Here is a 72,089-nt window from a genome sequence, read left to right as displayed (position 1 = left end):
TCCCTATAAACACACACACATACACACACACCAATACTACAACAAAGAGGACGTTCCAGCAGCAGCTGGACTTTACACTGACAACATGCTATTACCCTCTCTTCCTTTGTGTGTCCATGCCTTTGCATTTGTGTTTATGTCTGTGTGCACGAATGTATGCGTCCAATTCCCTTACAAAGATCATTGTACCCTAATTTTCTCCCACACACACATTGACCCCACATCTTGTGAAACATCTCTGATTCTGATCTCCAAATCTCAGATTTTTATTCCAAGTGAAGTGAAGCAGAGTTTGCTATCTGTTTGGTAATCAGTTGAGCGCTCACAGAGATGCTGTTTACACTCCACCCACAGCCTCCTACACAACACACACACACACACACACACACACACAGAGAGAGAGAGAGAGAGAGAGAGAGAGAGACACGCACACACATAAACACAGAGCTTCAGTTCCTTGGTGTTCTGAGAAGATTGGCTGCAGAAGGCTTGACAACGACACCTCCTACACCGAAACATGCAAGTGAACAGCGAGCACACAAGCACAAACACCCACCCAACACACACACACACACACACACACACACACACACACACACACACACACACACATACTACTTAAGGTATTACATATTAATTTCAATGTGCCCTTTGACATTTTATAGACTGTGCTGTTTGATTGAACAGTTTCTGTTTTGTGTTCTCTCTTTCCTAAAGTCTTAAACTCAAGATTTTACAACTTCAACTTTAATATGTGAAAATGTAACTGGAATTCTGATACATGCATATTTGTGCATCAATGAGTAAATATGGTATTCCATGTCTGAAGGCAAATAGACAGAAATGAATCATCCAGTCATCAAGAAATAAAAGTCACAATCTCACCATTTTTCCCAGTCTGTTGGTAGTGAACGAATCCTGAAAATGACTCACTGTGATTTGTAAATCGCTGACTAAAGATGCAGGATGAGGAACTATGACAGGATTGAGGTTTTGTTTGCTCGTGTCAAAGAAAAAAAAATTCAAGCGACTGAGAGTGAAACAGGGAGGAGAAAAAAAGTGAAATAAGATGGTACAAGGAGAAATGGCCGGAAGGCTGCGCACACTAATACACGCTCTTTCAAACCACAAAAGCTTTTCAGAGCCACTAATTCATTTTACAAAGCTGGCTGTGCGCTGATTCCAGTAATTAGCAAGACCAAGGGGAGGAGAGTGGCGAGGAAGAGCACTTGTCTCTGAAAATGAACATTTGTTGTAAATATTGTTATTGCCAGATGTTTTCTTAATATACTCACACACTCCTCCACTCCTTATGTCCTTCAAGAGTTTGCAGAATGACACCCAAATGCAAGAAAACTAATACACATACAGAGAAACACACACACAAATGCACACACACAGACACATACCTTTTCTGGAGGAGATGAGTCTTGCCAGCAGCTCACTGAGGTTGGCCCGGGAGTCTCCATCCTCCTCAGCCACAGGAAGAGCTTTCAGCTGGGGGGCAGAGCGGCTGTGTCGGAGATGGGGCTCTCCTAAGATGTGGGTGTCTACCTCAAGGAGAGCTACTTAGCACACACAAAAGTAGACACACACACACCACACACACACACACACACATACAAAAGATCAGGCATCAGATATAAAAACTCCCCTGTGATGTTGATGAATGTGTTCGCCCACAGTCGTACCTTCAGAAGGAGCAGAGATGGAGCGCTGGCTCTCGTCTAGGGGCTGAGAGGAGAGGGGGAGCCCCAGACAGCTCATACACAGGACTGCCAGCACGACACACACACACAGCCCTGCAGTCATCTGAAACATGGTGAGAAAAGGGAGAGAGAGAAACACACAGGCAAAGTTTAATAAGAGGGGATTTGAGATGTACAGTCCAGTCTGGGTTTTACAGCAGGTGCTTATGTCTTCTGACTCAACAGTCATATTCCATACTGAGAAACTACAACCAAGACCCTCTGCCATCTGCCAGACAACAGCTCTTTCACAGTTAATGATAACTCTGATGACTGCACCGAAAAAGGCGCGTGAATCAGAACAGCATATTCACACTGTGGTCCACGGGCACAACACGCAACACAACAGCTTTGTCACTGCAGATCGCTGGATGTTCATATCCTGAGCACAATATCAGCAGGTCAGCTCAACCTTGTTGTCAACAAAGAAAGAATTTCCAATTTCTCTTTTGCTTTAAGGACACATCTCTGGAAATAAATTCTTGAGATAGAATGTAAGAAAGTGAAGCAAGACACTAATTTATCAATATATTCACAATAAAACATATCAAATGTGATACAGTCACATAAATATTGATTGATTATGTCAAAAAAATTGTGGTAAAATTGACATAAAATGTATAAATTCTGTTGAATTTATATAAAAATAGCCTCCATGGTTGAATTCCAGTCTGAGCATAAAGAAGAAAAAACATTTTTATACTGTAAAAGACATCTCATAAAATGCAAAAATCTCTCGTCTGTCAAATCATAAGAAAAGAAAACGTGGTTGTCTTACCTTGAGAAAAGAGATTCAGCGTATTAGAGGAGTGTGTGAGAGTGAGGAGAGCACTTCTCTGTTGAGTGGGAAGGATGCCCCTTTTATACTCCCCGCTCAGCGCCCTGAGTGTGTGTGTGTGTGTGTTTGTGTGTTGCCTCAGTGTACATCCTGTGTATTCCTTGGTGTGTTTGCAAGCCTAATGTGAGTGTATTTGTTACAACCTCAACAATTCAACAGCGTGCTTCAGTTTTATTGTCTGTTTGCTCGTCATAAAATTCTGCATCTGGAGTTGCCTGGTTGACGTGCATTAACAGTGTGTTTTGTGTGTGTGTGTGTGTGTGTGTGTGTGTGTGTGTGTGTGTGTGTTTGTGTTTCTGTGTGCCGTACACTGAACAGTGATTCATCTGGAGCAAAAGCATGCTAGGAAATACTGAAAACTCTTTTATTTTTGCTGGAAATAATAATTTTTATTCAGTATCCTTGTAAAATAATCCACACGAGGTACTGTTATGAGGAGGATATACGTGTGTGTGTGGGTGATGGGGGGGGGGTAGTGCAGTCAGGCACGCGTGGGTGTGTGTATTTGTACACACCCACACACGCATTAGATGTCAACGGATGTTCACACTTAAAAAGCGGGCAGAGGCAGAAACAAGGATCTCAAAGTGAGACATCTCCACCATCCTCCAACTTTCTCTCACCTCCCTCCCTCCCTCCCCCTTCTCTTTCTCTTAACCACGCAGGATTAACCCAGCCCATCGATCACACAGGTGTAGCAAATCAGTCAGCCAGGGTCAATAGCTACTGATAAGCCTCTGTGAGTTAATCTTTTTTATTAATGAGGCCAGCAGCCCTTTGTTGCATGACAGGTTCAGAATCTCTGACACGGCGCCGGAGCTGTTTTTACCTGCTGAGATAATGTGGACAAGGAAATGTGGTGAGGAAATCAGCAAAGCTATTAACTAAGGTCAACATCCACCGGGGAGTCATAGAGACATCCTTTTACTGTTGTAGTCTAATTAGTAGAGATAAATGAGTAACGGATCCAAGTGTGCGTTCGTCTCTGTGAAGTGTTGGTAAACTTTTCCCTTGATACTTAAGTTACTGCACTATCCAGATGAATGACAAGGCACTATCCATTATTCTACTGTAAAGAAAAGAAGGATTGCCCTTCCACTAACATTGTAAACATTATGCAACGGGCCCATATTTTTAATAATGATGATTTGAGAAGCTCACAAAATTCTGTGCAGCCACAACCATTTCAAACCCACCACTGAACGTTAAATTCTAGTGGAAGATGCCATTTATGTGAGGCTGAATTAATGTGCATAAAATAATGCATATGACTGAATATTTCCATTGGATGCACTGATGAAGCCATCTCAGGTTTGACACTGAATCACTGACTAAATAGTTTGACGGCTATTTAGCCATTCACTAAAGTATTGATGGCACTAGATTAAAAGTTAAGAGATCACCAAGGTGATTACAATTTATCTTAATAGGAGCATGAATGTCTGCACCAAATTCAACTGTAATTCATCTGACAGTTATGGAGACATTTCACTAAAAACCTGAAGAATTATCCTCAGGGGGTCCATAAAGGTCTGTGTTAAATTTCATTGTAAGTCTGGGCCTGGTAACTGACGTCCAACCAGCAGACATTGCCATTCCTACAGCCAGTAGGTGCAGCTGAAAACACAGCTGTACAATATTTCTATTGGTCTAAATATTCTGTACATACAAATCATGTTGGCATGTAACTCATTTGAATCAATGCTAAACATGCATTGTTGCTTAATGTTCACTGTGAGTTAATCATTCCTACAATATGGCAACTCAGGTATGGTCACATGGTGTTACCCATCAACAAAATACCCCACACCTAAATACCACTACTTGCTTTGCCATTAGGAACTGTAAACTGTAAATCACATTCAAACTTAAATCTTCTTCCTTAACAGCTGTCAGAGGGCTCTCTGTCCAGACATGGTTGGAGTCCTTGTCTCATCTCTTGTAATGGTATCAGAAATCATAACCTAGCCCCAGTGTGTGTCTGTTTTATGCTGTTTACTGACATACATATTACGGGGTTTCCAGATATTAAAATCCTCCAAATTTAATTCCACCACTTTTGGCTGCCAGTCGCAGAGCTGCCTGCCAAACTTTAAGCCACAAGTCCCAGCTGTCACTCAGGAGCAATGTGCCTCTCTCGATCACATCAGCTCACGCTGACATTTTTTTTTTTTTTTTTACTTTCACATTCACGGTTTTGCTTCAGTCTTTCTTGCTCACTGAAGATGCTGTAATGTCTTCTCCAGGCTCCATCAGAAGGCATGAGTGTAGGAGGTGAGGCCACGGCCATTCAAATTAGAATTAATTAACCATGTGGTGTGGGAGACGTGCATGTGTGTGAAATGTGTGTGTTTGTGAGTTTCTACATTAGATGTATACTTTTAGTGGTTTCTTCTCAGTGTGTGTGTGTGTGTGTGTGTGTGTGTGCGTGTTTGAGACATAGAATCAGTGCAGCCTGGAGCCAACCTGTTGAGCATGATAATTCTCTCACCTCCCAGTGTAGACGAGCAAGAAGTCGTCTCCTGTGAGCCCAGTGTCTATCAGAGTGCGTCCAACACGCATCTGGAATGGTGGGTTAAGTTGAAATGCTCTAATTGGTAACAGTGGAGAAGGTTCTGTGAGACAAACTGGAATCTGTAATTATAAAGAGAGACAGTGAGAGACCCCTTACTGAGGGCATTTGCTAAAGCTTTGGTATACAGTCAGTAAACACGCTAAATAATGCATAGATCTATTAATGCATCTGTTTCAGTGGCATTGTCTCGCAGTCACACATACTATATGCACTTAGACCAGTCTCAGAGGACCATTTTGCCCACAAGGTAGACTCCAGAGCTCCTTCGCATGTTTTAGTTACCTGATGGTTTTACTTATTAAATCTGTCTATCTGCTCCTGATATCTCCCTCATGAGCCATGGTTCTCCATATGATGCGGTGCTTCAGTTTCAAGCACAGCAGGAGCCTCATGTCATCAGGAGCATTACATACTGTACACCCATCTGTTAGTTTCTATAAGAATATCAGTACATGTGTGTGCTCAGATAATAAAGATTGAGGAAATTTTGGGATTCATTTTGCTTTCATTTCCTTCATGCAACGGGCATGGTAAATCCTTGTTTCTAATTTGTTCACTTGTTTGCATAATGTGCATGTCATATTAATGCATGTTGCAATGTAAACACCTCAGTCATAAGTATCATAAGGTTTCAGGCCAACATGACAAACCAACCCAGAAAAGCAGTCAATGAAAAAACAAAGCAATAAAAACACTGCATGTAACCCAGTAATCCTGTAATGTGAGCCAGGGAAATTAAAAACATATGTATGGGTTTGTAGGACCTATAAAGAAAGAGTTCAACATTTTGAGGATTGTGCTTGTTCGATTTCTTTATGAGAGTCAGATGAGAAGATTGATACCACTCTCAAGTCTGAGAGTTAAATTCAGAACTGGCACCAGGAGATAGTTAGCCTAGCTTAGCTTAAATACCGTGAAGCAGGAGAAAAAGCTAGCCTCACTCTCGCCATTTTTTAAAAAAAATTGCATCTATCAGCACCTCTAAAGGCTACTGATTAATGGGAGTTGGATATCGTAACACTTTCTTAACGAGCAACAGTTTCCACATCGCTCAGCATTTCTGTGCAGCCCCTGTCGCTATAGCGTTGGTTACCAAATAGTCAGTGAGCACAGGTTTTAGTTACTGTGTTGTCTGCCAGGAAATTCTCCCCTAAAACCACAGACTTATTTCTGTTTGTGTACAGATTGAATAAATGTGATACACTGAGTTGATTAAGGCGCTTTACAGGTTTAGCTAGATGTAATTGCCTTCTGGTTCCAGCTCTGAATTTATCACATGGATATAAGAGTGGCATTTAACTGTTAGCAGTTACAAAGTGACAAAGTGTATTTCCCAAAATGTTGATCTTTTTAACAATCTGTCAGTCTTTGTGCTAAGCTAAGCTAACTGCCTGTTAGCTGATTAACTAGCTAACTAGCTAACATTGCCTCAAATGAAATTGAAATTAATATCTAAATAAAAATGTTTTAAAAAAAAAAAAACCCACACAACTATGGCAAATTACTACATCGACAGTTGAGTTGTTGTATACAGAGCAGTTGTCATAATTGACAAAGCGCACATGGTGTTACATATATCTTCCCATTAGGACCAGCTGCTGTCAGTGACCCTTCTCCATGTGAAGTCTTAAAGCTGCATCCTCATCTCAAGTGGCTATAATTCAACCACACACACTCAGGTCACTGATGAATGCCAACATGTGGACGGTGCTGGTGGTGCATGTAAGTGGTGCAGCAGCAGCACTTGAGTCCCAATGAATTCAGTTTTGAGTGTGATGTGAAAAAGACACCTGGACTCTCAGCTGCATTCAGAGGAGGATGGAGCCCCAGATCCACTTTACACACACACACACACACCTGGAAGGGAATAATGGATCAAGAAATATCCGTTACAAACTTGCTGCGTGGCTAGGAATAATACAAACTAATTACATGCTATGTTTCCATAGAATTCACCTCTGGAGCTCCTATTCTCTCTCTCTCTCTTCTTTTCACCTTTCCTCGCATCCTTAAGTAGCCATGACTGTAAACTACCTTGTTTTTCAGTTCCATATGTCAAAATCTATTTAATTTTGTGCAAATCCTCTTAAAACTTTGATTGAAGGAAGAAAAGCTATTAAAACTAGAATTTTATTCATCTCTCTGCTGGATGTGCAGGATTAATCTCCACACACGAAGCTTTTTCATTTTCTTTGCTGGGCTTCAGGCAACCTCTCCGTGTCGTGTGAATGAATCTCCCAGGAGATGCAAGCACCACTATGGACAGGACAGGGAGACCTATTACACTGTGTGCTTCCCATCAATTGTTCTGACACGAGGCTTGATGAGACTGAACCTGCCTCGTCACAGCAATGGGCACATTATGACGGAGATGGTCACACGTATTATTATGTGCAAATTGCTCAAATCTTCTTGTTCTCGAGGTTTTCACCGCGCTACTCCTCCCATCACTTCTGACAGACACACAAATGCTCAAAAGTCGAAGATGCCTCCCTCAGATGTTGATTTACTGAAAGAAATTAAATTGACCTCTGAAACTACACAGATGTCCTTTTACATGTTCTGTGAGGATGCAAGATATGATGCACAAGACACTGGAGTGTAAAGCAGATGGAATGATGTGAATGAAGAAAAGACAGAGAATTAGGAATGGCCTTAGATAAGAGGGGAGGATGAATGGAGGGGAAAGGAGGGAGTGACTCTGTGTGGGTGGTCTTCATCATCACATAGTAATTTGCAAGCACGCCAGAGTGCTGTTGAACTAAAGGCTCTCTGGATGGTCAATAGTATTGATTAGTGTTAATGAAAACATTGTTTTACCTGCTTTTGGGGATTTATTCTGCAACCTGAGCTCCAGGAGGTTCTTGGCATCCAGAAACTTTCTTTGCACGCATTTTAATTTTCATTTATATTAAAAACAACTAAACTTAAAAATATATATATTTTACATATAAATTACCAACTTTAAGTTGATTGATCTCATATTTTGTTTCTTTTACGTGTGTGCACAGATTATCAATTTACCGATGTGTAGACTGGGTTACATCTGTGTGTTCACAGTCACTGATCCACAAATACACATTAAAGTAGCTGATGGAAAAGTCAGACTTCTTGATTTTCAACACATTCATGTGCCATTTTAAATAAGTGGGAAAATGATTTTTCCCAAAAGTAAAAAACACTATATAAATACAACTCCTATGCTTTCTTGTATTCCATTACAAAGACATGCACCATCTAATGAAAACTGGAGACACATGATCCTGCAAAACTGGAATTTCATAAGGAAATATAGCACCAAGCCAAGTATCTTAGTCAGAGATGAGCGAGATGGCAGCTCATCATCAGCCCAGGTAAGCAGATAGTCCTTTGTCAGCAAGCTGCTCGGAATGCAACTGAAACATGAAACTGGACTAAGATTTGTTCAAAAGTTTGCATTTTTTAAGATATAATATTCATTCTAAAGGTATTTTGATTACCATGTCTTTAACATATGACTCAACATGATGTCCTGGGCAGTTTGCTTGGCAAAAGTGCTTAAAGTGAAATCCTACTGCAGTAATAGCAGCTTGTGTACTTCCATTTACATCTCAAATCCATCTACATGCACATAGAAACAGCACTATGAATTCCTTCCAGGAGAGAGTGTGTCTGAGAATGTGAAAAGCACAGAGAGCAGCGTTTGTGACTAAAGCTGTAATCATCTGCATTTCACTCATGAACCCTCCTTTCAGTGTCACTGACAACTTTCTCTCCTGATCCAAAAATCAGCACTTTTCCGCATTTAAGAGTGTGTGTGATACACTATAAATTCACTCTAGTATGGAAGCATCTCCATTCATTATGATTTTCCATTTATTCACTTTTGCCATTTAATTTGTCATCTGTCTGTGTGTTAGATCATATTAGCCGAATCTGGCACTTGAACCTGTAACCTGTTAGCTCAGATCTTCAGCAGAGTGTTAAGGTTAATGTGCCAGCTCAGCTTCCCATACTGTCAAATGGTTGGTGAGAAAAAATGGAAAGTGGTTCTGGGAAAAAGAAGAAAATTACAGCTTATAGCAGCTTTTAAACAGCCATTAACATCAATCACATGGTAAATACGTTATATAGTACAACTTATAGCATGATCTAAGTGGTAAAATGTATTCTATTTTGTATTAAAGAGCATCAACACTGATAAACAAGAGATAGATACATAAAAACACAGTTTTACCACTGGGGATTAATCATATGTGTGTTAGACTAATATATAAAGCCACATATAACCAGCCAAGATTAAAAAGCAGGGAGGATCTATTAAAATGTTAAATAATCACCCAGACTCAGACCTTGACATGCTTTAAGCTGCTTATCAACAATATGAGGATCAGTTTAGTGTCGTTACTCTCAGAAGTCCACACAGTTCTTTGTCAACATACATCTCAAACTGTCATGTTGCTGCCTCACTCGCTTGCAAATGCCATTAAACATGTCTTTGTGACCACTGCAGCGGTCAAATCACATGATGTCAAACAGGGATACAAGGAAAAAAACAGATTTTATTTCCCATTATTAAGATCAGGCGTTTCTCTATTTGGGAGACTTTGACATAAACATGTTTCATAACCTGTGCTAGAAAGTGAAACTCAGCCGGAACAGTTTGTGTTAAGATCTATTTTTCTTCAGTGTAATTTTGTTCCGGAGAGAATTTAGGTGCAGCAAGACAGACTTTATACTTGTGTTTGCACTGAGCAGCCAGGTTTTTGCCCTCGGCTACATTCTTGCAAACAGCTCCTGCATTCACATTTGGCGTATTCTCCTCTTTGCTTGTTGTATAATAGCAGCACTTTCTTATTTAGAAAAGTGTTTGTATCTGGGGACACAACCCTGATAAAGGCAGCGCAGTCTGTTGCTTCTGTCCAGATAAATCTCAGTATCAGAATGTGTGTGTTTGTGTGTGTGCACTTGCTTTTTATAAATACATATGCTGCTGAAGACGTTTTGGCCTGTAATTCACCGATACAAGAGTGCACTCCTCTCCGCATTTTAATTTCAGTAACCATGCTACCACCATTTCAGATGAAGAATAGCTCTCAGTGAACGTAGCTGATCGATACTTCTTCCGTCAGGCTGTTAGACATGATATCCAGCCAAGGAGAGCTGCAGTTATGGCTGCTGTTTTATGCTGTATCTGTGTCCCAGTTATGGACTCAGAGAGAGGAGCAACTTCAGGGAAGAAGCTATTCCCTGCTCATCCCACAATGTCATCATAATAAATGATCTTCTTAGCTGCTCCGTTAAAGCCTGATTTAGTGTGTGAGTATGTCATTTTGCACATTTGTGTTTGCCTGTTATATACCCCTGTGTGTTTATCTGTGTGTACGTGTGCACTCAGCTGGCTATATTAAATGTGTGTGAATACTTTGCAACCAATTAAGTTGATGAGGGTTCATTAAATCATGGCACATTTCTAAACTCGGAGCAATTAAAAAGCTTTTTGATGAAGAGGCGGCTTGAGACACAAAGAAGTGAAAGGCTCGGACGAGATGGGGAAAAAAAGAACTCAAGTTCATCATTCAAGAGGGTTTTGTGAGTGCAATGGTGATGCAAGCTGAAAGCTTATTATCAGTGAAGACACACATGGATGAGGGCAAAAATGTCCATAACGCAAAATGAACAATAAGTATTTGTGCGTTTATGTGACACACATGTCAGCAGCTGCAAGACAGAAAGGGCTAATCTTGTTAACCCTTTCTCCTCTGCACTGACACTTACATGAACGCTGGTAAATGTCATCACCTGTGTGCACCTGCATGTCTCCTGCACGGGCATACATGGATGGAGACGCATGAGAGGCTGGTAATTGTTGCTCCACTCCAATGCTGTCTGCAGGAAAGCCGCTTGTGTGCCTCCTCTGGCTCTGCTTGGTGTCTGTGCTGAATTATAAATGATCCTGTGGTGTGTCATTCCTGACAGAGGAGAGTGGATATAGGTTATTCCCACTGAGCAAACACAGGCATCACACGGGGAAAAGATATTCATGATGACTTTACTGCCTTGCTTTTACTTGCTTTTTCATTCAACAAAGAAATAAATCTGAACAATCTGATTCTTTTCATCAAACTCATGACTCACCATAGCTGCTGTCAGATCACCACAGTTGGATGAAACTTAGCTGGGGTAGGTGTAGGAACAAAGAGTGAGCTAAAAAGCAAGACATCATCATACCTCTGTCTCATAGCTGTTGACTAGTATATATTATAAACACAAACCACAAATCAAACACAAACTGGAGCTCATATATTTTTACATTTTACAATATTTTACAATATTGTTCTAAAAAATGTTGAAATGTTGCAGTTGACATTTACTGAGAGCAAACAGGGGCAGTGGCTGCGTCCTGACAGCTTTGTCCACTTGTTAAAATGGATAAGCTACTGTAAAAAACAAAAAACAAAGTCCAGGTATAGTTTTTTCATACACATATAAGCAAATCCTTGGCACATGGAGAGATATGTGCTGAAATACTTCACCAAGGCACTTTTCAAGAAGTAGAGAAAAAAATACTAGAACACCTGCTTTAGGCAGTTCAGGTAGTGACTGACCACTACTGTAAGTTTTCCCCTCAGGCCTCAGCAGTGTGCTGTCACTGCTGAGATCATTCTCTACTACAAATCCATACAAACTTGACTCGACTTGGCTCCTGCTGATTCCAGTTCTCATACAGACTTGCTGCCCTCGAAAATTACATCCCCTAAGCCAAAAAATGAAGGAGGGACTACTTTGCATGGGAGCTGAAGGACTCACCAGATTCATTCATGTATTAGAGTCAAGCTGTAGACTCAATGTTTATTATATTATTAACCTGTTAGCTTGTTAGCCTGTGGATATTACTCCTGATTCCTGCTGCCTTTGGACTTTGGAGAGACGCAGTATTCAAGGAATTATCAAATTGCAAGTTGATGTAAAAAAAAATGTAAGACCAGCCTGTTGTTTCATAATACAGACTGACTTCTTAACTTATAGATTTACTGATATTTTCAAACCATGTGTCACTTTAAACACTACAAGAGAAAAGGCTTTTAGAGTTAGGACTAACCAATATGTTTAGTTAACATAACCTTATATCATAACACTACTGGGTTTGCTGAAGTATTCCCCAAATTACAATGAAGCAGAACAGCACTGTTAACAACACAGTGACATCACACAATGGGGTAATACAGTGGATGTGACTTATTTTCTTTTTTTTTCTTTCTTAAATTTGACCTAAAATCTCACAAACTAATGTACTTACATTGGCTTTGGAAGTTTTGCTCTGTTACTACTGCAGGTAGTATGCTAGTTAGTTGGGCATGCTAATGGCTGCAGCTTACATTATACTGTTTTAACCATTTATCATTTTTTTGTTTTGAAAAAGCTACAAAAATAGTCTCCATCCAGTGACTCTTGATCTTACAACATCACCATGCATAATTCAACATTCTGAGGAACCCGAAGCTCAAGAGGCCCGTCGTGCCTAAAGCTACAGTTGCTAAGATTGGGAAATTGCTATTTGATGCAGAGGTTTAGGGAACAGTCAATTTAGTACCATAAGTTATTCTTTTTAGAAAAAAGACAGAAAAGTAGTGGTGCTTGTAAAATTATAATCACATTTTTTATAATTTGAAAAGTTCGTCTCATGTTGATCTTTTCATGCACCACTTTAATACATCATACTTATTCTTCTTTCACTTTTACTTTTTTCTGTGCATGCATCATGGGAGCTTTTTCATATTCTCTCGCCTCATGGTGTTCCACTGATCCTCTGAGCAGAGGTTAGCACATTAATGCAGCTCCATAACTCACGTCATGGCAGTTAAGCACAAATCCATTAGACAAAACAAATCATTAAATATTAAACAGGAGCGATAATTGTCATTCAGACTGATGAGCACATATTGTATATGTGCGTATTTGAGGTACACGATATGCACATATGGTGTCCATGTACTGTATCCACGTATATGTGATACAGGAAGGAATTGGCCAATAAAAGAAGATTAACAGCAATCATTATCTCTCCTCATAGGAAACCATCGCCCAGATATAAAACAGCTTCACAGAATTTCTATTGATCTCTGCAGTTGTAAATATCAAATGCAATCTTAACAAAATAACCAAATATTGATCACCATGGGAGAAATGATCATTTCATTCATTGCCTGTGACACTGTCTTTTCATTTGTTGCAGCACATAATGCTGATCTGTGGTGGTAATGAACAAAGTGTGTTCGCAACAGGCACGTTAAGAGTCATTTATTGAAACTCTGGAGTGCTTACCATGGTTTGTTTGTTCAGGTGAAAACAACATTATTTGTAGCAAATAACAGAGAGTATCAGTGATTTTTTTTTTCCAGCAGGACTACACTGTACTTGGTTATTGGAGAGACAAAATCTGAACCAACCCCAAAGTACAACACAGCGTTACTATCTGATTTTCAGTATCTCTGGTCAGAAAACCTTACATGATGGAATAAACCAAAATGATCATATTATTATTAGTATCCATGTCATCCATCCATCATCTATCCCATCCGTAAGATGACACTAGGCGAGAGACAGGGTACACCCTGCACAGTATTATTCATGTGATGCTAACATAAAAAACAAAAACCAATCTATTCCCAAGAGTTCTTAATGCAGCATCTACATCTGACAGACTGTATGTTTTATAGGTCTTATGAAGGTGTAAAAGGGTTTGTTTTTTGTTTTTTATTCTTTGTATCATCAGTAATGGTTTTAGTTAAAGTATGCGTTGAAAAGAGTTTTTGCCTTTATTAAACAGTTGACAGTAAACAACGGGAAAGAGAGAGAATGGAATGGCATGCAACAAAGATCCTAGGCCGGACTCAAACCACAGATGTTGTGGTTATGTGGCATGTGCTGTGACCATTTGGCTACCAAGGCACTCCATTAAGGGAGGATGCTAGTTTACTACAACTAGAATCTTATTTTCACATTTGGAGGTAGAGCCAAACCTGAAAGCACTGTGGATATTAAAGATGCTATATGTAGGTTTTTTTGCTTTCGCTACATACCCAACATTAACAGCTGTTTACTCAACAGTCTAGAGGAAAAGTTGCAAGTTCAGCATCAAATTTCACTCCTTTACTCACTAAAAGCAATGAGCAATGTCAGTGTTAAGTCTTGTTTTTCACTTCTTCTTTTCTCCTTAAGTTAGCATGTTAAAGATCTAGCCCAGGCAAATCCTTTCTTGTAATACTACTTAATGATAGTGAGTCACTGTGGTGTCCAGTCTGCCCTCAGTCCATCATGAGGATGACAGAGTAGCACTGCCCAGAACACGTTTTCTAACCTCTTGCTCTGACAATGGTTGAAACTCTTTGCACACAAAAAGCTATTAATGCTAACGTTGGCTGTGTAGTGCAAAAATGCACATATAGCACCATTAAAAAGAACAAAAGAAAAAGTCTAAACTGTCTCAGGTCTGAACCAAAGAAAACAACCTGAAGGTGTGACTGCAGCAGATTGCAGCCTGTGTCTGCTCTGTTTGTCTGTGTTTTCCTGCCAGCTTTGCTGAATTTGAATGAGCGACAGATAGTCAGTGAGTAAAATATCCTGACGTGTTGTTTGCGTGTCTCACACCCATGTTAACGAAGAAATTAGTGTCAGTCATCTCAACATTCATACAATATTACTTTTCTCTCTCTTCTCTCTTTATATTGCTCTCTTGGCTTGTCATCTATTTCTAAGCACTTGTTGAATGCTGAGGACAGCAGGGGATTTAATGATTTTCGAACAGACACACACACACACACACACACACACATACGCTCCTCTCCTCTGTCTCTGCTTCCCTCTCTCCCTCCCACAGGATGCATAATTCATTAGGCGTTAGTAGAGTTTGGCAGTCATTGGCTCTGTGAGAGTTCAGAGCTGTAATGTGACACGAATTTGGCAATTACCATGAGAAACGTGTCCAAGCGGAATCCACGGAAAGACATGCACTGTCCACTGTGAGTGGGACAGAGATAGCCTTGGTATGAGGTGGTGAGGTAGAGTAAAGGTGTCAGTGATGCCCTCCACTGCTACTGAGGAACTCGAAGTGATTGGAAACCATCCATTAGCGTATCTAAGTAGCACCAATTTAGTCTACCAAGTTATAGGAGCAAACAGTTTTTGAACCCAGATGACATTCAAGGCTTGTATATACTGCCATTCTGGCTCTATCTGAGGTTGGAAAAAAAATGTGTTCACTTCTGATAATGTGATCCATGGAGACTCCCTCTGGTGAAAGACTCTTTTTGCCTGAGTGCCAGTTTCACAGCATGACACCTGAAGCTTGTGGATATTCAGTCCTGTGCTCAGAGACTTAAGCAGGTTTAGCTGAAAGAGAATATTTGTAAGGACTCAGGCTCCCGGCTACTTTCATGTAGAAAAAAGAAAGAATATCAGACGTAGAGAAATTGGTGTGAAGACAAAATCTAAAGTCACCACAATGTGATCCAGCGAAACTGATACATAATTACATGATAACCAGGCACACTCCTTTTTCTAAGGACGACTGAGTGATCCTATCAAAAAATGGATCTCAAAGGATAAGCGGTACAGCTAATGGACGGGTGGATTAATAATAATTTAAACTACCGAAACAAGACAGCTTTATTAGGCTTACAGCAGGAAAATTTGCAGCGTTACAGGGGAGAGCGCCACAGCAAGAGCAATGTAAACAGATATAGTAAACAGATATAATTAACCAAATATGTACAATAAATGCAACAGTATGCAAATAAATAAGTAAACAAGCTCAATGGGTGAATTCTCATTATTATACACATAATAAGTCAGAATAAGTAAAATAATACAGTAAGTAATATAACACAGTAGTGAGTCACCCTGTAACAGCGAGGAGATCTGCTGTTTTAAACACCTGTTGTCTGACAGGACTTTCTCTGGAAAAATTTACTTTTATTTCTGCTTTTCAGAGAATAAATAGAAGCTGTGGGTGGTTAGCATGACCATCGATATCCATATTGGCTAAAGAGAGTACCACCTACAGAAACAGAATTGACAGGAAATCAAAGGAAAAGCATGCCATAGTGCTGAGAAATACTACAGTAAGGAGACATTAGCACCAAAGCTGGAGACAACAAAAACGATAAAGCTTATGAGGCCTCTGAGCTGACATGTTTTTTACCTCGTTGTTGTTTTTTATTGTTGTTCAGATTCACTACCTTGTACTTAATGTTCAGTGATGATGAATTCAGAGCAGATGGGTCTGACTACGAGACTGGCCCTCCATCTAAGTGACCAGATGTGGACCTCTATTGTGCTTCTGTAGCTGTCGTCAAGGCTCTCGTATCCAAGAGAAAATTTTTAAAAAACTCTTCTCTAAATTGAACATTGTTACATTTTCGCCAGTCTACCAGTACAAAATGCCCCTCAGTGACATTTTTTCCACAGCTCCACTCGGCAAGAGCATCATCAGCGTAGCACAGGGACTTCATGGTCAGAGATTTTTTCTAACTATGCTATTAATTTTCAAGAAACTTTCCTGGACATATCAGTGTAATTTGGCACTAGTTAAAGGGAAAACACAGTTCTCAGATAGTCAGGCTTTAGAGTTTATACATAGTTGCTGATTTCTAGAAGAAAGAACTCCTACATTTAATCTCAAGTAAATATTCATGTATCATGAAACTTTGCTTTCCATACATATTAAATTGTAGATGAGCTCACTTGCTGTGCACTGAATAAGATGCACCAGCAAGTGCAATTACTTGGAATTCAATAATTGAAAATGTACTAATCGAACATGGTATTTTACTTTACCTGCAGTGTAATTGGTTCCATTATTATGAAAACAATAATATATAATATATTATTAAACAATAATATATTTTAAATGTATAACTGATTGAAAGGAGCATTTCTCCTTCTCTGTAACAACACAGTCGCATTGTTGAGACACTGTAGGTCTGGCAGTGAAACACTAAACGATCATAATGAGAACTGACATGAAGGAATTAGTCACACAGCCATGACAACAGCCACACTGAAATCCAGATAGTCATTTATGTGGGCACACATGCAACCACTCTCACTGTCTCTCTCTCACACACACATACACACATGCTGACAGGTACATCCAGCTCCCAGTTTATTGCATATGGATGTACACAGCCTCAGGCCGTACCGAAATACAGTATGCATGGTATGCTTGTGTGCCCCTATGAATTTTAATGAATATCTCATATTTGGCATGCCTTGTCTGGATAAGCAGATGGTTCCTCTTCTGCCTGTCTCCTGTGCACCTGGACCCTATTCACGTATTAGCATTTAAGAAAGCCTCGTCCCTCACTCGCTTTTTTTTCTCTTTATGTCTCTTTACCTCTCTCTCTCTGTCCAAATCATGGTATTTACCCACTTTCCAGGAAACATCTGATGAGTTTGAGCTGAAGAAATAAGATCAGCTGCTCAACTGCTTCCCGATCTCCACAGCATTTCCTTTACTGTCAATCTCAAATGGGATCTGTGCTGAAAACATGAACTTAATGCGGCACTGTGTCATTGTAAACACCACTTGAAGCCATTATTATACCCAGCCAGCACTTGGATTTGTGTTTTTGGTTCACCAGACTTGTTTGTGGTTTGATGATAAAAAAAAAACACTGCATCATATTTGTTGGGCAATTTACAAAAAGGTGACAAAGCATTAGAAAAATGAGCTCAATAAGCTAAGTGGACAAGGCTGTTATTCACCTCAGGATATGTTGTATTACTCTGATGATAAAACAAAGCTGACCCTAAGAAAATGTTTTTTTTTTCATGCTTGTAAAACTGTACCGTTTAACCTTAACCAAAGGTTAGAAGTAAGAAAGTCATTGTAAAGCTTCCATTTGTGTTTTCATGCACAGTGGCTGTTAATGGAGATATATTCTTGTGCAGAGTCACCATTATCCATTCCACGGGCATCCCATTAGTCAGCCATGTGGTCCACAGGATGCCAAAGTTAAAAAAAAAGAAGAAGAAGAAGAAGAAGAAGGAGAAGAAGCAACCTGAATCTACAGAGAATCCCACAGAGATGAAGCCAAATGTGAGAGGCTGCGCAAAAGCCTGACAGACGATCTCAGAGGAGCCAAGCCGCCCATCTCCCAGATGGCTCCATCTACAAGCAGTTAGGGGGTGTACACTTCAAAATCCCTTGAAGAACTAATAAAGCTTCTGTCGCTGTGAGAAAACCTCTTTACAAATGATGATGTTTAGGTCTGTGGAAGAATACGAGGCAGTAAAATTTGATTAAATGCTGTTAAATTCCTAACTGTCCAGTCACCTTAAGACTCACTTTTCTCTGTGTCTTATTGTTGTCTCCGACAACATTGAAGATTACATTTTAATGGATTTTATGTAATATTATATGACTGCACCTCCAGTTATTATATGGCCAAAATTACAAACATTTCAATAAGTTAAGTGGACAAGTATGTTATTCACCGTTGGGATATGTTGTATTAGCTTATTAAGATTTGATGGTTTTCTACTTTCATATAAGTGTAAATTAAATATCTTTGAATTTTGGACTGTTGGTTTTACTAAGCTACTGGTTTAAAGATGTAACCTCTGGCTCTAATAACTGGCCATTTTCTCAATATTTTCTGGCATTTTCTGGATTAAACCTTCAATAACCAAACAGTAAACAGCTTTGATAGCAGGCTTTGGCACAGCAGTTCTTTGAAGGATATGCCAACATCAGCAGGCTAACATGCTTGCAATAACAATGCTATCATGCTGATGTCTAGCAGGTGTAATGTTATCCATGTTCACCATCGTAGTTTGGCATGTGACCATATCAACATCAGCTAATTATCACTAAAGACAAAGTATAGTGGAGACTAATGGGAATGTCATTAGTTTGGTCTTAAACCAAATTATCGGAGATGTTCAGCATGATGGTGGTGATTGATGAAAAGTCAGAGCTTCACCAAACTCATTAGGATTCATCCTCTATGGACCATGAATATCTGTGCAAAATTTCACAGCAATCAATCCAATAGTCATCAGGATATTTCAGACTGGACCAAAGAGCCACCTCTAAAGCCACGCCACTACCGTGACGAAAGATAGTCAAAACAATTATCAATAATTGAAACATTTGTTAGTTGTAGGTCTAATAACGCTCTTTGTAACTTAAAAATGAATCTGCTGTTGACACATTTTGCCCATAAAATTTAATTCATCCTACTTACTGTTGCATGATGTTCTTAGTTCAACATCCTCTTGTTAAATGCTTTACTAATTCTGCAGGTCGCTGAGTTGCATCTCAGAGCAGCGAAATCAAAAACAAAAGTTTTCACAGCATGCTCTCTACTTTGACCCATTCAGTTGACTCATATTACAGTAATGGACCAGGAACAGCATGGGTGAAATGACTCGCAGAGACAATGAGTTGTATCACACACTCAGCTGTGTGGTTGATAGATATAATTTTATCCTCAATAATTTATAAAATTCATTTTCTACAAATCCTAATGGTTCCAGGGAACAGCTGGTATGTTTCTGTGATCAAGGTTATTTCAGTGTAAATTGGATCATTCATTTTTCTGGGGAAAATAAAAACCTGTAAGAGGGTCTCAGATGTGCTGTTGCAACTTGGTAATGGGCACTACATCTTCCTAAGGTGGTTAAAAACACACCAAAAGCAAACTGTACTGTACTATAGCCTGTCTTATATTAAATGTATGTATCAACGTTGACCATCTCTATATTTTGTATCAACATAAGTTGCCAAATTCATGGAAGACATTCAGTAAGTGCCTTGAACTGACAAACAAGTCCTGGCTGAAGCATGGATGCAAACGTGAATCTAGAGCATGATCACGTATCTAATGCAACAGGCAGTGAAAGCTCTTTACACTTAAGTGTTCAAACTCAGTTCATCCATGCAGCACATTATGGAGTTAAAATACCTTTAATAATGAGAAAATGTCTCCAATGTTTTGTGTGGTTTGTTTTTTTTTTTTTTTTTGTGGAAAAAAGCCTCTCTAACAGATGCCTTGTCATTTGAGTGGAGCCTTGTGCTGTAATGTTCATCAGTGCTGATTATCCATGTAGGACAAGGTGGTGGAAATCGACATTGAAGCAGTTAAGACCAAACTCAGTCTGAAACGACGTCTGTCTGAGGGGCTGTTAATTACAAAGAGGAGGATGATAACATCTCTCTGTCTAATCCAGCCCACCCTGTTTGTCAGAGGAAACTGCCACTACAGCACACTAATGATGAAAAAACTGCTGTTACTTTTTGAAGGTTTAACCCATTGGTGACCTTCCCAAAAATATGGCAAAAGAATCAACAACATATTTATTCATCTTAGTTAGAGCTGCTCAGTGGGGTTGCTGAGTAGTAGACGTATTGTTTGTGTCTCATGTTCAGCACAAGCACAAGGTAACAGTACTACTAAGAACTGCTTTCAATATTTTAGCATGTGTTATAAGCTTCTTTCAACTCACTAATTTGAAAGACAAGCCCCAAACTCTGCTCTCAACAGCGGCAGCAGCTGTACACTACCTGCTAAGCACCAAATGGGATAAAGTCAGTGACTAGCTAGAGCTCCTCTTAGAAAATCTGACCAAAACAGAGCTAAAAGGAGATGGAATATCTGACGTACCACACCAAATGAATGCTATTACTCTGCTTTGTAGGTAGAGATGTTTGGTAACTCTTTCGCCATGTCAGTGTTTCCATCTTGCTCTGCTTCCCCCAAAGCAATATGACAAATTATTATTTTATCCCGCTTTAATGATACACATATTATATTTTGGTGAAAATGTTTAAATGTGTAATAAAATGTTGGTGTACTCTTAAAACTTCATGGGGTATCTTTAAATGAACATGGGGTGGTTAAGCATGCATGGCTGTCTTTACTTTATAAGCCACCACTTGGAGGCACTACACATAGTTGCCTTAAGGACGTTACCTTTTTTTGTTGTTGTTGTTGTTGTTGACTTGAGTGACAATGATTGTATATATATATATATACCAGTTTGGAATTACTAAAATGTTAACAGTCTTAACAGTTTAAATGAAAATATGGAGTGCATAAATATCTGCAACTACAAACTACATCTTAGCCAAGAAGTTGGTCTTGCCCTTTATGAATCCAGTATGAGTCAGAGGCACTTCACTTAACAACCAGATGCTTTGACTTGAAGCTCAAGCCCTGTCTTTGCATCCTATTAAGAATAACTGTGTCAACAACTGTGTCAACATTTTAAAATTTTTAACTTTTACCCTGCAGCATTTCCATGCTGGTAACGTTATCGCAGTGCCACTGATTATTAGTGTTTTTACTGTTGAACAGCGTCTTTGTACCACAGTTAACCCGGCAGCGTCATATCACTTGTCCTCATTGCTGACAATGAGGACAGCACCAAAGCTTCAAATCTCTCAATCCCTGCCCCATTCAGTTTGATGGATGCATTCACCATCACCACATGTCAAAATACAGCAGCCTTGAGACAAATCACAACAGCATATGGTAGTGTTTCTGCTGCTGGAGGGGGATTGGTATGAGAGAAAAGTCCCTGTATAGTGGAAGGTTATTGCTCTGCTACAGTTACATTGGGTCCTTTCCTCAGTTCTCTTCCAACATCAAAGGTATCTCTCTTTTAAAGTCAAATAACCATCATGATAATGAAGTTTATTCTTAGCTGAAAGTCTTTCCCCGTCACTCTAGCTTTATTTATGTATGCCTGCGGACCTTTATGGTGACGTGCCATTATGAAATCTCTCTGGTCTTCATTAGAGTTTTTATTCACAACTTTTGTTACAGAGGGAGAGGGAATGAGAAAAGGGAATAAAGGAAAGGGAAATGGACTTGGGAGAGAAAAAAGCAGAGGTGGGGACATGTGAAGATGGCTGAGATGAGAGAGATATAAGGAATGAGAGTAGATTTGCACTTCAAATGCACTTTTGTCAGTCTCCTCAACTATTATATAGCGTGAGAGTGAAGGTAGAACTGACATCGTTTGACTGTATGAAACTGGAGCTTTGTATGGGCGCTGGTAATGAAGTGTAATGTCTAAATATGCATAAAACCTGTGGTGTATAATTATAGCTGCAGCTCAAGCTGATAATCACAGAGAAATGGTCACAGTGTCAGATGAGAAGATGTATAGGAAAGAGGAATTTGTTTCAAACAATGGGCTGTATGGAACTCCAATACTGCTTTCACCATGATAAAAAAAAATTTACAACCTATAAACCCTTTTGTTTTCTATTTACCCTACATCAGTAAGACAGAGTTTTCCCAGAGACATAAATAGTAATAGAATGAGTCAACTGTATTGAAAAGCATTTGGATATTGATGGATGTCTGTCTGTGAAGCAGCTCGTTCTGCAAGCGGCTCCTTGTCTGGGTTCTTTAAAGATGATCAGTAGGAAAAGGATCAGAGAAACAACACAGTATTGTTAACCTCGTGCATTTTTAATGCACATCGCTTCAATATTTGATGGGCCGAGAGGCTTCACAGATATTGTGGCGTCAGCTGACAGATGTTGGCTTTACGAGTCTGGGGAAAATCTCAGAGCTTAGAAGTTTATGTCTCAATTTTAGAAAAGTGTCTGTGCATTTAGTGTGTTGTGTTAGGTTCTTCTTCTGCAAGAGGAAGGATAGAAACTGAGAGAATGTGACAGATCGTGGTTATTATGTATTATATTACTTATTTGTTTACTTCGTGTGTCCTCCATTCGACTTGTGGGTCTGCCCTGATTTTCTGAAGTAAGGGTCATGTTTCTTTAAAACTGAATGAATTTAATGTAATTTTTTTGGCCACTTGAAGTGATGCATCAAGCTGTAAACTCAACGCTGATATGTTATCCCCATATAAAGTTAGAATCACAACATGCTAGCACACAGGTTAATTACAAATCAAGTAGGTACATATCTAAGATGAATATTAAGTCTCCTTTTAGCTGTTTTGGTCTCCTATCAAATGCAGAAATATCTGGCTCTTTAGCTGATCCATGCTCCCCTATGTGCACTAGCTAGATGCTGACTTTGTCTGTGTGTTGGGCAGGTAGCATTTAATTCTAATTAAAAAGTAATTAAAGCCTGTTTATTAAAATTAGCTGTCTGTTGTAGCTGGAAAGGGTTGATGAAAGCAATGAGAGTGAACCAAAAGAAGTCCAGTAGTGCATAAAAAACAAAACAATGAGTTCTAAGATAAAAAACTGTGTAGAGCTGGGGCGGAACTGAAGACATGATATTTTTCTCAGGTCTTGTCGACCACTTTCTGACCACTTTCAAATTACACATAGGAATTTGATCATTGTTTATATGCAGATATTAGTAGTAATTCAGCTTTATCCAGTTAAATACATCTATGAAAGAATACACAGCATCTGATACCTAATAATCCCACAGCCATTTGATTTTAAAGGATGGGTGGTGTGTCATTTAATCGATCAGTGATGTGTTATGCCAACAACCCTGTGTTTGCTGTACTCAGCTGATATTGACTAAATCATTATCCCAGCAGAAGCAAGGACACCACTCCAGCCCTCTTATCATGCTATCAGATGACTTTTAAATGTTGTGCACACACCATATTGCTCAATGTGGTGATTTATCTTGACTTCAGACTTACCCACGTGTACCCTGTAGATCATTAATACTGCCGCTCCGTGTCAGCTCTTCAGGATACATGGTTACTTTCTAAGAAATCTCTTAGTGTCTATGCTCCTCCAGTTCTTCCAATAGTTGTAATGCAATGAGCCATCGTGTCTGCAGTCCTAAATGTAAATGAGGCATAAATAAAGGGTTATTACAAGAATTCATCAAGTCTGAAATTGTAAATGTTAAAAAGGCGTCTGCATCGTCATCCTGATGAACTACTGAGCTACAAAGCAAGTGTTATCCCAGAGGAGGATAGACACCAACCAAATATAAACCTGAACCATTCTAATAGTTATTATTCTTGATAAATGAAACGTTGGCAAATTGTTGATTTTGCATTGATTATGTGACCTTTGAGTGTGACTTACTCGAAAGTGGTACTGAAAAATGTTGCTGCTCACCTGAAATAATCAGGTTATAAAGTCTTGTGTGAATTAATAGGTCACATTCACATGATATTCATATCATTTTGGATAATTCAGCTTACCTGCAGTCATTCAGATTTGTGTTGCTGAAGTGTTTGTTTGGATGAACAGATCTATCAGCACACTGATGACTAATGTCTGTGTTCTCATTTCTTAACAAGCAAGTTGAGTAAAATGGGCCAGTCTTCCAAATACCCAGTGTATTCCCCCAAAGCCAATCAGAAATTTGGAAAGAAAAGGGCCGGCATTTGCACCCAACATGAAACAAACTTTGATGCACTTCACCACTGGGTCTTCTGCTGTCGTCAGAGAGGAAGAAATCCTTTCATTCAAACAGAAAACTCTATGATTGAGTGGGAGATAGAGAGAAAAGAGAACATGAGAAAGACGGAGACAGAAAAAATAGGGGTGCTGCTCGAAGAGAAGATTGTGAGTGATATCAAGTACATTGTTCACGTATATGTGTGTGTGTGTGTGTGTGTGTGCTGACCTTTTCATACCCTGGCAACATGGGGAATGTGTTTTTGATATGTTTAGAGAAGTTCAGCTCCCTCTGGCTGTTCCCATTTGTGACACACTCGCAAGAAACAAGAGCAAGAGACACAAACAGACACGGAGGATGAATAAATAAGAAGATTATCATATTGACAGCAGCACACCTGTTTATGCCTGACTGACTTCTTGGAGGTTGATGTAACTAACAAATTGGCTGGTTAAACTATAAAAACAGACACATGGTGAAGTTAAACCACTCTCTGGAGAGACTGGGAGCTTTTCCCTGAGGAAGACAAATGCCAGAAAAACAACAAATCAATAGATAAATATTTATACTCAAAATAAAAGGACACAGATTGTTGAGGTAATTACTGTAAATCAGGCAAGGTGTCATATCTCCACCTTTTGTTTTTATCTCACTGCGACTTCAAATCAGTGGAGCCCTAAAACTGACTGAAAGTAGCTAACTTTATTCATAAAACTACACAGTGCAGCAATCATGGTAATCAATAGTAATCATCCATACACAGGCTCTATGATACACCTAAATACTCTAAATAGTTTCCTGACTTGATTTGGTTGGAAATCAAATTTCCTAGAGCAGCAAAAACTCCAAACACACACTCACTTTGCTTTTATTAGAATTCACCATTGAATGTCCCATTCTCTCTCCCTTGCGTCCTCTGTGGTTATTTCTCTCATACGCACGCATGAAAGAACTCAAATTGCTGGACAGGAGCAGGCTATATCTGTGCAGGAGACGCGGTGATCCACGGTGGGTCTCATTTCATTGGGAGGATGCATGGGATGGATGGCCGGGTAATTTTTGCGCCAGCGGACACAGCGCCCCAGAACGGAGCAGAGGTCAATGAGCTCTCACATGGCTCCATCTTGCATCTGTCGCTTTGTATGTTATCAGTCCACTGCCTGCTATAATGGCTTGGTCAGGTGTGTGCGTGTGTCCAATAAATGTCTGCGATGCGTGATGACTAGGTAGAATGGTGGTCAGCCTACTTGGGCAAACTTGAGGTTACAAGGCCGCAGTGAGTCTATAACCCTATCATTGGTTTACATTCCCCCCACATTATCCACATTGAATCACATTCTGCCTGATGACGCTGCTATAGTGGGGTTGCCATGACTCCCCAATGGAAAGGGAGAGAGATAAAGATGTCATGATCCAGTTCGTCTATGGTAGAAATTAATCAGAGGGCGTTAGGTAATGCAGCGGCTATAAGTAACCACATTTCCCCGCAGCTGCTCTGTCATCCAATTTCCCCTGTCCCATCCCCTTCAAAGGGGTTCACCAAAAAACATCAACATGCACAGCTCCTGACAGCTGGGGGAAAATGAGCCAAAGTATGACTCAGCGTGTCACCTTGATCTGCCTTGGTGGAAAAGTGGGTATCATCTTTTGAGTTTAGTCAATCGCCCTCATAGACTGTCATTGTTGCTGGTGTTCAGAAGTGTGTGCATGCACATGTAGGTGTATGCTGGATGTTTGACAAAGTGGGGGTGTGTAAGTGTGTATGTGAATGTGGGTGAGACTAATGGCTTAAACGTGGGTGCTGTATTCAATCTCTGAAGGAAGTGCCATTGCAATTTTAGGTGTTTATGAGGCATCCCCATGCTGAGTACAATAATGGGTAAAAAAACAAAACAAAACAAAACAAAACAAAACAAAACAAAAAAACTCACAACAGAATATATTTGAAAAAGATGAAGTGGATAGGACAGGGTACATGTACAGCAGGTTGGGTCATATCTTGGCTTGCAGCAAATCGGCCCCAGCAGCACCAACAGAGAATAAACAACAGTTGCTGCAAGACATAAGGATGATTTTAGCACCTTATCTTTAGCTCCCTGCAGAGCTGAATCTGTCTGTACATGCCTGTCCACAGCTCTGCTCGCAGTGTGACAACAGGCATGAAAGACGCAACAGAAAAACTGACACAACACACATTACATATAACTACACTATTAAGACATGAAGGGGAATTCAAGAACAATCTGAATAAATTACTTCCAGTTGATATAAAAAGTGAAATGGCTAAGGCATGAATCTTAACATCAAATAACAAAAAGTTGTTTTCACTACTGTGCGTCTTGTTATTTTTCTGGGTGAAAAGCCTCATTATCTCATGTACAAGGTGCTTTTCTGGTTGTCTCCATGATGAGACAGAGCGTAAACACTTCTTGGCTGTGAGTTGAAGTCAGTATCTGAAAAGTATTTGAAGAGTGTGAAATACAAGACAAAATCATTGTCTCTCTCTTTCTGTTCCCTCCCCCTGCTGCTGCAGCTGCCCTTTCCTCTTTTCTGACACCTCTCAACACAGAGGAATGACTCTCCTCAGGACCAGTGTAGAAATGGATATGAAGGCTCCTCAGGGGGATTGCATTCTTGTTGGAGTCTCGACTATGTCACGCAATCCGTCACCTTGACGCCAAGACTACGTCAGTTGCCCACACTGCTCTTTACGAGAGGGGTCGGCTGGACCCACGCACGCCTCTGTACCTCTGGTTAATGTTGAGGCAACCAGTGAGCTCCTATGCTCTCTCTGACGTGCTCAAAAAGAAGGGAAATGTAACGCCCTCAGCTTCTTCATCTTGAAGATATACCTGAAGTGGTTTGCTCCAAGTTTTCTTCAGAAATCATATGGTACAACGCTTTCAAAACTGATGGCAGCTTGATGACTCAAACCACTTTTTATTTGGGTAAATCCAGATTCTGAGATTTTCTTATGAAGCCCCAGTGTGTTTGATATTAAATAAATAATTCTGAAATAAGTGATTACCCATTCATTTCTTGAAGATATTATGAAAAATACATAAGTGAATTTTTTGTGAAAATAAGCATGATATTAAAAACCAAAAATAAGTTAGAATAATTTCTCAAATTATTTCAGTTACCAAATCTTATCCCGTTAGCTTGTGTTAGCTAGAGCAACAACCTCAGCAGCATTTTCTGAAAACGTTTCTTACAAACAGGAGCTCTCTAGTTATATGAAAAATTAGGAAAGGTGACACTATGAATAATAATGTTTTTCTTGAATTAAAACTGATTATTGAAATAGGGGCATTTTGAAATTTTAGGTTATTCTAAACTAATGAAACTACTAATTAATAATACAATAAGGTTAAATTATTTTAATTTTCACACTATTGGTTCATATTGTACAGTCTGGGGCTCCATGGCTTCTGGGTGTTTCTAAATGTGAGCTTCTTGGTGCTCTATGCAAACAAATTAGTAGCATAAAACTATGACCATGTAATCAGATCTTTGGTGACTAAAGGTGACTGATGCTCTCAGCTGATTCTGGCAGAGCAGTCGAGTTTGTGCCGCCACCAAAGCGAAACAATCTGGATCTCTGTGCTCTGTGGCACCATCCCAGTCTGCTACAGCTAATTGGCTCCACTGAGAGCCACATACCCGTACACATACAGTAGATGCAGACATCCACACAAACACACACCAACTGAGGACCTCCCAGCCATCTGTTGGGGGCTCGCACATACAGGTGCTCCTTTGCTCCTGCTCTCCCGTCTCTGTGCTCAGGAGATGTTTGAGGCCCCACCAGCCTGCTGTTGTGTTTGATCAGAGACGCTGTGTCGTGTCTTGTCATTGTAATTTTGCAAACCTGCAGTTCACGACTCATCCTGGTTCAAACCGCCACTTCTCTTATTGGCATTACCCTCTCAGATTCACCACACTAAATTTCACACAGCTTACATTCTTATCCAGTCCTCCTCTTGATATGATTAATATCATGCATCAATGTACTGAACCACAAATTTACTTTAAGACAGTTAGCCCACAGTGTTTCTCTCAGGGTGAATGTGAAACGTTGCACTGCTGACATCAAGTTGTGGAGGCATGGAACTACAGCTGAGTCTAACCATAGGCCTGGTTTACATGTGCACTTTGATGGAACTAAGGATATTTGCCACACCTGTGCTTTTCCTGTCAAAATGTTTGCTGTGGAGAACACTTATTATAATAATGTCATCAGCAAATGATTATGGTGAATTTATTTATTTATTTTTAATTTATTTATTACTATATATATATATATATATATATATATATGTCTTCTCCTAGTCTTAACAGATTTATCTAATCTGTATCATGTTTCTAAATCATCTACGAATAACATGTTTTTTTATAGTCATTTTATTAATTCATTTTTTTTATATTCATCACTATGTTCAGAGGATTTTGCCATAAGCAACTCATGTATATGGCATAATGAATTGTATGAAGTCTACTTATGGACCTTTTGGTCACATGTTCAATATTACCTGATGAACATCTCTGTCAAGACATCATAGCTGTATTGCTGAGGTACATATATACTTATTTGTGGCTTAGATTATTATTTATAAAATGAGTAAATAAATCAATATATGAATGTAAACAGTAAAGAAAAGTCAAAACAGCCAACAAATAATTGTTCTGTTGAACTGCATATTTGTGTGTATCGCTGTAGTACTGTTACTTGACCAACCAGGCACAGTACAGAATGTCATGCCTCTGTCTCTGCTTATTTCCTGAGTGGAAAAAAACAAGACAAACACCAGTTATAACATTTTTCCATCCACATGCACATAACACATAACAATCTTTCTGGAGAAGAACTGAAGTAGCAGATTCAGCCAGTAATAATATTAAAATCATCACATATCAAATTCTGCCCAGGAGGATATTTTTCATATGTACCCAGCTGACCTGAGGTTGAGTAATAGGAAGCACACCCCCCACCTCCCCGCTGACCTCTGACCTCGCTGCTGGCAGCTGAGGGAAATCACACCGTTTGCTCTCTTTCTGTCATCTCCACTAGAGGGCGGTGACAGTCCATGATGTATTTATCAATGTGTACAACATATATTTGAGGTTTGTTAAGTACTTTGAAATGTCCCGTGTAAATCAAAGCTTTTGATGTTATAATTATATTATAATTAATTATTAGTTTGCAGGCTAGATCATCCCATAATATGTTATGATGTTATACTGTTTGATGTCCTTCTTGTTCATCATTCTGCCAGGAGATTTATCTGTACAAATTTGAAAATGGTACTTTCCCTTGCAAGACATCAATTATTTTCATCTTACTGTTGTAAATTTTCTACATTCTTGCATGAACTTCTAATGTGGCTGCCTCCTCACACAGTCTCCTGAATTGCAAAGAACAAAGCAAAAGTGACATTACAACGTGAGGAATGTGCACTTCTTTCCCCCAGTGAAACCAGTCACTGTCCAAACTAGTTTCAGACTCATTATGAAGTAACTAAGGGCGTTTTTCTGGCTTAAACAGGTTCAGCTGTTTACGGTGTCAGGCACATGAACTCACACCGTCCACCTTATGTCCCTTGCACACTGGGAAACAACAAACCTTCCTGAGAGAGATCGGCTGTGTGCTGTGAAAAGGTTGCTTTAGACGGTGTGATTTTATGGCTACATTATGTGCATGGGAACATATATTACTAGCAGTATTCAAAACCCTCTGTGAATGAAGGCAGCACTAAACACAAATAAATGAATATTACTTCCCATTTGTGCAGTTCAAGAGCTAAGAGAGAGAGACATAATTTGAAGTCAAAGAAATACAACTTTATTTAAGTGTAAACAAAAAAAAGAACAAACAAAAAACTGCATAGGAAATGTTTAAAGTCCAGATAGTAGAGTGAGCAGCAGGTGGCCAATATATTATAGTCTCCTTTGCCTTATTTAGACTGAAGACCTGACATCTGCACTTCCACTCAGCTCACGTGTGAGTGTGTGTTAAGAGGGAGGGAAGGTGTGCTGGCAAACACACACACACACACACACACACACACACACACACACACACACACACACACACACACACACACACACACAAACACACACAAACACACACACCACACACACGCACAGGGTGTTGACTGATAAACACACACACACAGTGGCATGGATGAGGAAGCACCAGCAGCACCCATCTAAACTCAGCTGGCCGTGCTGACTCGCCCTGTCTCTTGGACTGTGAGGAGGATACATTCAGTGAATTTCTGCTCAGACAATGTAGATGCAGCGCACAAACACAACACTCACTAAACAAACATCCGGCTGCTGGGAGAACAGGACACAACAGAGTGTGCACAAGATGAGCTGGCTGTTATCCCCCCAGGGCCAAACACCTACCATCTCAGCTGATGTTCAAGCAGGTTTATAAACGAACGCGGTGCTGCATGTTCCCACTACAACCACACGATTCAACATTTAGCAACGAATCTTAGAGAAGAGCTGAGTATTTTCTGTATTCTCTGTTCTGTCTTGTAAGGCTTCCAGCAGCTGGTTGTAGCAAGTGAGAATCAACATGATCCCATTTAACCCTTTTCTTCACAAAATACATTCTAAAAGGGCCAACGAGCATCAAGTGGTGTGAAGTATTTGTACTTTTTTTGTAAAAGAAAAATCAAAAATTGGCAAAAAAAAAAAGGATTAATCAGGGGAACCTAATCAAAAGCATTACTTTTTTCAGATTGAGAAATTTTTTTTTATAATATGTAAATGGACACAAAAGAATCAGACTAGTACTGAGAGGTCATAACAAGGAAAACAAAAGTCATTACATCATCACTACGGGACACGTTTCAATGAGACACCTGCAGGGCAGGGCTACTGAGAACTACCTGAGTTTTATTTTTTTCCTTTCTAAATTTTCAAACCTTTTTCTCTCTTTCTTTCTTTTGAGTATACAATCATTAGAAGGAGGTCTACGACCTTGCACATCACCTGGTTCAGCTTTGTTTTTTCCTTTCTCTCTTAAAGCCGCAAGAGGCCAGAAATAAAATGGTGGACAAAAAGCACAGGGGCCCAATAGAAAAACAAAAAGAACCACATCGAGCAGGGGTGCAGTCAACCGATCACACGCTCAGCAGCCGTCACCACAGAGCTGATTGCTAGTTTGTGCTGGAGAGACACAGCTGCCTCTCACATGACAGTGAGAGAGTTCCCATTACTAGGTCCAAACACAAAATGGCCGCCTTATGGATTCATCTTTGATGGAAGGTTTTTATAGCTTCCATAAGTTACAGGGCTTGAGTGTGAAAAGACAATATGTTAATATATCTACCCATATTATGCATACAAGGGGGAGGTAAAGAAAATTAAGCACTAATGGTCGAGGGGCAGACCAGCCTTGCGCGTTTATCTGAAAACTCTGCCTCTATTGTTTCTCAGGAATCAAGGCATGGCTGGCTGAACAGGTTGTGCTCTGCAGAGCCTCTAGAGAACAGGAAATACAATCGCCAAGGTCAAAGGTTCCATCCGACGCAATATTAACACACACATACACATCTTTGGGTATATATTTTGGTAAAATCATCCCAATAGTCAGCTACCCACCCCATCTGAGTTTTTCAACACCTATCTGAGAGACGTTAGTATAATACAAGGACTTTTTAAAGCATGCAACAAAATGAAAAACAAAATAAAGGTTTAAAATACATTTCTCCTCTTTAAGAGTGAAGACCTAAGGATCTTAAAGATAGAATTCTGCAATCTTAATTAAAAAAACTGATGCAACATGAATGAACATTTCACAGAGTAATACTGAAAAGCAAAAAACAATCTTATTGGTGAAACTAGGTGTTGTGTTCAAAGCTGTCAAGTCTGTGGACTCAAACTGACTCATCATCAATGTGCTAATAGCCCCACTTAAATAATAAACCAGCCTGTTGTCACTATTAGGCGTAATCCTCAGAATGTCAGAATGGCTGAGTTTACACTTGTCTCCACAAGCAACATCAAGCATCCTAAAATCCACACTGAAATATTGGTTAATTATGCTTAAATTAGTTGGTTGTTTTGTGTGCAAAGTTCAGAGGACAGCTCCTCTTCCCCTCACCCCTTGCACACAGTAACAAAGTACAAGTGGAATCTGCATGTTCATCATCATCATTATCATCATCATGAGGTAAAGATAAACAGGGCACAGCCCTTGTAAGCGCATCCAGTCAGAGAGCAAGGATTTATCCTCAGGTGCTCTGATTTAACATTTGTATATATGATATAATGGTCCAATGACATTAGTCGTCTACAACAGCGTGGTCCAAATGCCAACCCTGTTTGGCACAGAACTCTTACAGATCATTTTGGCACAATTCTTTAATCTGAAATATTTGGTTTCTTGGTGACAGAAGGCATAGTTTACCAGGCAATTTACAGTAGATTCAACGAACCAAAAGGTTGGTTCAGGGTTGCGAGATGGAGCGGTGACCATAATATACATTTTTTTATTTTGACTTGAAACAGTACCATGATCTTTGGTCCTAGAGCTATGGGACATGTACTGTACTGTAACACAACAAAATTCAAAGAATGAGGTATACTTGTAATGCATAAATATCTGACGAGGTATGCTTAAATAAAAAGTAAAAATGAGGTATTCAGAGAGTAACAAGTTGAGGTATTTGAATATTTAAATGCACAGTAGCTATGACTGACATATTTGAGGTATTCAGGAGTTGAAGTATACGAGAAAAGAGGTAAAACGAGTCTTGAGGTACAGGTGAGATATGAGGACGTAAATCCTGATCATGTGCAGACGGGCCCTCTCCTCAGAGGTGAGAGCCAGTCGGTGACGCTTTTAATGGGTCCCAAGATTCTTTGCTTGGCTAAGGAAGTGGCCAACAGAACCTTAATTGTCTTAGTGCTTCCAGCGGGACACAGATTGAACAAAGGGCAAGGGGATTCAAAACCCCACAATGCTTTCACCACAAAGAGTTAGTATCTATTAGCTTCTGTGGAGATTAGATTGGGAGACAAAGGCTAATCTGAGATGCTAATTTGAGCCTACAGGGCATCTAATATTGATAAAACTGGGCATCAGCTGATGCGATAAATGTGAGGGGGAGAGGGGGGTTCTCTTTGGTGCGGGCATCCTCTGTTCTCTATTCAAACATCTCCACAGACAGACAAAAAGGGTCTTCCTTCAAAACCTGCTGCAAACAGCTAGGGCCTTAGCAGGATGTGAAAGTTCTCATGCACAATAAACATGGACAGTGCTTTGAACTTGACTCTGTGAGTTTTGTGAACTTTAGATTTCCCAGCAACAATGATTATTCAAGAAAATGTTTTTAAAGAAGGGGTTTAGTTATTTTAATTGCCAAATTTACAGTTGGCCATTGTGCAGAAATTCTAACTTTGGTCTATAGACCGCCTACTGGAGGAATCGGTCTACTAGCGTCTGGAGATGTCTCCACAGCTCCAGGTATCAATAAATAGGGCAGGGCTTTGTGATGGTGCCCTCACTGGACAGGACTACTGGCCCTAGGAGCCAAAGGGAGTGGTTTTCAACCACAATCTAAATCCAGAAGATGTTTGTGATGTTAGGTCTGTAATTTGATATCATTAATGTCCTCTGGACAGCCAAATTAGATGTCTATGTTTGAGGCTTTTGTCACACAGCATGCCTCATCAAAAAGGTGTCATTCAATTGTATGATTAAATCTCTACGTTAAGATCACTAATCGATCCAGATCTTGGAAGCTTCTTCTCCAAAATCCTTTGGTGAGTCCTCCCTTTTGGAGGTGATGCTGCTCTACTTGCATACAAATCTTTGCATCTTAGTTGTTCATGCAGCTCACTGGATAGCAACAACACATGTTGTCTAATTTTGTCAAAAACTTCAGTTCATCCAGTCTTATGAGAAACATTTTTTTTTTTTTTTGGGGGGGGGGGGGAATCAAACACTATGGATAATTCTATTACAGGGTATACATACTGGAGATGATTCCCTAATCTTTATATTTTTGCTAATCAATAAATTCAGCAAATCAGCATTAGACAGTAAAGCTAGAGGGAGAGCCTGAAAAGTACTGATCATTTTAATCAGTCCTACCATGACCTGAGCTAATTTTGATTCTATCAAGTTTGGCATCGCTTCATACACTCCTCTTAGGGCTATCATGATACTACAAAGTCCACAGAGCCACAAAGAGACAAGGGTCGATGCATAAACAAAAAACTAACTAGCCTAAAACATGAAAAGGAAACTACTGTACCATACTTTCCTCTCCGACCGAAGCCTTCTAATAAGAATAATTCATGCAGCCTCTACAGTGGTCTGAGTATTGTCTCAGCAACAACATTCAGGAGGGTCACTTTAACTCATATTTCAAAATGCACAGCAAGAATTCCATTAATCCTGTGCAAATATCAACTGAAGAATCTACTCTTTTTTGTCTCTCTTAAATAACAAAGTATAGAGGTAGACTTTTCTTCTTTGTAAAACTTAATGGACTAAAACCTCTGCTCAGTGACTATGAGTACATTCATAAAGAGCTAAATGAGGTAGGTGTGGAGCAGAGGGTATAAGATTTCAAGAAAAGTGAGGAATTCCCTGAGATGGATAATTAAGGAGAGCTTACAGTGAGAATTCAGAGCAGCTGAGACTAAGGAAAGGAAATATGGCTCTTTTTTCTACTGATTATCAATTTGTAGAGGTCCCCTTTGTCATTCATACCACAGATATCTGATTTGGTGAATATCAATATAAATGAAAAAAATAATTATCTATAGTTTTAATTTCCCTTCATTTCAACATGCTCTCAATCCTCTCTGAGCTCTCCTCCTGTTGTGTCAGTTGATTCATTCTCTCTCCTCCATTTCCTTCATCAAAAAAACTGCAAAAAGGGGCAAACGGAGGGAGAGAATGCAATTTTTTTTTTTTTTTTTTTTTTTTTTTTTTTAGAATTTGAGAATGCGATTATTTCCAAAGTCAACGACCACAATGACTCCGTCAGGCGTCACAGCCACACCAGAGGGGCGATCCATCTGTCCAAAGCCACTCCCCTGTGTGCCAAATTTGCATAAGAAGTTTCCATTGGGCTCAAACACTTGGACTCGGTGGTTACGGGAGTCGGCGACGATGATGCGGTTCTCCTGGTCCACGGCAACGCCCTGTGGACGCAGGAACTGCCCGTTCCCGGTGCCTTCAGAGCCCAGAAAGCGAGCTGACTGGCAGTCTGGCCGGATGACCAGGAGCCGGTGGTTGTTGAAGTCGGTCACCACCAGGTGGTCTTCGTGGTTAAAGGCCACTCCTCTGGGAGAGTCAAAGTGTTTCCACAGGGCCCCTTCAAAGCCGTACTTGTTGAGGAAAGAGCCATCAGGGGCGAAGAGCTGCACGCGGTGGTTCCTGGTGTCTGAGACCAGGATCTTACCCTCAGAGTTGACAGCCACATCCCAGGGATAGTTGAACTGCCCATTCTTGGTACCCTTTTCCCCAAACTTCAGCAGGAACTGGCCCTCAAAAGTAAACACCTGTCAGACAAAGCAAATGTCTTAAAGCCCAGTGTGTTTATGCGTGGAGTAGCAGGAGAGTAAGCATGAGGAGCTATGTGTTTACATATGTCTATATGGCTTTACAAACTTTAAGAAGCCAATGTGCTTTTGTAACTTACACAATTTTACAATGGAATTCCAGCTATTGTGCAAAATTAGCAAGTAGTGATCATGTCAACATGGGTTTTCATACCTGCACACGGTGATTGTCCTTATCAGCCACAATGATTCGTCTCTGACTGTCACATGCAACCCCAGCTGGACGATCAAACTGACCAGGCCGAGAACCCAGAGAACCAAACTTATGGTGGAAGGCACCACAAGGCTTGAATATCTGGAGAGGGAGGGAACAAAAACACAAACTGAGCAAACCCAGCTGAACTTTTGTGTACTTTTTACTGACTGTCGACTCTCTGCTTTGCTGTCTGCAACAACTGTAACTGACATACAGCTAATGTTTTCACCAAGCAAAGTACTCTAAGGTGCAGCACTCAAACAAATGAGTGTTTAAGTAGTCAGGACCTTTCCCGTGTTCCCAAAATTTAGGGCACTCAGTTCTGTATAGTGCTAATTTAGATTTTTCTATTTTCATCATTTCATCACAAAACATTTTTTTAGACATTACAGTGAATGGTGTTCATAAGTGTGTGTATTTGTCTGTGTGGTTGTGTGGAAGGAAGAAAGGAGGAGGAAATAATATTCATGCACATTCCAGCACAAAGTATGCTAAGCAGACTCTCTGCTACATAAACATTTCAGCACAAAAATCAACACTGTTAGCATTACCTGATGATTAATGAGTGAACGATAATCTTAATATAACCACTCTTAATGCAATTTAGGTGCAGATTTCTGTTGCATTTATTTTGTCAGGCTGAGTAGAAACAGACTACTCAGCCTAAAACAGAAAGAAAAAGACAGAGTTGCTTTGAGAGTCTTAAATACTGAATACAAATGCTTTGCTTTTTCCACATTTAATGGCTTAATTTTCATAATTTCCTTAACTGCTGTAAAAAACAGATACTGGCCAGGTATAGAGGAGTAAGGCTTATGGGAACTAATTCATTAACCATTTTTGATTATAGATAGACAAAATATCAAGCTGTACCTGTATGCGGTTGTTGCTGCGATCAGCCACCACCACATATCCCTCCTTGTCCACGCTGATGCCCCAGGGACGACAGAGCTGACCATCTCCCTCCCCCTCGCACCCAAAGGATGAGACTTGGGAACCCAAAGACCCATAGCTCCGCCCCGACTTCACCATCACTTTGAAGGGGCTGCCCTGGATGTGCTGGTTACACACCAGCACTGACACAAGGTGCTCCCCCTCACATTTGGGTATGTAGCTGACGGTGTATGAGCCATTCTGGTGGTCTGTTACCTCTGCTGCAGACAGGTTGCCATCACCAACTGACATGACTATTGCAGACACAGTGTCTCCTCCAGAAAGACGTGGCTCGGCATCATGGTCGTACCCAATCACAGAAAAGGTGGCAGGTTTGCCGCGAAGTGCACTTTTCAGACCTTCGCCGTGGGCTTTGGTGACCGGGGCAAAGGATCCACTGCTGATCAGACCCATGGACTGGATGGCTATGTACAGAGTCTGTGGAAACCATTATGGAATAAGTTCAATTGCTTTGTGTTTATGTTTCTACTTTCTACTGGTAAACTAAGAACATATTAACCACCAGGATAAGTAAACATAATATTTAGTTCAAAACCATCTAAAGGTGAAGTCTTGGCCATTTCTTAATGATCTCCATGTTTTCAGCGCTTACCTGGTCTGGAGGAGTAAACATGAAGCGGTCATCCTCTTGTGGCTGAAGCAGGCCCCTGAGAGCCTTGAGTTCATGGATCTGGGTGAGCATTCGCTCCCTGGCCAGCAGCACGTCTAGGTGGCGGCCCTCATCAAGCACCTGACTGACAGCAGCGATGGTGCTGTCCAACTTGGTCAGACTCTGGTGCAGCTTTTCCACTTGCAGGTACAGAGACTTGGCCTTCACCTGACGGATCTTCTCCACCTGAAAGGAGACAGTGAATATAAAAATGTGGGTAGGAGAACCACCACTCCACGTTTATGATCACCACTGAGGATTTTGTTTAATAAACAGCAGTTGAAGCACCTGACAAATTAGCCAATCAGCTGAAAAACAGACAGTTGCTTTTTGTATTTCATTTCATTTTCTGATGACAGTCATACTATGTAGGAAACTAAAAACAAAACAAGGTTTGAAAAATCATTCTGGGGTTCAACTATTACATGATTGCCCAAATTTAGACTACTGTCAAACACTTTGTGGGGTGTAGCTACCCTCATTAGAAACCAGCTCCTCCACTTGCTTTTATTAAAACTGAATGTGTAATAACACAGACATCAAGTGTCCTGGAATCTCTGTTCTCTGTACAGACTGGTCACAGCAGGTCTGCCCACTAGATGGCAGCAATGTGCTGACATTACCAAGTATGCCAGATATTCAGGAAGAAGAAGAAGAAAAGGCCTTGAAATGCAGCTAGTTGCCTGTATATCTATATACCTATATAACGGTTTGACAGTAGTAACCAGTAGTAACTGACAGCATTAGATTTATATGGAGATGGACTTGTTGATGGTCACAGATTGGAAACAGTACCTTATTCATTTCTATGGTAAAATTAATCAGATTGTAGGTGTTTGAGAAAATGTTTATTCAGCCATAAATTCTCTAGTCTCCAGCACGAAAACCCTTCTATCACTTCACTTTTATTTTTGTGCCATTTTTGAGCAGCAATTCAACCATACAAAGCAAATAACTACAACTATGGAAAAAGACATTGTACGTATTTGCTGAAAAACAGCTGCAACCAGAAAAAAACAAGAAAAAAACACACAAAAAAAGGAAAAGAAAATGAGTAATAAAGTGAATTATTCAGGTGATTGTAGTAAAAAAAAAAGGCCAACTGTCACTTAACCATGACACAACTCTGTTTTTGTGAGACAGTGGATAAAGTTACAGTACAGTCAGTGAGAATAAAGCCTTAAAGGGGGTGGCAGAATCTCAGAGGCAGAGACTGTGCTCTTACTTACCATCACCTAACAAAAAGAGTATAACACAATAGCCCTGACTGCCTCTATAGTTACTTTTGATAGTAGGGAGAGAGTCTGAAGGAAACAAAGAGTCCAAAAGAGAGGGGTCTTTTGTTAATCCGTGGCATAAGTGGAACTGCAATTTGCATCTGTGAGACTAGCGTTACACTTTATAGTCACTGAGGACAAAGACTCAAGTTAGGCTTTCTGATGGATAGACAGCTCGTTTTAGCTCCTCTTTGAGACACTCATTAGCAGAGTTGGTATGAATTTCAGAGCAAAAACTGGACAGAGAGAGAGAGAGACCTTGATGTTCTGAGTTACTTATAAATCAGAACATCCTTCTTGTCATGTTCACATAATAACATATACAAGACACACCCAGACTCACACTCATAATTTTTGAGTCTCATATTTTACCCCTTGAGTCACATTGGGTGCCTTTGCTGTCGCCTCAGAGGCATGTACCTCTCTAGTTCGCTGACACAATGCTGAGTCACTGCAGCACACCTTCCTGGATTCAGTTTCTGTTTTCCTGTCAGCACAGGTGACCAACACATTGGCTCGCAGTACAGGAAACACTAGCAGACTGATTTTGAAAATCTTGTATGATTCAGGAGTTGTACAGCTCAACTTTCAAGCTTCCTGTACCTACGCTGAGGAGCAAAGTAGCATACAGAGGGAAGCAAGTAAAGAAAAAGCAGCAGAGCAGAGCAGAGCATTGATAGAACACACCACCACTGCAACACTTTTCACTGGGCTGAAATGACCAAATCTGTTTACACTGGAGAAGGGGCCTCACAGATCACACTGGTTTCTACACACTGTTCATTTGATTATTGGTATCAAGTTGGGGGTTCTAAAATGTGATTAACAATTATTTTTATTACCTATTAAACTGATTCTTTTAAAATTGTTACAAGTCTGAAAATGGTGACAAACGCAGATCACACTACTCAGTTTAGGGTGCCTTCTTCACAATAATTGTTTTGTGTGTGCAACAGCCTAAACAGCAAATTTCAATTTGAATAATATAAAATGGAGAAATGAAGCAAATACATACATTTCAGACGATAGACCCGCTAATGTTTGGCTTTATTGATTGATAAATTACTTAAAACAACTACTCAATAGTTGACAATTAATTTTGTAAATGTGTCAGTTTTTTAACAGCAATGCTCGCCTCCATAATTCAAATAACAAAAGCAGTAGTTAAGTAACGGCAAGACAATCTCCCACAAGCTCTATAAGGACCAAATAAGGATCATATAATCAATCAGCACCTCCCTACGTCACATGTAGCTTTTATCTGCACACACTGGTATTCCTGAAATTCTCAGCATCATTCATCAAGTGTAGTAAAGCATACTCACAGAGTAATCACAGACCAAAAATGATTGCATTGCAAAAGTCGCCTACAGCTTGCGTACTAGAGCAAAGTATCTAAATTCATGAAACATGTAATAGTTAGACAATCAGTGGGTCAGATTACAAGAAAGAAAGGAACATGAAGGACAGAGAAACTCCGTGTGAGTGTATTATGGTTACTTGTAATGAGTTTATCAAGTCAGGGATAAAGACTGAGTCCTGTAGTGGTGTAAAAGGGATTAAAGCGGGAACATGGGTAAGTGAAAACCTTCCTTGTGACACTTTGACCTGCACACACACAGAGGGGTGCTAAGATCTGACAGAGTAAGACATAAGTCACTTTTTTTACAATGTCACTGAACCTGCTGAGGGAGAGAGGAGAAATAAGAGCGTGGTAGACGAGTGGGTGCTCGGTTAAATTGATGGTTATGTTCTACCGGGACCAAAGTAACAAATTTGCACATGTACATAAATGTACAAATGCATGTGCACACGTTACTATCTGGTTTCAGCTGTAGATCATATGATGTGGATTTTGTGTTTGTACATGTGTGTTTGTGTTAGAGACTTGACTGGTGCAAAGGCATGCATGTAATACTGTGCCCTTTTTATGACATTTTATGTTGTTATTCATTTATTACCCAGGGCTAAGGGATTTGGAAGCATGGTTTAACCAGGGGCGAGGGGCCCCAGGGATGAGGACTCTTTCTTTCACCCAAAAACCCTCTCCTACACAGGGTAACCTTAAACCTGAGAGGCCCGTGCAGAGTGTTTCTGAAGTGCAGGCTGCGAATCAAACAGTCAGCTTAAAAGCTGGCTCCTTGGTTTTGTTTAGTTTAACTGAGTTTAATTAACCAATCCTGACAAGTGCTCTACATGCCTTACCTAAAATGACAGTTCACAATCAAATATACCACTGAAAAACTGTTTCTGTTGCAGGCTACTCAGAAGTTTAGATGTGAACGCAGGTGGCTGGGTATAGGTATGGATGATGAAAAAGAGCTTTTTGTATCCAATTTAATATCACAAAAAATATTTACTAAAGTAAATGTAAGGTATATTTTGTATAATGTAGGACTGCTTCTGATTCAGAGGCACTTTAAATAAAGTGAAGGCATTTATTTGCTCCAGGTCTGTAACACCAATAGTACATTAGCACCAGGGTGACAAGTGGAAAAGAAAACACTGTACTTGTTAGTTGTCGGCCAAACTGACCTGAAAGGTAGCAGCTAGACCAGAACATAACTGAAACTGGCTTTTAAAACAAACTCTTCCCAATGTTGACATTGACTGGACTCTGATGTACACAAAGGTAGCAGCTCACCTTCCACAGTAGTTCACATTCCCTCTCCTCCAGTGCTTTCTTGTGTCTCAGAACAAGGGCCTTCACTTCGGTCTGCACCACTTTAGCCTTGATCTCCACTTGCTCTGCCATGGCCTGGACCTTCTCCATGCTTAGCTGGGGAAACAAAACACAGTGGTATGACCTTACTGAAGTGACACAAACTCAGTTGAAGCAAGACAGAGAAGGAGCTGGGATTTTTTTAATTAAGCACTAGCAAAAATAATATACTGACAAAGAAAGCTGCCTGGTCTGTTTTATTATTCAGATGGGATACAGATGACCTCCAGAAACAGGATGCAGAAGAGCAGGAAACATTAACAGAAAGGACACTGTGTGTGACATCTTCCTGGCAAGTGAACACATAAACACCTGCTCAGCTTTTGTGATCTATTCTTTTTCTCACATTTGGAAGCTGCCTCACAGGGGAAAAGGAAATATGGGTCAGGAATAGGAAGTCACTTCACACTGCACAGAATGATGCAGCATCCTAATAGTCTGAACCCTTACTCACTCTTATATTGTTCAAAGGGAGCATCGTAAGATTTATGAGGATGAGAGGACTACATTTCAAACAATTTTGGTTCTCATAGCATTGTTACATGAAAAGGGTTTTAAATGTTTATATTGCCCAAACTAATGTAGGGAAAAAATACTGTTTTGACACCAATACTCAGGCGATGTATAATCACAAATCTTGAGTTATGGTTGGTCTTGTATTCACAGTTACGACTGTGTATGTGCTAAACATGAATCTTTTTACCCTGTCCCTGTCACTACACACAGGACAATATTAGCTAATCAGACTTGGTGTAATTAAATAAGGGCACAACATTTCTTCATTACTTTTGTAAATACAGGAAGTGAAACTAAACTTGAAAAATAACATATTACAAGGTTTTAGTTTTTTTACAATTTAGGCTAAATGCACATTTTTCTCTTTGTCCCCCCCCCCCGTGTTTTATCTGGCTTTTCCTCTGGCGTTTTCTGGGAGGTCACAGGGTGAACCGGACCTCACAGGGACGAAGGGGAGGTGGGATAAGGCTTCCTTTGTGATTCTGGCCGCAGGGATCAAAGGTCACCTAAACCTCTGCAGGTCATGATCTGCAACCTCTGTCTTAAGACACATAGCGCCCACCCCCACTTGCACCCCGCCAAGAACAAAGCCTGGCAGCAGGGTCCTTTTCTTTGTCGCCTGGCCATTTGCGGTTGGCAGCTAAAGGGTCAACTAAATCAGGCCCCCAGAGAGGGAACAGCAGGGAGGGAATACTTAAGGAATCAGGGTAAACCTTTATCAAAATGGAGTGAGGAAGGAGGCAGTGTGAAATGTAAAAGCCACCACATTTCTCCAGTTGTTTCTGTGCATTCTTATAAACCACATTTTTTTTCTTTTCCAATTGTGATCCTGTTAATCTATTTTTTCTCTCAACCTCAACCTGTTTTTGCTCTTTTCTCCCTCACTCTAGCTCACACTCTTTTTTTCATACTTCCACACAATACATGCATACACAGTTTGTTTTCTCTCCTCTGCTTCTTAGCCCCGCGATCTCCCTCTCCGTCTCAGTGTCGCCATCTTCTCTGCTTCCGTCTTTCCCTCAACATTCCCAGATGAGCACAGCTTGGAACACAAAGAGGGTCAAACTGACCAATCAAACCGCAGGGAGAATGCTCTGGCCAACCAGGAGGTCACAAGTACAGGGTCAGAGGTTAGGGGAGATAATGGGTGTGGAGTGGGCGGAAATTTCCTACCTCGGGGGACAGGGGTGCGGGGTGTGTGTGTGTGTGTGTGTTTACATATTATCTGGCGTCAGCACTTACTAAGGTGGTGACCTAGGACAAAAATGGACAAACATAAACCAAACACCACAATATATTGCCAGATGGCAGGCAGGGTTTGTTATGACTCAACTACATGTAGCCTGGTGCCTTTCATTAAATAAAATATGGGGTTCAAGTGTGTGCTGTGGGACCTGGTTTTAATTTCAAAATTTTGCTACATGACATTTAAACTGAGCAAATGCCTGCTGTAATATGTTGGAACTTGAAGGGCACCCAGAGTGACATAAGTACCTATCCATTAAGGTACAAAGTATAGCCCAGTCACACAACGGTCAACCCGAGAAAGGGATAGGTGAGGCACACGCTCTGCTGAGGAGATAGTACATGCTAGCATGTCACATGACCTCAGTGGATCACCTAGTGTTTCATGTTTCAGTCTTTACCAAGGTCATAACACTGCCTCACCTTCCAGGCAAAAGAGACAACACTAATGTATGTGTGTGTGTGTGTGTGTGAGAGAGAGAGGAGAGAGAGAGGAGGAGGGGGGGGGGAGGGAGAGAGAGGAGAGGAGAGAGAGAGAGAGAGAGAGAGAAGAGAGAGAGAGACCTATTCCTATCCCTCAATAGATATCTTTCTTTCAAAAGTAAGGCTGCAGCTAAAGAGTATTTTATCATGTAATGGTGAAACACATTTTCCCAGAACCCAAGGTGATACTCTCAAATTGTACAATGATAGGGCTGCCTTTTTTCCAAGAAAGTTCGAACACATTGAAACTAAAACAGAATTTGTTCCAGTCAATTTGAACACAACCTACATAGCCTAACTAAGAGGAATTCACATTGCTCTATTTATTCATGCTGCCTCCACTGTCTCACTGGAGTGACAAGCTGACATTGCTGTAAGGCTGTTGCATCTTACAAAGTTAGCCACCTTAACCTTTAACAACTTTATCAAGCATTTTTCTTATTTTTTCTCTTTTTTTTTTACCTCTGATGTACAATCCAAAATGCTTACTCGCATTTCTTATTTACATTACTTCTCACTCCATTTGGTGTTATGATTATTTGTGCAGCACAGCTCACTAGGTTACATTTTGCTTTAGCTAAAAGAAAAACTATAACCTGGATTGACAGGGGCAACATGCATTCCATGAACACTCCTCACTGGAGTACAAGGCACAAACTGTTGGCCCTATACACTAAGAAGTCTGAATTTAAACAGCTCATTATTAATTTATTTTTCCTGCTTGCTTCCTGTAGTTTTGAAAAAGTGACAGACCTGGCACTGATGAATGAATGAATTTAACTGCCACTGTTAGTGGCATTACTTTTCTGTCAGTTGACTAACTATTTAATCTACTGAATGTTTCAGCACTACTTCATTCCCTTCAGGTCAGTGATAGTAAATGCTCCTCATCTGGTGCCTCCAGTCATGGGCAGTAAAAAAAAAAAACACTGTTCAGATAGTGATCAAACTGTTCATGAAACCTCTCATCTTTTCTTCACTCATGCATGTGTCACCATATAAGGGGGGTGTAGAAAGCTGCCAGCCCATCTATAATTACGTAAATGAAGAAAGGCAGTGTGTGTGTGTCTGTGTGGGAGTGAAAATAAGAGGCGGGGGGTTGTGAGTGAGTGAATAAGGGGAATAAGGGGAGGGTAAAGTGTTCCACATCTTTAAAAGAGGGGGGAGATTTTCCTTTCTCTGAAATCCTTTAAATTCCTCATCCACCCTCCCCCATCCTCCTCTCCATTTCTCCTCCCCTTTGACCTTCAGCCCTGCCCCCGCCAGACCTCACCCCATGCGACCCACCCCCTTTCAGGGCCAGCTGGACACCTCTAACCCCAGGCTTCCCAGCAGCCCAGGACTGGTCACTCTCAAACACATTCAGGCTGATCAACTCTAATAGCCAGTGGCTCTGTGCCGAGGGACGATGGAGAGACACAGCTGCTCTCCTTAGCGTCTCTCCAGTCTTTGAAGGAAATGGATGAGTGTGGATTTGTGTGGTTTGACCTTCATAAGGATTGTCTTTATGGCAGACCTCAGAGAACTGTGCAGGAGAGCTCCTGGCTTTGTTTAGCTATGACTTCAATCAATTTAACTTATTTGAGTCCTGTGGAGTGACACAAGACAACTATAAGGAACATCTGGCCTTGTTCTCTTGAATTGATTTTATTCAGATTTTTCACATTGTACTACCCTGATGCTAATCAAATTATAACACTGGCTGTTGTTTTATGCAGGTTTTATGGTCTTCGTTCCAGACTTGAAGGAAAGATCAAACCAACAAAATAACTAAATAAATAAATGACTAAGGGATATTTTCCTTTTTCCACTGTTAATGTGTTTGTTTGGGTTCCTGTCTCACCTGTACGGCCTGTCGTCCCTGCTGTGCGTCTGCCAGCAGCTGGATGGTGATGGCCCTGCAGTCCTGCACGGCGTCTTGCAGGTAAACGAAAGTGTGGCCCATGTGCCGGCCCGCGCTGCACTCCCTGCAGATAGGCACTGAGCAGGTTTCACAGAAGAACAGGAACACCTGCAAAAACAGAGATATAGACAGAATAACTCAGATGAAACTGCATCTGTTGTCATGACCGTACAACAAACAAAAAACAGGGGTGCAGACCACAAATCCCATTGGATTTCATATATTACTCAAAGTTACATCTATAACACAATCTATAACTAATCATTGTGATTTCATTATCTTGCAGATGACAGTTGGACAAAATCAAACATTTTGCAGTTAAATGTGTAATTTTATCAATCATGATAAAAGTGGTATCTTTGCAATTCAACACTTCATCAGTGGAGTATGTTCAAGGTGCATTGGTTACACTACAATCCTTTTTTGTTTATTGATAATTAAATGACATGATGACTTTTTCTTCTAGACTATTTACTAAACATTTGTAACGGTCTGTAGGCCTTATATAGCTTAAGAGCCACTGTTAAGAGTTATAGAGACGCAGACATCTCCACGCTGTACCTAGAATATACCAAACTGACCTCAAAACAGCATTAAATAATGACCTACTAATTTTGCATACCCTTAGACCCACAACAATTACTACTATGGTATTTCCCTGTGGTAATGTGATAATGGATAATGACCATCCATCGCCATCCCACCTCTTCCTATGACATGATGACGAATGTGCCAGCTTTGTGAAAGCTACTGGGTTTTACTGTTGCAAGTCATCCAAAGGTTGACAAATGAAACTGGAAGGGTGAATACATTAATCACTGTGTCACTCTCTCCCTCTCTCAAACACACATACATGCACACACATGCACGCACACACAGCTAATTAATGAGAAAAGACCATGAATGATAAACAAGTCATCCATATGCCTGTGCTACCCAGGAGGATCACACGGGCTTCAACACCCCACAGAGCTTCTCTCATCCAAAACACAGAACCAGAAGAAGCCGTGAGGGACGACAGGCCACCAAAATCAGATCAATATCCATTCTGGGCAGTCTTTGAACATCTGAGGATGAGGGCCATGAAGGGATTTTATTCTCTTATTTTTTTTTCTAACATTTATTACTTCAACAAAGTTGGCAACAGTCTAATGCTTTTTGAGTTTTCTACCTCTAAGTTTTCTGCTTTATCTGAAAACGTACTATTTGCTTCTTCTGTTAGATTAAAATGTACTTCTATGTATGCCACGAGGTATATGCACGACATGTGAGGTAAAAAGCAGCACTGTTTGACAAAAAGTGCCCCTGTCTCCAGGGATAAGAAGAGTAAATGTCACTTAACCTTTGTTGAAAAAACCTGAGCTTTGCTTTAAACCCCTTGTATGAATGCTGATTGGTTGTAATGGAAGGCTAATTAAATATGCACGGGCCATCATATCCCAAAGAGACACCAGATCAATGACATCCAATAGCAGAAGGCCTGAGTGAATTGGGAGGGGCCTGCAATCAATCCATCAATAATGGCAGTTCCCCTGGGGAGCTGCATAAATGAGACACACACACACACACACACACACCTATCCCTTTATCTGATTTCTTCCTCCCCTCTCTCTTCTCCTTAAGCTCCTCTAGGATCCTTTTCTTCTTGTCTTTTTCTTGCCGTCTGTCCTTCTGCTGAGCACTGTTCTCCACCCACTACAGTCTCTGCGCAGCTCCGTCACTCAATGCCCTGCTCTTCTCTCCCCTCCTGTCCTATCCCACCCCCATTGACATCCCCTAAATTCCAAGGGGACGGGGCACACAAAAGCGAAGAATGCAGCAGGGCTGGAGTGGTGGAGGAAGGTGGAGATAACCAATGATGGACACAGGACTGAGGCAGATGGGGGTGAGGGACAGGCAGATTGATGGGACAAGGAGAGGATGGAGTCCAGCGGTTCGTTTAGATCACCAAATGAAGCAGCTCCAGTATTGACGATTACATGACAGGTGGTTTATTCCACTGTTAATTTTTATGGCAATAGGAAAACAACCCGACATAAAAATGCTGACTTGCTTTTCCGTCAAGTTTTGAGACCTAACAGGAGGGAAGCCCCAGCTAATGCTAATGGAAAATGCTAATCAGTTTTATGACACACAACCTGCCACACATATAACAGTGTGGCAAGCTGGGCCTAATAAAATTTGCTAATTTACTCAGAGCTTGGCTGTAACAGTTGCCCTGGGCAACCAATTCGGACATGGTTGAATCTACTGGCAGCTACTTTTGTGAAGGGGGGGGGCGAAAAAGTTATTCTTCTCCCGCAGTGTAGAATCCCACTAAAACAAACCAGAAAGCTGATTTCACATTTATTTACAAATCACAAGGCAATATTATTGATAATAACTGAGCTCTAGAGAAAGAGGAGGAGAAAGAAGCAAAGACCTGATACAGAGGTGAGCAAATCTTAAATATGACAGAAAGCATGGCAGCAGGTACACTGTGCTTCAACTCTGAACTCTGCACACAAGTAAACACTTGATTTAGAATTTGTTTCGCAAAACATGTCAGCTGCATGTGAAAGGTGTCTGTATGTAATTTCAGTAGGATTTTTTTTGTACAGTATGTTTTCATAAGTGGATGTGCATGGTTCTATTGATTTTCTCCTCACTGGTGTGAACTTGAAATCATTGCCATTTATGTCTTTGCAACGACCAAAATATAATAAAATATAAAAACAAATATATTTGGATTTTGGATATTTGGATCCATGCTGTTACCCTGACAACAACTGCTATACCTGAGGTCTGATGTCATACTTAATTATCATCTGCACCCAACACAATAAAACTATACATACAAAACACTACATAGAACAACTGAACATCCATATTACCCATGAGATTTTATATGGACCATTCAGAAATCAATAATATCGATTATGAATGTGTGATCTCATGTTTAGATTCACCATTTGTGCACATGGAAACATGGCAAAATGAGAAACAACGGAATAACCTAGAAGCCTGATATAAAACACTGGAGTCGTGTTTCATGGAACTAGATCCTATGACAAATAGCTGCAAGACCTCAAATATCTTTAGTGCTATCTGCAGCTTATGTGTCACTAACAGCTCGGCCCTTGAAGTGAAACACACCCACTCATACACACAAGGTTGTAGATTACATAACACAACGGCCTCTTGGAAAGCTGGTCAATATTATTGACTCACACAAGACACTGGTTCTTCCCAGTGGTCTTCATGTAGGGATCTCTCTCTCTCCCTGGCTCTGTGTTTATCTGCCTCTCTCTTTCAAACCCATCATTCACAAGCTTTAAGTAATTTATCAAAAATGTCTAGTCAACCTAAGAGAGACAAAAATGTATCACACATGAACCAGCTTCTTAGAAAGCCAGAGACAAAGCTGCTCTGCATGTGCTACTAGAAGAGACCAGGAATTTCACAGCTATGCCATGCACTGGACACACCGGATACCCTCACACATGCAAGAACACACCAGACACTTCCAATGTGCACGTGACGCAAAAATGTGAAAAACAACTAAAAAAGACGTGAAACAGGCATGGTGTGACGCTAACATGGTTGTAAATTCCACAGACAACACCCTGGAGGGGAGGCCTTCAGGCAGAGGTGACTCACCTACAGCATTTATTTATTACACATTAACATGTAGCACAACATATACACCCAGCACGTGCTGACATACTTGCAAAATGGCACACACACACACACACACACACAAAGAAATGAAATGCAAAGTTGATGTGTGTTTTTGCTCTTGGAGACAAGCTGGAACCAACATCCCATCACACACTATAAAGCTCTGAGCAGCAGGGCTCAGCTACGTTGGGGGAAGTGAGTTGTTGTATTTCATTAGTGCACCGGATGTTTCTCATACTCCTTCTCTGCCCATTAGCCTCCTTCATTAGGAATTTACACTTAGACACACCCACCTATGTTGGGTGTCTGTGTGTGTTTGATAATGTCAATGTTTTGCCTGTTTTTGCTACCACCTTATTTGCATTGAAAAGCATTTAAACAAAGATGAAACAATAAGTTGATTAATCGATTAGAAAAGAGATAAGAGAGAATCAACATAAAAAACAAACTGAAGATGTCACCTTTGGAAAACTGGAAATTAGGATAGGCAATTCCAACATTTTAATACATACATCGAAAATTAATCAACAAAATAATCAATATTGAAAGTAATAGTTTAGTCATAGTACATTAAAATATCTAAAATATAACGTTGTGAGTGTACCAGAGCCAAGTACTTTAACGTACAAGTAAGTCCAGCAATTTGTAGCAGACACACAAGTCCCAAAAAGGACAGGAAAACCACACAAATAAACACAGTGATTTCTGCTAGTATATAAACATTTTAATCTACTACTTATATTTATCATAGATATAACAAACTCAAACTTGACAAGGGTAAAACAGCAAAACCCTGAGGGAAACAACACAGAGTAAATGTACATTTGCTTTGTGCTCACAGGCTCACAGGTCTCATAGGTCCCACCCTCCCCTCCTAGGTACTGGGAACTGGGGGAGAGGGCATGAGCTCAACCAGCCAGTAAAATCACTCTGTGCAGCATTCACTGCCTGCATGCACAGCCGTGTGGGGGGAAGGGACAAGGGCCGTGTAATGTCACACTGTGGTGCCAGAAAAAACAGGGCTGATCTGGGAACTGAGAGAGCATGTTCAAGTTAAAGAACATAACCACTTCTCCCTGATAGTAAGACCCTCTGACATCTGCAGCAAGCCATTTCTCAACAGCGCAGTTTCCATTTTTCTCTATACCTTGTCCATCACAGACAAAAACATGTATTTCACATGTACTTCAGAGGATGTTTTGCAATGCCTTTCAAATCTGCAGCTTGCAAGACTTGAAATTCGATCTATGACTGGAATTTTTCTGTAGGAAGTAAAATGAAACTTTAATTGAAAACAGAGTTTCAGGAAAAAATTGCTAACTTGAGATCACACAAAACCAGCAAAAACTGCTATTTTTAATCCACAGGCAAAAGAAGTTTTGAAAGTTATTTGGTGTAAATCTTTATCAAACTGAGAACACATTTCCTGCCATTAAACACTTTATACCCACTTCAATCAGGCACTCACTAGTTATTAGAGAAACAATTCCTGATAAATCTGACTGAAATTACTTTAACACTAACAAGCAACATTAACACAACACAATACGCCAGACACATGCTTATCCTCATAATCAACCTATAGCAAAACACCTTAGAATGAATTTCAAATAATTTATTATTTCAAATACTTAAGGAAGTAAAATCAATTCAATAAGCCACATTAGAAAGATAATATTACTAGTGACCCAGTTATGAAGTAAGTGAGAAAGATGTGCAATTTTTATGTGTATGATCAGACTTTGTTTCTCTGGGATTTTATTTTTCCAGCAGAGGTGTGCAAGAGTTTAAATTAGTGGGATTTTATTAATCAATAAACTCTGAAGAAAGTGAGTTTAACTCAGGAAAACACACATAAAACTAATTTCTGTTAAAGTAGTACAGTTGTGTTTAAGTAAAAAAATTTAAACCTAATTTTAAAAACTTTGAAAGAAAATTGTGGGGTTTTTTTTCATTTTCATTTACAAGACTCATTTTAAACGTGTGTGAATGTTAGGCCTCAGGCCTAAATGCTCTGACTTTTACTTACTTACTGACAGAAACAGAAACAAGATCAGAAAGAAAGAAAATATTCAAGTGATCATATCATTGACCGACAGCAGAGTGTTTCCTGCACAGCAAAAATGGATCAGGCACGTAAAGAAATTTTACTCTCTGAATTGACTGCCAGTGAGGTAACTCACTTCAACATTCAGCATCTCTTACTGTAGAGAACTAGGAACAGAGGGGGACATTAGCAAAGGTGCTCCATTTATGAAACACCAAATAGGCAGCACCAGACTTAAGCCAGTCTCGTATGTCAAGGCTGGATAATCTGTGGAATACCCAAGCCCGACATTCCCAACAATCCCTGGAATACCATCTGCCAGACAAAGCTCCTTTTATCGAACTCCTTTTGCTCTCATCTTTTCAAAACACCCTCCACATCTTGTTTACAGAGGTTTTTCCTTTCCTCTCTGTTCCTTCCATCACTCTCTTCCTCCTGTCTATTTTCCTTCTTCCTCCACTGCTGCCCCGCCCTCTCATGGCAACCCCTGTTGGCTTGCTGCCAGGGACACAATACGCACACAGACATGCCTGCCAATGTTTTGAAACTCTGCCAGATAGGACAAGGGAGGGGTGGTGGCTGTGAGACAGCAATCTGATTGGACGGGCCCACAGCAGAGAAGGAAAACAAACCACAGTCAGCTGGCCTCCTTACCCAGTGAGCATGTGACTGACTGTCTTGTGCTTAACACTTAAGCGGTGAAGAAGAGAAAAACATGAGGAGTTACATCTTTGTGTAAACACAGGATGAAACGGAGAAGCTGTGTGAATGGAATGTGAGGTGTAATTAAGGTGAATATCTGTGTACAGTCACAAACCAGCTATTCTTAGTCACTGTAACATTAGAGAGCATAATAAACAACCCACATGCTTAATGACCCTCAGTCCATAACAGCACTTTTTTCTCCCACACTTGCACATCAAGCTCTCATTGTTGTCTTGGGTGCTCATATGTCAAGAAAACCTAACCATATGCCGAGCTCAGTCAAAAACAGTACATTAACACGCCACATTTACAAGACAGATTACAAACACTCATTGTCTTGTACACCGCTCTGCTCCAAAGTCCTCATATATTCAGCGCCTGTTTGTCTCTCACACATACATGGCTGGCATGCCAACTTGGCAGCCTAAATAGTGTGACCTTTACAGGAAATGACCCAGTTACACAAGCAAGCCAAAACAAAAACAATACCAAATACCTGTCACATGTAGTCCTACCCATACTGTAAACTACAGTGCAAATTATGCAAAGTCTTAAAAGAACCAAGTGTACCAGAAAACAATGAAGCAACAACCTACAATATTTACAGAACAATGTAAATTATCACAATGGGGTAATCCAGTGAAGCTTTTTAATCAATCTGCTGTTAAACTGCTGTGTAACAATTAGTGTATCATTGACAAAATTTTATTCAGAATTCATGGATGTTGATATCAAAAACAACATTCACTCTGGAAAACTATCACAGCTGTGATTTCATCCTCCATCCCAGTGATCATGAAACAGAATTATGACGTTCACAACACAAAGTGATCTACTAGAAGTGTGCACTTGGTTATCCAGTGCATGACGGCAGTTCCTTGCATTGCAGCAAAAACTGAGCCAGGTTAAACATGTTCGCTGGTCGACACGGTGTCTTTTGTTTGAAGACCTCTGCTCCATTCAAATTAAAAAAGGGGTCAGGGTTTTTTCACTCAGTGCTGTTGTCTGTCAGAACCATGCTTTAGTGTAACGTACTGCATAAATCAATTAATCTGCTCAATTTTCATACTGTGCAGAAATTACCATAAGCCGATGGCCACAGAGAACAGCAGAAAAGATACACTGACAAAACTGAATAGCAGGCTTTAGGAAATGGTCCATGAAAATGTAGAGCTTAAACAAACACACTGGTAGGGTCCTTTGTGCAGTCTGATGCTTGAGAGCAAATAGCAGCAACTGTGCCAGCTGTTTATTGGCACAGTCTTGGCCTAATATTACAAAAGCACTTAAAGTGGACAAATCATGGCTGGAAGCTGTGCAGTGTCCCCCAAATAGGGTTGAGAGCTTTAACGATAAATGTGTTAACAGCACAATCTCGTTGAGTGAGGTCAAATAATGGCCAATTAAAACCCCATTTGTGCCCAACCACTGAGTAGGAAGCGGCAGCTTCCAGCTTTTGAATGGGTTTTAAATCCTGCTGTCAAAGAGAATGTGATAAATGCCTTCCTTTCTATCAATTAAATTTATATGGCCCAAAGTCCTCAAATGGACATCAAAGCTGGGACACACACACACTCCCCCTTGCCTACATGAAACACATTCACAACACACAGGAAACAGGGAATGCTCTCTAATTACTGGGCACATGCTGCGCATTAAAACTCTGGAAGTCCAACTTCATATAATCCAACTCTGCTGGCTGTATAGAAACACACACACACACCTACACACACTAAAATCCTCTTCAGAGGATAACTACCTACAGATGGGAGATACTTTTGGAAAGGAAAACACTGCTGCCACACACTCACACAGATACTTCCAGGAGTGATGAAATGTAATCACTTGCCCCTCAACAGCAACAGCTGCTAAATCATGTTGAGGAGACTTTCTGCATCTATAACGTCCATCGTCTCTGACACAGAGCAGCTAGAGAGCACTGATGAGAAAGGCAGGAGGCGGCAGAGGAAATACCCAGAGTGTGTGAGCGAGAGAGAGAGAGAGAGAGAAGGGGAACAGAGAACCCAGGAGGTATAAACTCAAGTTACAGGAATTCCTCTGGCCTTGTATCAGCGTCAGTGTTGGGTTAGGTTTCCTTACAAACATTCTCCGCTAGCGAGCTCCACAGAGGGGGAGTAAAACTGATCACAAAGCCAACCCAGCATGTGTTAGTGATAGTTTTCCCCTACATAACTACAAAATAGAGCAGTAAAAATTTACAAAGAAAAGTAGAATTGTGGAAATGTGTGATAACCTACAATAAAATCCCCAGGCCTCCTGCTTCCCTGACCATCTCACTTTCTTCCTCACTTTAATGCTATAAGACAAAAATACTTCCTGTGGGTATGCAAGTCAAAACTGATTAGTTCAACTTCGCCTCCTTCTTTTAGCATGATGCATTTTCAGCGCTCATTGCCCAGCAACCACTTTTGACCCACTCTCAGTCTGCTCTGGTAACACCCCCACCCCACCCCTAATATATAAAGACTATATTGTGTGTATGTGTGTGTGTGTGTGTGTTGCTGGGAAGCCATTGCACATGGACAGGCAGGCATGTAGCTATGGTGACAACAATTTAATCTAAAGCACAGAGTGACATTTTGTAGGATTATCATATCATTAGCCGCCTCTCAGATGGAGCTGTGTATGTATTTGTATGTTGGAGGGTGGCGTCACAGCGAGCAGAGGGCACTTCTTTGATGTAATCCAATTTTCCATTTCCACCTCAGACACAGTGTGAAAACATCTCTGACTGCCGGTGCTCCAGATGAGTAACAACTGACATTCGTGCTGTTTAAGAAGGCCAGCATATTCACTCATGTGTGCACATACCCTATACGTTTATTCTTATCAGTGTGTAGCCGACTCCCCTTGCAGCCCAAGGAGTCTTATCTCCCAACTGAAAGCCTTTGTTTCACTGAGAGTCTTTCTGTCTCCATCATCTGGGAATCAATGAGGTTCTACAATTTCTAATACTCTCTGTTCCCTGATGATCTTCAATTGAATTAACAGTGGGGCTAACTCCAAAATCACATGATGTATCTGTGTGCACAGAATTGGAAGAAAACGCAAGCCAAAGCAAATAAATGTGATATTCACTGAACGGCCTCCATAAGGGAAAAAAAACATTACCTCTCTCTCCACTAAGTTAAACATGAAGCATGGGATTTTACATGAGCCTCACTGTCAAAGAATCTGGTCCATCTTTTTCCAATACTTACCACAGTTGCTAGAGCACTATTAATTTCCAAAAACGTAACCATGCCCTACAAATACATTTATATACAGTACAAGTATCCTATTTTTAGCCAGCAACTGCTAGTGTCATCAACTGAATTGACAACTGTCAACAACAACAAATTTTAATCACCTGCAGCCAATTAACATTGATACTGTGCTGTGATGTGCTCCTCTGCAAACCACATTTACTTTTCTGAAACAAGCTACCTGAGTCTGTCATACATTTTCATATTTAATATCATTTTTAATTTTTACTCCTGTTTACTCTGAATGTACAACATCTTTTGAATGTCTGTCCATCCTGGGAGAGGAAACGTGCATCTGTTCCCTTCTTGAACAAGATTCACTGTTGTTTTTCTTTATTAACATTAATAAGGACCCACTCTACTGCATACCTTTTGAGGCTAATATATACTCAACTGACATTACTTGAGATACTGACTGTGGGTGACTTGTGAATAATGAACAATCAGTATAATTTATATGTTAAAAGATGGGAACTACAAAGCAGCTTATTACGGTATGTCAGTTTGTGAAGCTAAAATTTGCTCAGGCTGCTACAATGTAGAGCTTCATTTAGGAGTCATCAGTCAGATATTGGTTTTAGCATTGTCAGACAAGACTTACCAGTAATTTGTCCCTGTTGCAGCACAGAGCTATCAAACAATGAAAGGCCATCAGTCAGGTAAAATTAAGATGCCATTTTACACTTTTGGGTTTAACTCACAGTTTGACATGAAGAGCCTTTTTCATAGAAGGCATTTTGACAAATACAGCACAGGTGCAGCTAAAAATATCAAATATGGCTCCGCCATATAGTGAACAAACATGCAGAGAAACAGGTTCTAAATTGAATACAGCCATTGTGGATACTTAGAGCTGTGCTCAATTTCTTCTCATTGAGCCGCACTTCCAAATCTGTTTATGGGCTGACAAGATCTCCGCTATTGTTTGTGAAGTACGACAGCTGGTATCTGTTGTAGCAGTGCTCTACAATCAACTGTCACAAAGGCTAAAATTAAAGCTAACGTTATCTTGTTTGGGCTGATAGCTCATGACATGAGCTGGGTGCTCATAATGTTACCTTTTAAATGAATATTGTTGCACTACTGGTCTCTGACCATTTTAGTCATTTTATACTACTGCCTGCACTCTGACTCTGTGGAGGGATGTGCGTATGCATATGCCGTGATATTGAATTTCAAGAATTTTAATGGTACTGGTACCATCTACCAAATTCCTGGTATTGTGACGTCCCTAGTACGTAGTAACCACAGTCACTACCGATCTCCTGGGAGAGGAGGAATTCCTTGGCAGGCTTACATAACACTGCAAAGGGGACAGCTCCAAACTTCACTCACTAACTCTCACCACACAGTCGTCTCATATTAGTATGTGGTCCATGACACACCAAGCAGACCTCAAGGAAACAGCCCAGACAAAAGCAGACACCACAGTCCCAGGAAACATTATGGAAAGAATAATTGAACAAACCATCCAGTCCTTTTTGTGCTACTGCAAACCTGATTAAAGATTGATGGGACAGAAAAGATGATGGCTACAGTTAAAAATAACAAACTGCACTGCACTGTGAGGGGATTCCATGTGGATGAGATCCCTCACTGCATGCAATAAACCACTTCTCCCAGCTAAGGTTGTCCTCCCTAGTAACCAGTGCCCACAACCCATAAAACTAGATGACAAAAATATCTTGTCAAGCTTCGCTAAACAGTAGCTTTCAAAATAGCAACATCTCTGACAGCTCACGCAAGTGTTTAAGACAATGTGGACTTTGAGGCTAAAACAAGAGCAGTGTCAACACTCAGGCTGCACTCAAACTTGAGGAAATGACATGCTACTAAATAAACAATGTTTAAGAAAGAAATGGCAATGTGAGTATTACATAAGTTTGCAGTGGATAAACAAGCTGTGGATTAACAGAACAAAAGCAAAAGGTTCAAGAGGATTTCCCCTTAACACGTCATTACCAAGTATGAAAATTGAAAAAAGCACCAACTGGCCAAAACTGGTTTTTCCAGCAGACTAACTGGTTATATGAGGAATGTTAACGTATGATGGATGTGGAGCTAGGTGACGGACAATGACTCCGCTTGCTCAGTGCTCATAAGTAAAGAAAGACTAGCCTTCTCCTGTGTCATTCCCTCCCCCAGGGCTGAAGCATACTGAGTGAGGGAGGCATTACTGGGAAATGAAGCCCTTACTGGAAAACTGAACCCACCTATTTACTGGCAGTGGATGGGGGCTGGGCACTTAATTAATGTTTTTATACTAAAGACAGAATTAGTCATTTGTTGATCGCTGAATTGTTAATGACACTTTTAACAAACACTAAATCTACGAGTAAACAAACATCTGTCTGGGGGTCGGGACGAAGGAAGAGTCTACTCATTTGTAACGCTGCAAAAAAGACCTTCATTGGTGCATGTTTTGTTTTTTTTTTTACTTTTTTGAACTTTGCAGGAGACTTCAACACAAGCTCTGTTAGTGTGGGTTCATTATTGCCAAAAAAATGTTTTCTGCCACCACTACAAGCCATCCTGCTTCTTCTTAAACCTCAACCAGTTCACTCTGTATCCTCCATGGCACAGAATCAACAGTTAATTTCATCTCATTCACACATACAGATTCAAAGTAGAATACTCTCTGTAGCCCCTCACAGTCCTCAAGCTTGTGGTCGTTTTTAGGGTTGCACATGTAAGGTACCCTGTGGTGTTTCTGACCATTAGCAGTGCTACGGAGCAATGCTGTTAGGAGTGGGTTCCCATTTTGGGTGGGTACACATTCCTGCTTCTGGTTTCATGCTATTTGACTGATGGTGCCTGTAATGTGCCAAGAAGTATAGCAACACACCTGCAAAGGCAAGGAAAAAAAGGCTTTGAAGGAAATGCCCCCAACATGTCTGTTAAGCCTCAAGGGTACCCACAATGCATTTGCTGAGAAACACTAAATGTAAACATTACCTTTGTTAGTTTACAAGAAAACTCCACAGGGCACATTTAATTTGCATACTAAGCTCTGACTCAACAGTTTGTTCAAGACAGAGTGGCTCAGTTCCTGAGCAATGTTTTTCCATGCATTGCTGCTTCTTCCTGTCCCAAGTCCTGACAACTTCTTTAAGTCACATCATAGAGAATTGGGATGCCAGTAACTGGAATGATCAGAAATATAGTTGAAATATAGTTGAGTGGATTAGAAATATTTGCTATTTGCTTCTGTTTCACAATAGGGCTGAACTACCTGTACAACAAATACATTGCCCTTTTTTATGAGAGATATGAGAGATACAATGAATGAAAAGCCTGCTTTTTGAGGCCCAGTTAATAAAGAACGGTATCCTGAAGCATCTCCAGTGTTTGACACTGTATGTGCTAACAGGTGATAAGGCGTGTACATTAACGTGTAACCCTATTCCATTAATTGGTTATGTGAAAACGTTAACACAGCTCTATCCTTTACAACAGTACTAAACATACTACAGTGCATGTAGTGTGTGATTCCTGCACTCAACATTTGATGACTTCACTTGATCTCATTTTGCCAGACTTTTTTGATTAACTACTCGGATAAAATACTTTTTAAATTCGTGCTCTGTGTCTCCCAGCTCCGGGGCAGGGAGAACTTCCCTCAGCTCCTCAACAGAAACCAGAAGCAGTACAAGAATGACATTTCAAGACCCCCTACTCAGGCTTTTTGTTATTCTTCCTGACCATATGACTAAACCAAGAAAAGGCTGGTTTCCTGTTTTACAGGCCTTTGTAGTTTACTTTGCCCAGATCACATGATCCAAGAAAAAAAAGAACTTTGGGCCCCAGTTCAAACTTGTCTTTCCCATTATCAGAGAAAAGCTAGATCTCCATAATATATCCATGGATAGGACTTCTAACGGTCATAGAAACATGTGTGTAGTTACTACAGGGGCCTCTCTCTGCCCTGAATGGATGGTGTGGTACAGATTAACCAGACTGCATGTGTCCATGCCTCTAAGTGTGTGTGTGTGCACGCAGGCTCTGCGTGTGTGTAAATCCAGCTCAGCACACGTGCCTCTTCGTCTCCAGGGAACTAGGTGAAGAGCCACTCAACTCCCTTTGAACCTAAGGCCATATGGCCCCCAGTATGGTTCTATACTACACAGATAATGCTATTACGCTATAGGAGTGTGTGTGTGAATGTGCGTAATTGTGCACATTAAATAAAATGCTGGTACACTTCCAACACTACCAGATTAGTGGGGTAGGTTTAGATGCCAAGGCATCCCGAGTATGTGTGTGACATACATACATTTCCCAATCATTTCTGAAAATGTATTATTCATATAAATACGCATACACAGTCCCCTCTGTCTTTGTAGCTGCTGTGGTTGGAGTTGTATTTTATGCTCTACTCACCTCACTGTCATGATGTTGGCAGAAGCTCATGCGGTCCTGGAAGAGTGACAGCAGGGCAAAGTTGTTTTGCAGGGACTGGGCGAGGGACACCGACACTCCTGGCTGGCCCGTGTTGCTGTTGGCGTTGACCCGGCCCAGGTGGAGGTTCTCTCCCAAGCGCTCAATGAAGTGGTCCTTTGTCAGCCGCACCCGCTGGTGTGCCCGCACACAGTTGTCACACAGATATTCCTGGCAGTCAAGGCAGTGGGAGGTAGCTGGGTTCTCCTCATCACAGGAGCTGCACTGAGGCTCTCCCAGGTGGTGCGGATGCAGCAGGCCTCCATGGGGGTGATGGAAGCCGGAGGAGCCTCCACCTAAGCCTCCTCTGTGGTGGTGGCCGTTCTTGTTCTGGATCTGCTCCTCGGAGCTCACCACCACGTCAAGCAGGTTGCTGAAGAGGAAGTTGGAGGAAGGCAGGGAGTCCACCCCGGCCTCGGAGATGGACACCTTCTGGTCGCAAGTGGGGCATCGCAGCTTCAGCGGGTCCCCGGGACTGCGCTGGCCCTCTAGGCACTGCCTGCAGAAGGCATGGAGGCAGGGCAGGACGTGGAGTCTCCTGGTGGTCTGGCTGGAGGAGGACGAGGTATGTGAGGAAGATGAAGAGGTAGAAGAGCTGGAGGAGATGGGAGCAGAGGAGCCGCACAGCTCCTTGCAGAGCGGGCAGGTCTGCAGGTCCGAGTCTGGGAATGAAGCCATCTGCAGCGTTACCGAAACACAGGCTCAGTTTACAACACGCGCGGCAGTGAGGGTGAGGTATTCATCCGGGGACACATCAGCCCGCCGTGTTGTGTAGAAAACAATGTGCTAATTGAGGTAGATTCATGAGGTATCAAAGTCAGCTCAACAGTGAAAACGGTGCTAAACGACATACAGATTTTTCTCTGTATTATATAACTCTGACCTGATGCTAAACGAGGAGGTAGCCGGTTCTTCAAAAACAGTTTTTCAAAGATTGTTTCTGAGGTAACAAAAAAAAGCCAAAATGCTTAGGCTGTTTAGATCAATTCAGGTGTGTAAGGCGTTTAAAGGGGAAGCGTCCGCGCCATTCTTTCAAATCAGACACTCAAGATGACAATGGACGATGTTGGCGCTTCTGTGGAGAGAAAGTGTCGGATGGTGCTTCGTGGAGGCTCATAAAATAAACCCGAAACTGGAGTGACACTGGATCGGCGTCGAAGTACTGGGGGCTCCGTCTCTCCTCCCCCACCGACTCGGCAACATGACTACGGAGCTCTGCGCTACTAAACTGCACCCAGAGGACTACTAAAGTATTCCCCTTTTTTATTTATTTATTTTCTGCAGTCCGGTTTAGACCCGTGTCGTCGTCGTGTTATCTTTCTCTAGTCCACCATGGGGGCCCGTTCAGGCGGCGTCGGGCGCAGCCAACGGTTGGTTGGTAATCGCAGCGCGAGCCTCGGACAGAGAGACTGTAAATTATTCATCAAAGCATGGCGTTCCCCCCGTCGTTAGGGCATCGAAAACAAACACGGAAAGAGGCCAAATATGAGACAAGACCTCTGTGACAAGCCTCTGTGGGTGAATTCGGCGGTCCACCTTGTGAAGAGGTCGCCTCCAGCTCTCCTTCCCCCTCCGTAGGCTGGTCTCCCTCTCGGGCTCTCTGCGTGGAGGAATGCGCAGGGTTTTTTTCCTCCGCCGGCGTGAGGAAAGAGTGCCCTATAACCGGGAAAAACTCGGTCCAGCGACCGTATGGACCTTAACTACGTCCCTTGCTTGGTCGTTGCTACCGTTGTTTACTCTCTGGTGAATTAACATTAACATAAACATGAGGTGTGCGCTCTTGTGGGCGCGTGTCGCTCGGGCTGCAGCTCCAGGAGCCGCTCTTATCCGACTGAGAAAAAAATCCACTTCCGTCCTATGGAGGAGAGAGGGGTGTGCGCCGAACGCTCGTGCCCGAAAGTGAGGGGGGGCGTGGTCAATGTTCACGAGCGTCAGTCAGCTTTGAGTGACAAGGTGTGCGCACAGTTTCGCCCTCAGGTAAAAATAAACCTAATTGTTTCAACATTAGAATGAGAGGGTTAAAGGAAATGAAACGAAATGAAATGGAATAAAACCTGGAGTCATTTACTATATTAAATTTACTGTTCCCACAGGATATACAGCACATAAACTATGATTGATGTTCAGACAGTATAAAGGGTTTACTGAATCCCAGCCCTCCAGCTGGAGGACTGAGGGAGGTTAACTAATGGCTGCTGCAGTTACTGGACAACATCTGTAACCAGTAGGCCCCAGAATATTTACTTCATTTGGAAGCAAGTGGTCTTAAGTGAAGGATGTAGGCAGACAAATTTCTGCTATAGTGGACATTAGTGAGTATTACAAGTTTTGTTCCAAGACATCTCTTAATTTTATCTGCACTGAAAGCAAAGAAAAATATATATTTAAAGTGATCACACCTTCTTTTTTCATTTACGAGAGAGGTGCTTAAACCAGTGTGTGATCTTCTGAACATCTCCATATATAGGTTCACCTAAAAATCATTGTGTAAGTTGATCTTATGTAACAACAGCAAGTTCAAAATAAATTTCACATCAAAACTGTAAGTCTCTGTAGGAATATACAAAATAAAAATATTACTGGAGACAGATTAACAAATTATGTATGTATCCTCTTACGTTTTATATGTATACATCTGACCTCCTGAACACTGAATGAGCTACAAGCTCTTCAGAGGCTTAAAACAAACCAAAGAAAGAACCAAGTCAGCTTTAGGACATACATAATGCACTGCATTATTCCTCTGAAACACTAAAGACCACATGCACTGTAGTGGGGTTAACAGCAGTCTGTGAGGCACAGAGTAGTGAAGCATTCATGGATTTAGAGTCCCAGGACATGGAAGGCTATTGATCTGTCATGGCTCTTTCTTTCTCTTTCCTCCCTCTTTCTGAAACAGTAAAAACTGGGAGAACTCATTTCACAGCCTCTGAAGCAGAAGTCATGTATTTGACTGAATGATGAAAAGACAGCATCAACACACCATTCTGTTACGTCAAGATCTATCTAACTCCATATCTAGTTCACATCTCAGAGGCATAGCATTTGATTAGAATACACAATACGAAATGTCTGTCTCTCGGCTGGATGATGATATAGGAGAATGAATGAAATCAGTGATTCACTTGGACAGAGTGGCTTTGTTTATTACAGCTTCTACTGTATATAAAAGCTGTATTTTACTAACCAGTCATCTAAACAACAGCATGTAATGTATACTTACATCCACAGTGCAGCTGATTGATTACTGAGGAAGATGTACATCTTTCCAGCTGTTGGCAAATACATTAGAAATAAAAGCCATCACATTCCCTCAGAATCATTGATGTCTAGAGTGACGTTACAGTCCAAAACCCAAATATATTCAATTAAATGTCAGAATTTGATATAGAAGAGCAGCACGTTTCACACCTGAGAGGCAGAAACTAACAAATGTGTAGCTTGAAACATGACTGAAACAATTAGTCACGCATCAAAATAGTTGCTGATTAATTTTTTGTTGATCATCTCTGTCTGTCTGTTTTGCCCCTGTGCTTCACCCATAGTGGAAAAAAGTATGAACAATAAAATAAGAAAGATACATAACTGCAAAAGAGAACTGACACAAGCTCCATTAAGGTCAATAATAATTATACTGCTAAAGATGCAATTTTCTTGCTGAAAGGAGGATAAAGCGAGGGACTAGGTCCATTACAAAAACACAAGCTACCCAAGCATAGCAAGCAGTTAGTGGAGCAGAAAATTTTGCTTTAAAAAGGGTCAAAACCGTGGGGCTAGGCTATTATCTACATGAGATCATATGAGACACTTGACTAAGTTCGTTTGACACAGGTCACAAATGTTACTCCCTTTCTGTCGGCGCTAAAGGAAAGAACAACAGTGACTCAGACAAAAAGGGGAGGTGGCGGGTTGATTTACAGCAACCTCGCAAGTTGATAAAAGAAAGCAAAGTCAGATAAAAGGATGGATGGCTTGAAAACATGCCAGAGGTTATGATGATATGTCAAAGTAAGAAAACATTCCCTCCCCCTGATGGAGTGGTCCGTAAAGCATTAGGATTCACACAGGTCACTGCATGCAGCTGATAATTCCTTTTGAGGCTAGCTGCAGAATTAATGTGTTAACTACTATTGTTAATGTCTGATGAAGGATTCACTCTTTCATATGAGTAATGCAACAACATCGATGGGAATACACAGGCTAAGGCCTGGAGGATGCCTAAGGTTACTGAGAGACTAACACAGAAGTCACACAAACACTTCTCTGTTAGGATTATCTCTATTTGTGGATGACACATACATTGACGTCTGTTTTCCCAGTATGGTCATTTTCCATTATTTACAGCATATCATCTGATGTGGGCCTCTTCACTGTGTTAACATGAAATAACATTTCAATAGACATTCCTGTATCCTTACCACGTGAAGGTCTATTTTAACTCTCACTCTCTCTGAAAGCCCCTGAGCTTTCTTCTCAAGACTGTCTCTTAGATTGTTAAGATATGAAGTCATTGAATAACATCCCCAGTAGGGACAAAGAATTACTTATTAGGAACATTAATTTATTTACATCCATGTTGGATGTTTTGTCTGTACCTCCCAGTTGTGTATAGCAATAATTAAATTAAAGTGAAATGGACACACAGATAAGTGGCAAAAATGACTTATAGGTTAAAAAAATAAAAGAATATTTACTTTATTCACGTTTTTGCTAAAATTGATACATGCTTATTATGAGTTCACAAGCTTCTGTGGAGGCAACAGTAGTGACAGTGTTCACTGCAGATCTGATGGAGCTAAATGAAAAAGGGTTGAATGATTCAATAATCACTTTGAGTTATATAGAAATAAAACATCTCCCAACAGCCTGCAACCAGATATAGAAACATCTGATGGCTAACAGTACTGCCTAATATTCAAGACCTTTGTGAATAAAACTGAAGACAAAGCTTTTTTAAGACTTTCCAAGACCTGCAGATATCCCATCAACCCCTCTGTTCATTGTTCAATTTCACCAGATTGAAGGCAGACTGGAATAACAGCAGATTAGCATTACACTTCTCTTGAAAGTTAGAGTAAGACTGACATTTGACATAAATCATCTTCTCCTCCATCTAAGGAACATTGTGAAAAAGAGCCAGACAGGTGCTGCAGTACTACTACAGTCATCTAGTCTAAGGTCTGTTTACCAGCAAACCATTACCATCTGTATCAGTATCTGATCATGCTTTACTTGTTGCCCCACACAGTCTGGTACTTCCCCCTGGTGGTTACAAGGCCCTACAACACCTCTAGGCTTGTAATAATGGCAAAAATACACATGTAATACAGAGGACAAGCAGATACTAGCCATATACAGTTATTTTACCTCAAATTTCTGACAAAATTGAATACGAGATAGTATTTAAGCCAATAGAAGAGTGATTTTTTGTTAATATGAAAATAGTGTCAAGATGGCTTTGAATGTTGTTACTTGTTACACATTTTCTCATTGCTTCTAAGATGGTGAAGAGCTACAGGCCTGAATACTACAGACATTTAACTACATGCAACAATGCACTGGTGAATAACTGCGAGGAGGTGATGAAGGCAATGTGGGTCAATGGCAGCCATGTAGCTAAGCTGTCACATGTATGCTGAATGCTGTGCTTGTTAGTCACTAACCCAAAATATCTACCTCAGGATGTTCTTTTTTTTAAATTCATGGAGTAGACAAAAGGCTCCCTATAGGTGTAGTACTGTTGTAATAAAGGCAGGGAAGGCGACTTTTGTGTCAGCTGGACATAAAATCAAAACATGTAGTTTTATTTTTTAAAAACTACATCACCATAATTAGTTCAATAAACTGAATGGATCACCAGATGCTTTAAGTGCCAAATTGTTCATTGTCACAGCAGAAAATAAAGCTTCATCCCTTCAACTCGGATCAATATGCAGGTAATCAAGCTTCTCCAACCCGACACCAACATGCAGGTGCTACAATATGAAGAGGGAAATACATAACTTGAAAAAGGTAAAGGCCACTGGAACTGACAGATGATCTGGGTAAACTATATAGAGGATGTACGTTCCTGTGACACCAGGGATACAATGCTGTCGACTCCAGGTGAGTAACTGTGGCAACTAACAAGTACAGTGACATCGCATAACCTCAGTACAAAGAAAGACAACTGCATTTAGGGTGAGACCAATAATTACAGCTGTTTCAGTCTGAAAGCTGGTCTGTTTTAAGGATCTATTGTAAAGAAAAAACAACAGAGCCAAACGTTTTGGAGCAGAACAACTTTTATAAAAGCTTTATATAAAGTAAATGGAAATCACAGCTCTTGAACTGGCAACAATTGAGATTTTGACAATCAGTAAAATAATACAGTAACATAATACTGTCAAAGACTAAACACCATTATAAATATGTACCTATTTACACTCCGATGTTATTTACACTTAAACAAAGTTTAATACTTGTAACATCAACAACCCTGCAAAATTATGTTGTTCCCTGACAGACTTATTCTTCAATAGTTAATCACACAAACAAATGAGTGACAAATCAGCTAAAAGAACTCAGGAAACAACAAGGAATTAACAACAAAAAACCCTTAAAACTTATTTAAACAAAAATAAGTTATCAGCTTTGTAAAAGAAAAGCAGTGTAAGGTTCTGGTGTCAGTCTTTGGTGGTGACCTTAAGAATTTCAGATTCTTAGTCAAAGGCTAAATTGACATATGAACATTGTGTACAAACGTACAGCCAACGGAAATACACACGTTTGTTTTCCTGATTTCATTGGTTGTTTTCAGAGTCAAACGATGTCTGTGGAACATGAGCAGTTATGGGGGACAGTAAAGTTAAATACTTGCAGGGACTGCAGGGGACTAACTGTCGGGGTCAATGCGTCCACACCTCAGTGGCCCACAAATGATTGTGGCGGAGCCAGCGTCGAGCAGAGGAAATGTCAAGTGTGAACACTTGCTCCTGCGAGGAGTTAACTGCTGTGTAGTGAACAATTAGTTTGGGCTGGGGGATACAAGCTGCAGAGAGAAGGCGGCTACCAGCTGAGAGGTACTCACTCTCAACACTTTGAGTCCTGGAAGAAGAGGAAGCAGGAACATCATGTACACACACACACACACAACATTATGCAGAGGGAGTTCACTCAGACACAGTACACACGTTACCTTCTGAGAGTAATGCTGAGGCAGGAAGTGGTGGTCTCTGAAAGCTGGAGAATGATTGTTGCATTGACAGTGATGAACATCTCAAAGGTGAGAGCCAGCTCCACTTCCCCCAGCCGACAGGGGACAATCAGTGTCATGAAACCAGCGGGAGCTGACACACCAGGGTAGTACCCCACACCCAGAGAGTCTGGTGAACACACACATCAAAGTGACCATTGAATTTAATGTTCCAACAACTGTCAAAGTCATCCATTTGTCTAATCAAACCTGAATCTTTTTAATTTGTAAACGTTTGATTGATGACTGATCAATGATTGGAGCTACGTATATCAGAAACTAAGCTTGTTCTAAATTGTCTTTATGAGCCATATTAATCACAGTGGAGTAGCCAATAAACCAGGAAGTGATACTCACGTCTGAAGACTTCCCGTGCGCGGAGCCAGAGGTTTTGTTTGCCCAGTTTGTGTAAAAGTATGTGAAGCATAGTGTGGTCGACAGCCAGGTTTTTAGAGAGCATGAAGTCCACTGTATCTGAGGCTACAGGGAGGACCTGTCTGTCCACACACACTTGTAGATGAGAGTTAAACAGTGGACTGTACCTGGAGATATCAACCAGGTCTGGGGGAAAACATAAAAACAAATACATAAAATCATTTTGAGGTCTGTAGCCAAAAACAGAGAGAGATGGGTATTTAAAGAGAACCCGATCCAAACTCTATTTATTTGTCCTGCAACAACAAAACTGAGAATAGAGGGAGAAAATATGTTCCTGATACTGTGCAATACACAGAAGCTGTTGAGAAAATCCCAACAAAAGATGTTGTCCTTTTTGCAGGGTCAAAGCCCTGTCTGATACAGATTTATCTGAATCTTAAAATATATAATGACAGGATGGCTTTACACTGATAAAACTGTGATTCTTAGCTGTTCCTAGCCGTTCCTGGCAATGACAACTTCCCCTTCCTGTGCCTCCAGGTTTAAAATTCTTTATCTAAAGGTTGTGTTCGCTCACCATTCGGCTCTTTGATTCCAGGGAGATTACAGAGAACCTCCAGTGTGTCTCTGTGAGAGGTTTTCTCAGCCAGGCGCATCAACACACGACTCCGACTGTCCAGATCTGGAGGCTCACATGGCCATGAGCTCGAACTCAGGAACCATTCGTTTTCTTAATTGACAGGTACATAAACAACAACAACCACACAATTTGCCAAGGCACTGTTTTGTATGCATGTATTGCATTGCCAGGTCTGTCTGATTCCTTTCTGTTTTCATTTGGATTCAACATAGGCAGTGTGCTATCAAATTATCATATTAAACCCTTCTGCCTGGTTCCAAAAGTCATTCAAAATGTGCTTTAGTTGTATTCATCCTAGTCCAATGTCACAAATGTAAAAAGAGAGTTTTGTCTCTGATGCCCATCGTGTACATTTTGCATTGAGCCAAATAGTGTACATGACCACTGAGAAGTTATGAAACAGTGACTCTCCCAAAAACACTGGAGTCATGAGTCTGAGTAGGCCAGTCTGGGCATCATCTGTTACCTCGGTAGTGTGTTCAGAGCTCCCTCCACACTGCCACTCAGAAGGAAGAGCTCGGTGGCCACAGTGACCAGGCAGCAGCGTGAAGCTCCATCCTCGTTCCCAAACAGACCCTTCAGTGTTGAGTAGTTGACTTTTGAAACAGACAGAACCTCCACCACCCTCCGACCCTACATTCATAGACACACACATACACACTGTACAAGGCGATTTATACGAAGATGTTTGTGTATTTGCAGTATTTCTGTGCTGTCATTGCCAAAAAGGTTCCATGTATCGCCCAATCCATTCATTTTAACACAAAAAGAAAAACCATAGATTTGATCTGATCTAATTAGCATTTTTTGTATAGTATAGAAACCAAGTTAGTAAAATGTGAGTTTACAGGCCATTTCATTCATTCATCCGATGGGTTATTTACCTTGGCCCACTGATGTGTTTTGTGGTATCTTAACATAAGCGAGACTCCAATTCTGCCTAAAAAACTCCGGATCAGAGTGTCCTGAGCATCAATCTGACACACTAAAAAATGAGAATAATTAAAATCAAATGGGCTTATTCTTCAGTTATTACAAATTAATAAACAGAGACATATTTTGGAAAATATAAAGCACAGGTTTCTTTTACCTGTCTCAGCAAAGGCAGCAAAAGGCAGAGACAGCTTATCTTTGCTCTCAGACAGGAGTGCTATGGCGATGCGACCGCTGATTTGTTCCACTTGGTTGGGATGTTGGCTGGTTTGGCAGAAGGACCTGAAAACCTCTCCCATCCGCCTCCAGTCCTCTTGCTTGGTACAAAGCTGACAGGAAATATAAAAGCAGGCACAAGCCCAGTGACAGAGTGAACACAGAAACCATTTCATCCTTATGGATAAGTTGACAAAAAGTAATCTACTAAGTAAAGAACTAACCTCTATTTCCACAATGGAGTGGGCAAAATTCAGGCACTCTGGAAAGGAAGTACTGGAGGACAGTCTTTCATAATAAAAACACAAAGACACTCAATCATTATCATTATTCATCAATAAAATAAAAGTCACACAACATTTCAGGAATAAAAGTCATAAAAAAAGTACTGATGATGTAGAAGATGACATGACTGACGGTGTTTAATCTGTGGGAGCTGAGGAAGTGCCACTCACTTGTGGTTGCCGGACACTGAAACAGGTGAGTTGGGATGGACCGCCTGCTGGAACTCAGGAGTGTTTTTGACACAGTCAAGGCAATCCAAACTCAGTCCTAGACCTGCACTGGCCATCTGTCAACACAATGCAAAATACATTTTTTCAAATGCTCCTTTTAAAATACAGATGCTACTGTCAAATACTAAAAAAAAAAAAAAGAGTGCAGGAACTGATGTACCTCAAACGTGAGCTGCATGAGTTCAGGTACAGAGCCTATGAGCCCCTTCTCTCTCACAAAGTTGAAGAGGGCCAGCAGGAACTCATGGCTGGGCTAGCAAGAGAAGAAGAGGAGAACAGGTTCAACATCTATTTTTATACTCACAAGTAATGAGTAATGTGAAATAACCATTACAGTGCTCCTCTCCTCATGTAAAATAGAGCAGGCTCTGCCCTCTACTGGACGCAGAATGTACTGCAGCATGATATTACAGTACTGAGATGGATGAATATCAGACTGACCACTATCTTGTGGGCCAAACTGACACTGAGGACTGAGAAGACATCAGACACCATGCTGGCTTTGAGCAGAGACCAGAGGAGAGACAGAAGCACTGGCATGGAGAAATACACTCCTGGTGGGTTGTTCTCATAGTAGCCTGTAAACACAGCTTCTGGAAACAAAAGGAGATGGGGAATATAGTCATGGAGCAACAAGGGGGGTAGAGTGGACCGATTAAGTAGCAAAGATAGCAATGGTAACAAAAAATGATAAATGGAGAGAGAGAGTTGAAGGGAAGAGAGGTAAGGACATTCATTCAGAGCACAAAACTTAAGACGAAATTCATTAACAGTGTACAGTCACTCGTGAACACTGCATGAGCTGTGTTGGTGACAAATAACTGGATAAAATGAAAACTTACTTGCTTTCTGAAGACACATTGGATTTTTGATGAACCGTGTCACTGTTTCAACACAGAACTGAAACGTAGGGGAAAAAGTGAAGCTATGGTACAGTAGAGTGATGTCAACAAAAGCTTTAGCATGAAGCGTTACTGTTCTTAGTGTACCTTCTCATCCCCCTCCACAGGCACATGCTGGAATCGACACATCTTGAATCCACAGGAAAATGATTCACTGAAGTATTGCCTGCAGTACTGAAATTAAGTTAAAAACATGAGGTCTGTAGCATGAAAACAAATCTTAATCTGACATCATTAACACACTAAGTGATAACCCCAAATACACAACATGTATTGTGATTTGTGAACTTTGCTACTGATTTCAATTGTATTTGGTTTGACCAAAGTTAAAACTTAATTCCATAAATTCTATGATATGAATCCATAAATTAATTAAACTTGCAATTTCTAATCACTAAGCACAAATCAAGCATATCAAATCTATATAATAACAATGTGCTTTTTACTCATGGTTTAAAATTAGATGTGGTGCTTTAATTTTTTTAACAAGAAAAACAATTAAAAGACTGATACTGAATACTGAATACCAAGTGCAACAACAGGTATTTTTAGTTAAGCTGCTTTAAACTCAACACAGGTTACAGAAAGCCCTGAGCGATCTTACTCCCCTCTGTTTTTATTAACCTGGAACATCTCAGGTGAGAACTCACATTTGAAAATAAGAGCCAAAGGTTGATGGGTAAAGAATTTTGGAATTTGGAATAACCAGAATAACCTTTTCTGTAAGAAAACAATGATGTTCTTTTTTTAATTCAAAACTTACAGAGTTAGATTTCTGACGTCTAATATCCATCATGTTTGCTGGGTTTGTGGTCCATGGCCCTGTGTAGAGAGCAGAGGAGCAGAGGAATAGACATACACAACAGTTCAAGTGTTTTACTCTACTTAAGGAATAATATACTGAACATTTATGTTAGTAATTGAATAACAAAAAGAGCCATTATCTGTGCAACCAAATCACCAGTGACACCAGTCAAAACTCAAGTCACTGTCTATGCTGTTTTAATTTTCTCTCACCATTTCTTATGGTTGAAAGCGGGGGGATATTATGTGGGGAGTTTACTGTCTGGATGGGCTGGCTCCTACTACAGGACATAAACACAACAATT

At 40.6% G+C, this 72,089-nt stretch overlaps 4 protein-coding genes and 1 long non-coding RNA gene across 5 annotated transcripts in view; 1 reads left to right on the top strand and 4 right to left on the bottom strand.

Annotated features, from left to right (window-relative positions):
* The window catches only part of cckb (cholecystokinin b), a 3,871-nt gene extending 1,236 nt beyond the window's left edge, over window positions 1-2,635 (bottom strand). The window contains exons 1-3 of the mRNA XM_018701451.1: window positions 2,527-2,635; window positions 1,692-1,812; window positions 1,410-1,565 (exon numbers count right to left, since the gene is read on the bottom strand). Coding sequence (XP_018556967.1) covers window positions 1,410-1,565; window positions 1,692-1,812 — 277 coding nt within the window. The 5' untranslated portion in view covers window positions 2,527-2,635. The remainder of the gene's footprint in view (window positions 1-1,409; window positions 1,566-1,691; window positions 1,813-2,526) is intronic.
* Window positions 2,636-24,491: 21,856 nt separating this feature from the next.
* On the top strand, window positions 24,492-27,618 carry LOC127143675 (uncharacterized). The gene is made up of 2 exons (XR_007815245.1): window positions 24,492-24,674; window positions 27,041-27,618. It is a non-coding gene; the product is annotated as an uncharacterized LOC127143675 (long non-coding RNA).
* A 5,722-nt stretch (window positions 27,619-33,340) lies between these two features.
* On the bottom strand, window positions 33,341-62,060 carry trim71 (tripartite motif containing 71, E3 ubiquitin protein ligase). Its single transcript, XM_018701448.2, has 7 exons — window positions 60,106-62,060; window positions 45,988-46,155; window positions 41,823-41,957; window positions 37,845-38,087; window positions 37,172-37,669; window positions 36,257-36,397; window positions 33,341-36,042 (listed from the first exon to the last, which is right to left on the bottom strand). The coding sequence occupies exons 1-7, from the start codon at window positions 60,838-60,840 to the stop codon at window positions 35,470-35,472; spliced, it is 2,493 nt and encodes an 830-aa protein (XP_018556964.1). The 5' UTR covers window positions 60,841-62,060; the 3' UTR covers window positions 33,341-35,469.
* Window positions 62,061-66,443: 4,383 nt separating this feature from the next.
* LOC127139052 (protein TOPAZ1) lies at window positions 66,444-68,500 on the bottom strand. Its single transcript, XM_051065559.1, has 4 exons — window positions 68,352-68,500; window positions 67,754-67,957; window positions 67,340-67,526; window positions 66,444-67,248 (listed from the first exon to the last, which is right to left on the bottom strand). Exons 1-4 carry the CDS (start codon window positions 68,428-68,430, stop codon window positions 67,050-67,052), a joined length of 669 nt encoding a protein of 222 aa, XP_050921516.1. The 5' UTR covers window positions 68,431-68,500; the 3' UTR covers window positions 66,444-67,049.
* Window positions 68,501-68,860: 360 nt separating this feature from the next.
* Window positions 68,861-72,089, bottom strand: part of LOC108900429 (testis and ovary specific TOPAZ 1) — a 7,102-nt gene continuing 3,873 nt past the window's right edge. Inside the window, exons 5-15 of the mRNA XM_018701463.2 lie at window positions 71,998-72,065; window positions 71,744-71,802; window positions 71,068-71,154; window positions 70,921-70,978; window positions 70,520-70,671; window positions 70,239-70,331; window positions 70,019-70,134; window positions 69,788-69,851; window positions 69,505-69,676; window positions 69,299-69,399; window positions 68,861-69,047 (exon numbers count right to left, since the gene is read on the bottom strand). Of these exons, the coding sequence (XP_018556979.2) occupies window positions 68,877-69,047; window positions 69,299-69,399; window positions 69,505-69,676; window positions 69,788-69,851; window positions 70,019-70,134; window positions 70,239-70,331; window positions 70,520-70,671; window positions 70,921-70,978; window positions 71,068-71,154; window positions 71,744-71,802; window positions 71,998-72,065 (1,141 nt within the window). The 3' untranslated portion in view covers window positions 68,861-68,876. The remainder of the gene's footprint in view (window positions 69,048-69,298; window positions 69,400-69,504; window positions 69,677-69,787; window positions 69,852-70,018; window positions 70,135-70,238; window positions 70,332-70,519; window positions 70,672-70,920; window positions 70,979-71,067; window positions 71,155-71,743; window positions 71,803-71,997; window positions 72,066-72,089) is intronic.

This window comes from Lates calcarifer, linkage group LG3 (genome assembly GCF_001640805.2).
Source record: "Lates calcarifer isolate ASB-BC8 linkage group LG3, TLL_Latcal_v3, whole genome shotgun sequence".
Classification (NCBI taxonomy): domain Eukaryota; kingdom Metazoa; phylum Chordata; class Actinopteri; family Centropomidae; genus Lates; species Lates calcarifer.
This window is presented reverse-complemented; position numbering and strand designations above follow the sequence as displayed.

Excerpts from the sequence above, each read along its gene's own strand:
- trim71 (XM_018701448.2), bottom strand. The coding sequence starts at position 60,840 with ATGGCTTCATTCCCAGACTCGGACCTGCAGACCTGCCCGCTCTGCAAG. Across the intron at positions 46,156-60,105 it reads GCCAACATCATGACAGTGAG|GTGTTCCTGTTCTTCTGTGA; the intron begins GTGAGTAGAGCA and ends CTGTTTTTGCAG. Across the intron at positions 36,398-37,171 it reads GCAGCAACAACCGCATACAG|ATATTCAAGCCTTGTGGTGC; the intron begins GTACAGCTTGAT and ends CTCCCTCTCCAG.
- LOC127139052 (XM_051065559.1), bottom strand. The coding sequence starts at position 68,430 with ATGCGCCTGGCTGAGAAAACCTCTCACAGAGACACACTGGAGGTTCTC. Across the intron at positions 67,527-67,753 it reads CGCACGGGAAGTCTTCAGAC|ACTCTCTGGGTGTGGGGTAC; the intron begins GTGAGTATCACT and ends TGTGTTCACCAG. Across the intron at positions 67,249-67,339 it reads CTCAGCATTACTCTCAGAAG|GACTCAAAGTGTTGAGAGTG; the intron begins GTAACGTGTGTA and ends CTCTTCTTCCAG.